At 55.5% G+C, this 69,650-nt stretch overlaps 2 protein-coding genes across 2 annotated transcripts; both read right to left on the reverse strand.

Moving 5' to 3' along the window:
- Positions 1 to 6,609: 6,609 nt before the first annotated feature.
- Positions 6,610 to 21,513, reverse strand: IFITM10 (interferon induced transmembrane protein 10). Its single transcript, XM_061156323.1, has 3 exons — positions 21,409 to 21,513; positions 20,109 to 20,561; positions 6,610 to 7,236 (listed from the first exon to the last, which is right to left on the reverse strand). Exons 2-3 carry the CDS (start codon positions 20,349 to 20,351, stop codon positions 7,087 to 7,089), a joined length of 393 nt encoding a protein of 130 aa, XP_061012306.1. The 5' UTR covers positions 20,352 to 20,561; positions 21,409 to 21,513; the 3' UTR covers positions 6,610 to 7,086.
- A 3,780-nt stretch (positions 21,514 to 25,293) lies between these two features.
- CTSD (cathepsin D) lies at positions 25,294 to 34,553 on the reverse strand. The gene is made up of 9 exons (XM_061161271.1): positions 34,394 to 34,553; positions 32,203 to 32,362; positions 30,431 to 30,554; positions 29,901 to 30,019; positions 28,497 to 28,723; positions 26,806 to 26,928; positions 26,323 to 26,467; positions 26,141 to 26,239; positions 25,294 to 26,053 (listed from the first exon to the last, which is right to left on the reverse strand). The coding sequence occupies exons 1-9, from the start codon at positions 34,465 to 34,467 to the stop codon at positions 25,886 to 25,888; spliced, it is 1,239 nt and encodes a 412-aa protein (XP_061017254.1). The 5' UTR covers positions 34,468 to 34,553; the 3' UTR covers positions 25,294 to 25,885.
- Positions 34,554 to 69,650: the final 35,097 nt, after the last annotated feature.

Here is a 69,650-nt window from a genome sequence, read left to right on the forward strand (position 1 = left end):
AGTTCACATACAAGTGAAATCATACAGTATTTGTCTTTCTCTGTCTGACTTATTTCACTAGCATGACGCCCTTGAGGTCCATTCACATTGTCACAAATGGCAAGATTTTATTCTTTATTATGGCAGAGTAAAGCTCCATCATGTATAACCCCACACTTTTCCACAGTCGCTGCACCAACTTACATTCCCACTAACAAGTACGGGGGTTCCCTTTTCTCCACGTCCTCATCAACCTTGTTACTTGTAGACTTTTGACAATGGCCATTCTGACAGGTGTGAAGTGATGTCTCACTGCAGTTTCAATTTGCCTTTCTCTTTAATAATTAACAGGGTTGAGGATCATTTCGTGCCTGCTGGCCACCTGTATGTCTTCTTTGAGACAGATTTCTCTTCAATCTTCTGCCCATCTTTTGATTGGATTATTTGGGAGTTTTTTGATATTGAATTGTATTGGCTGTTTGTATATTTTGGATATTGCTTCTTGGCCTTTTGGCTAAGATCAAGTGTATATTTTGGATATTAATCCCTTGTCAGTCACATCATTTGAAAATTTTTTTTTCCAGTGCATAGGTCATTTTTTTTTATCAATGGTTTCCTTTCTTTTGCAAAAGCCTTTAAGTTTAATTAGGTCCCGTTTGTTTATATTTGCTTTTGATTCTCTTGCCTGAGAAGACAGCTCCCCCAAAATATTGCTACAATTTATGTCAGAGTGTTCTGCTTATGTTTTCTTGTAGATGTTTTATGATTTCTGCCCTTACATTAATGTCTTTAGTCCTTTTTGAATTTATTTTTGTATATGGTGTGAAAAAATTTTCTAATTTTATTCTTTTACTTGTAGCTGTCCAGTTTTCCCAGCACCACTTATTGAAGACACTTGTCTTTTCTCTGTTGTATATTCTTGCTTCCTTTGTTGTGTTAAGTGACCATGTAAGTGTAGGTTTATCAGGGCTCTGTATTCTGTTCCACTGATTTATGGGTCTCTTTTTGTGCCAGTAACACACTGTCTTGATGATTGTAGCTTTGTAGTTTAGTTTGAAGTCAGGGACCATGATTCTTCCAACTCTGTTCCTCTATCTCAAGATTGTTTTGGTTATCCAGAGTCTTTTGTGTTTCCATACAAATTTTAAAATTATTTGCCCTAGTTCTGGGGGAAAATGCCATTACTATTTTGCTAGGGATTGCACGGTATCTATTGATTGCCTTGGGTAGTATGGTCATATTAACGGTATTAAAATTTTCAATTTATGAACGTGGTATATTTTTTCACCTATTTGTACCATCTTCAACTTCTGTCTTCAGTGTCTTAAAGTTTTCTGAGTACAAGTCTTTCACCTCCTTAGATATGTCCATTCCTAGGTATTTTATTCTTTTTAATGCTATAGTAAATTGGATTGTTTCTTTATTTCTTTTCCTGATCTTTCATTGTTAGTATAGAAGATTTCTGTGTATTAATTTTTAACCCTGCAAATTTGCTGAATTCATTGATGAACTCTAGTGGTGTTCTGGAAGCATCTTTAGGATTTTCTGTGTATAACATCATGTCATCTACAGACAGTGACAGTTTTACTTCTTCCTTTCCAGTTTGGGCTCTTTTTATTTCTTTTCCTTGTTTAATTGCTGTGTGTGTCTAAGACTTCCAGTGCCATGTTGAGTAAAAGTGGTAGGAATAGGCATACTTGTCTTGTTCTGGATCTTAAGGGAAAGCTTTCAGCTTTTCACCACACCATAGTTAGCTGTGGTCTTGTCATATGCAACCTTTATTATGTTGAGCTATGGTCCTTCTATATTCAATCTGTGGAGAGGTTTTTTTTTTTTTTTTTTAAATAATAAATGGATATTGAATTTTGTTAAAAGCCTTTCCTGGATCTACTGAGGTGATCATATGATTTTTATTCTTCATTTTGTTAATGTGGTCTATCACATGGATTGATTGGAGGATCCATGGGAATTGTCCAGGAAAGAATACTGGAGTGGGCAGCCTATCCCTTCTCCAGCAGATGTTTCTGACACAGAGATTGAATCAGGGTCTCCTGTATTGCAGATGGAGTCTTTACCAGCTGACCTACCAGGGGGCCCCCATGTGGTACAGCACATTGACTGATGTGAAGATACTGAAAAATCCTGGCATCCTTGCAGTAAAGCCTACTTGATCCTGGTGTGTGATCCTTTTAATGTATTGTTGACTTCTGTCTGCTTATATTTTTGTTGAGGACTTTTTGCTTATAGTCTGTTGAGGGTTTTTTTTTTGTATATATGTTCATGAGTGATACTGGCCTGTGATTTTCTCTGTTTTGTGTGTGGTCTCTTTGTCTGATTTTGGTATCAGGGTGACAGTGACCTCATAAGTTTGGCAGTGTTGCTTCCCTTGTATTTTTTGGAGTAGTTTCAGAAGGATGGGTGTTCTCGCCTCCAAATGTTTGAAAGAATTTGCCTGTGAAGTCATCTGTGCGCTCAAGTCTCTTAGTCGTGTCCGACCCTTCGCGACCCGATGGACTGCAGCCCACCAGGCTCCTCTGTGCATGCAACTTTACAGACAAGAATACTGGAGTTGGTGGCCACTTCCTTCTGGTCCTGGACTTTCTGGTTTTGGGGCATATATACATATAATTTGGCTGTGCTGGGTCTTAGCTGCGGCATGAGAGAGCCTCCATCTTCACTGTGGCATGTGGGATCTAGTTTCCAGACCAGGGATCAAACCTGCATTGGGAGCACAGAGTCCTAGCTGCTGGGCCGCCAGAGTTGTTGGCAGTTTTTAAGTCACGGATTCCATTTGGCACTTGTGACTGGTCGTTCGTATTTTCTTTTTCTTCCTGGTTCAGTCCTGAGAGAGAATACCTTTCTAAGAATTTGTCCATTTCCTCTAGGTTGTCCATTTTATCAGAACAGAGTTGCTCATAGCAGTCTTTTGTGATGTTTTGTATTCCTGTGGTGTCGGTTATAACTTTTCCTTTTTCACTTCCTATTTTATTGAGTTGGCACCCCTCCTGTGATGTGTGAGATCTACCAGTGTTTGGGCTTTGATGGTCTTGAATTTGTGGCCTAATTGATTCCATCTTCTTTTCTCCTAGCCCCTCTGGTTGTCCTCACAGGTGACGTCTTTCTGTCCTGGAAACCAGTCCCGAGACTCCCCTTTGGGGTCCCAGCCTCAGCAGACGGAATTGAGAGGTAGGGGTGTGGCTCAGAAGAGCCCCCATGCCTGACCCGTCTGTCCTCCAGTCCTCAGGTCAGGCGCAGAGGAGCGAGTCTCGTGAGCCTGGGGTTTGCAGCCGTCTGGGACTCCCGCCCCCCACCAGTACCCCCATCTGAACTGGTCTTCTCTATTCTGTAGCGGGGGGAGTCCTTGGGCAACAGCAGGAGCTCTGCACCCCTGTGGGGAGCTGAGAGCATACGATTCAGGAAGAATATTCTGTGAGTTTCCAATGTCGGCAGAGCCAAGCTGGAGTAGAGTGGGTTTGGAAGTGGGTGGGGGCCCTGCAGGACTCTGAGGGGCTGTGGTCACGGCAAGAGAGGCCCAGGCTGCACGGCACCTCCACCCAACACACACACGCCTGCAGGCAGGTGAGCACACACATGCAAAGTGCACACACACACACACACTCAAACACATGGACACAGCCAGTCTCACCCTTTAGATCTGCTCCCCATTCAGCTACTTGGTCCTGATCCTTTTAAACGGGAGACTGCAGGCTGGGGGGTCGTGAAAGCAGTGGCTGGGCCACCCAGGGCAGTACAAGAGGGAGGAGAGTCACCTGATGCCCCCAAAGCTGCAGGAGTCTGGGGGCTGCGTCCAGGAGGGACAGGAAAAGAGTGAGCCAAGGCAATTCATTCATATGTAACTATTGAGTGCTTACTGCAAACGCTCACGCATGCCAGGCACTGCGGAAATCAAACAAAGATGGGGAAGGGGAACGGGTAGTGCAGGGGCGGGGGGGGGGGGTGGGGGAGCGGGCAGAAGGTCCAGGAAGAACCCAGCCCTGGAGGAAGAGCAAAGACACAGACCTGGAAGCCAGAGAGAGAGGCGGAGCCTGTGCCACCCGCTGCCTGTGCGGGTGCGGGTCCACCTGACCCACGTGGTCCCTGCCTGGGCTCCACTCTCCTCTGAGCACGAGGGGCAGGACTGGCACCTCTGGGCTGCTTGCCTGCTCCCCGCTGCCCAGGACTGGACACGAGCCGAGGGCGCCTCTGCTGGCTGCGGGGTGACAGGGGCCCGAGGCCTGAGCTGGGCAGGCACGGCCCAGGGAGAAGCTGGCTGAGGCGCCCTGAACGCAATGCCTTCCTCTCCGGATCTGTCCCTGGTGGGCAGTCAACCACTGGCATCCAAGGCGTGAGGACAGTGAGCCGAGGAAGCACTTCCCGTCCATTCTCCCCACCCCTGCTGGGCAGGACAGAGCTCTGGGACACCGGGGTGAGTCCAGGCTGACCTGTGACCCGCGGTGCATGTGTCCCCCATGAGCCAAGCGAGCTGGGGGCAGGGCCTTTCTCCCATGGCTGTAGCCCCCCCCATCATAACTCCTCCTGGGACTCCTGGGCTGCTGTGGGTGCCCCCCTGGGCCTGTCCCTGGAAGTGTTGAGAGTGCCCATGACTGACCTTCAGGGCCGGCCAGGTGTCCAGATGCTGTGCCCGGCAGGCCCACTGCCAACCACACCCTGGCTCCAGCCCTCCGTGGAGACCTCCTGAAGGCTGGCCGCTCCCTTCCAGCCCACCCCTTCTGCCCCCCGGGTCAGGGGTCAGCACCTCCACGTCCCTGCATCCCCTCCCCTTCCCTGCCCCCCAGCGCTCCTGTTCTCCTTCACGGCTAGAGCCCAGCTCCCTCACCCCATCTCTGCCTCTGTCCACCCGGGCCTCGCCCGCTTGGCCTGAAGCTTCCAGACCCAGGCCTGGTCTCCACTTGGAGCCCTGGGCCATGTCCTGGGGGTGCAGCCAACACCCAGGGAAGGGCTTCTGCAGGCCAAGGGGTGGTAGCGCTCAGAGCTGCTACTGCCCTGAGCCCCATCCCCACACCTTGACTCCCCAACGCCCACCACCTGGATGCCCCTCCTGGCCCGCCAGGCCTGTGTCCCCCTCCCACCCCTGGGCAGCCGGGCACAGCTGAGCCATGACTGGTACCCGTGGACCGTCAACCACCAAAGCCGGCCGGGCGCGCACCTCCCGGGAGACCAGTGGCCGTCTCGATGACCCGCTTCCCCAGCAGACACAACGGCGGGGGCGGGGGTGGGGGTGGGGGGCCCTTCTCCGAGCGAGGCCCGAGGGGAAGCCCCCCCGCTCCTGGGCCCGCGCCCACGCGCCTCCCAGCATCGCCCAGGTGAGGGAGGAGCCTCTCTGTCTGGACGCGGCCCTCGCTGCCCGCCCCGCCCCCTCTGTCTGTCCCCCTCCTGCCCCGCAGGCGCCGGACCTGGGCCCCTCCCCAGCCCTCTCCCCTCGGTCCACAGCCCGCTTCTGGGAGGGGTGACCCCTCCCCCCCCCCGCCCCCCCGCCACGGCACCCCTGCCAGCAACCCCACCCCTTCCCGATTCCTCCCTCCCTCATGGCCCCGAGTGCCGGGGGTCTTCAGGCCCCTTCAGGAGCTGTCCTCCGGGGGCCGTCTGTAAGCGCCGGGGTCACTGCTCTGCCCGCAGGGGGCTCTTCTCAAACCGTTCTCTCCCTCAGTCTCCCAGTCTTAACACTCAGCCGCCCCGCCCGCCTCACCATCCGCGCTGGAGACGCGGGCGCCCTTCCTGGCTCCCCCCGCCAGCCGCCAGCCGGTCCCCAAACTCTCCCCCTCGCCCCCCAAGACCCTCCCAGTGCCCCCCTCTCAGCCCACGCCCGCACTGCGAAATGCCCACTTCCGGCAACAGCCTCCGTCCACGCCAAGCTGGCCCTGACCCTCAGCGCCACCTCAGAGCCCCGCGTGCGCCAGGCCCGCCTGGAGGCCTCCAGGCCCGCCTGGAGGCCTCGAGGCGGCTCCTGGCCGCCTTGGGGACACACATCCCCCTCCCCCGGAGCCCCCTCGCCTGGACACCCGAGCTGCCGTGGCCCCGGGTCCACCCACCTGCAGGCCGCTCTGCAGCACCCTGGGCTGAACCAGGCCTCCCCGGTCGTGTCCCGCGGGGCCTGCGTCCCTGTCCTAGGGCCCCTCAGAGGCTGACCGCGCCCGCGGGCCGCGAGCAGAGCCGCCTGGTTCCAGGCCCGCCCCCTATCCCCCGACCCTGGCACTGATGTTAACCCTGAAACGGCATCCTGACGCCTGCGTCCCCCCCAGCGACCCTCACGGCAGCTCCGAGAAGCCGGAAGGCAGCATCGGCCGCTCGGGGGACGGGACGAGCACGCGTGAATGGAGGACGCTGCCCGGCTTCCGGTGCCCGAGAGGGACTGGGCGTGGCCAGGGCGCGGCAGCCACTGCCCGGAGCTCCAGCCTGGTGGTGGGCTTTGCCAGCTCTGACTCCGCCAGGCGGGCAGCCGTGCCCGCCCCCTTCCCTCCTCTCCAAGGAGGCAGCCACCAAAAGCCCCCTCGGTCCCATCCTGCAGAGCGGGCGGAAGAAAAGTCAGCTGGATGCGGCACTCGGGACCCCCAGGCAGTGCCTGAATGGGGTTCCCGAAGCCTCCGAATCCCACCTGCCAGGAGACTGGGCCACAGCTGGGCAGGTATTTTATTGGAGGTTCACAGATACAAGAGCTCCGAGCAGGGTCACAGCTTGGAGGAGGCCGGGTCGAGGGGGGAGTGAGCCCCCAGATGCTGGCAGGCCCCCGCCCCACCCTGGGAAGCTCCCATTCGAGCCCTTCTTGCGGGGTGTCAGGTCTGAGGGGCCCCGGGAGCCCGGGCGGGGGCACAGGCAGGGAGGGGGGCAGCCACTCAAAGCTGGGGTGCAGCGCACAAGAAGAAACCCAGGGGCCCCCAGGAACGGGCGGGGGGCCAGGAGGCAGAGAGGCCGGGCCGGCTCGAAGCTCGCCGCCCCCTTGACGGACAGAGCTTCCGACGGCCTCACTGCCTGGCTCAGCTTCAGGGGGGCCCAGGGCGCACGCCCGGCTCTGCCCCGACTGCGGGGCGTCCGGCGCCGGGCCGGCCGTGTCTCAGGGCCGCGTGTCCCGCCGGCGTGCCCGCCGGGGCCTCAGTAGTCGGTGAGCGGGTACCGCAGGAAGATGAAGACCAAGATGATGCAGGAGGCGGCCAGTGCGGAGCTCGTGATGTTGAATAGCCGTGCCGTCTTGGCATCCTCCACCGCCCCGTTCAGGTCGTTGAGGAGCTTCTTGTCCCGGACCTGAAGCCAGAAGGAGCAGTAAGAGCAGTAGCCAGGGCCGAGAGTGGACACACGGGCCAGGCGGGAGGGCGTGAGGGCAGAGGGCCCAGGAGACGGTGGCCCTGAGCCCGGGTCAGTTCCCGATTCGCGACCACTGCATGGGGCTACTGCCCAAGGATGTCCTTGCTGGGTGGAAATGTGCCCTGGACTTTGGGGGCGGGGCGGGGGAGGCTTGGGGCATCAGATCTGAAATTTACTCTCAGTTTACGAAACAAATAACCTGTATTTTTCCAATCCGAAAGAATACTCAAACCACCGCACAACTCAAACCACAATTCATCTCACACGCTAGTAAAGTAATGCTCAAAATTCTCCAAGCCAGGCTTCAGCAATAGGTGAACCGTGAACTTCCAGATGTTTAAGCTGGTTTTAGAAAAGGCAGAGGAACCAGAGATCAAATTGCCAACATCTGCTGGATCATCGAAAAAGCAAGAGTGTTCCAGAAAAACATCTATTTCTGCTTTATTGACTATGCCAAAGCATGTGACTGTGTGGATCACAATAAACTGTGGAAAATTCTGAAAGAGATGGGAATACCAGACCACCTGACCTGCCTCTTGAGAAACCTGTATGCAGGTCAGGAAGCAACAGTTAGAACCAGACATGGACCAACAGACTGGTTCCAAATAGGAAAAGGAGTACATCAAGGCTGTATATTGTCACCCTGCTTATTTAACTTCTATGCAGAGTGCATCATGAGAAACGCTGGGCTGGAAGAAGCACAAGCTGGAATCAAGATTGCTGGGAGAAATATCAGTAATCTCAGATATGCAGATGACACTACCCTTATGGCAGAAAGTGAAGAGGAACTAAAAAAGCCTCTTGATGAAAGTGAAAGAGGAGAGTGAAAAAGTTGGCTTAAAGCTCAACATTCAGAAAACTAAGATCATGGCATCTGGTCCCATCACTTCATGGGAAATAGATAGGGAAACACTGGAAACAGTGGCTGACTTTATTTTTTGGGCTCCAAAATCACTGCAGATGGTGATTGCAGCCATGAAATTAGAAGACGCTTACTCCTTGGAAGGAAAGTTATGACCAACCTAGATAGCATATTAAAAAGCAGAGATTTTACTTTGCCAACAAAGGTCCATCTGGTCAAGGCTATGGTTTTTCCAGTGGTCATGTATGGATGTGGGAGTTGGACTGTGAAGAAATCTGAGCGCTGAAGAATTGATGCTTTTCAACCATGGTGTTGGAGAAGAGTCTTGAGAGTCCCTTGGACTGCAGGGAGATCCAACCAGTCCATCCTAAAGGAGATCAGTCCTGGGTGTTCATTGGGAGGACTGATGCTGAAGCTGAAACTCCAGTACTTTGGCCACCTCATGCGAAGAGTTGAGTCATTGGAAAAGACCCTGATGCTGGGAGGGATTGGGGGCAGGAGGAGAAGGGGACGACAGAGGATGAGATGGCTGGATGGCATCACCAACTCGATGGGCATGAGTTTGAGCAAACTCTGGGAGTTGGTGATGGACAGGGAGGCCTGGCGTGCTACGATTCATGGGGTCGCAAAGAGTCGGATATGACTGAGCAACTGAACTGAACTGAACCAGTGGTAAAGAATCCGCCTGCCAGTGCAGGAGACATCAAGACACGTGGCTTAATCCCTGGGTCGGAAAGGCCCCCTGGAGGAGGGCATGGCATCCACTGTAGTATTCTTGCCTGGAGAACCCCATGAACAGAGGAGGACTGAACCCCTGGAGGGCTGTAGTTCATGGGGTCACAAAGAGTCGGACATGACTGAGTGAGCGCACACGCAGAAGAGGTGAATATGGTAAACTCTAAACCTCTGGGAGTCTGGGTGAAGGGTATGCAGGAGTTTCTGTATCTCCTTTCTGGCAACTTTTATGTAAATCTAAAACTATTTAGGGGACTTCCCTGGTGGTCCAGTGGCCAGGACTCTACACTCCCAATGCAGAGGCCCGGGCTGGATCCCTGGTCAGGGAGCGGGATCCCACGACCAAGAGTTCACACGCTGCAACGAAGACCCAGCACAGTCAAATACATCAACAAAATACATATTAAAAACATAAAACTATTTAAAATAACACAGATTGTTAATGCTGTTTTACGTACTTGAAAGTTGCTAAGAGGGTAGAAATTCAGTTTTCTTACTACCCCCCCCAAAAAAAAAAAAAACCCACCAAAAGGTAATTATAATTGAGAGGTGATGGAGTGCTAACTAACCCTGTTGTAGAAGTCACTTCATGCTACACACACGTCAGATCATCACGTACACCTGAAGTGTGTTCAGTGTCTCAGGTCGACTGTGTGTCAACAGCACTGGGAAAATAAGTGAAAGAGGAAGCTGGCCTCAGAGGACGTTTTGTGACTGGGTGATGGCCATCACAAGTGTGTCCTAACTTGACTGGTTCCACCTCATTTAAAGTTAGCTGGGATTGCCTGAGAACACACACCATGGGTGGACAAGAGGCAGCCCCCGGGGTCTCTGGGACGGGCTATTAAAGTGAAGGGGGCCCTCCCCTGGTGATCCAGGGGTTAAGAATCTGCCTTTCAATGCAGGGGACGTGGGTTAGATCTCTGGTCAGGGAACTAAGACCACATGCATGGGGCAACTCAGCCCACACACCGCAACAAGAGAAGCCCCCGCAGTGCAGCCAGAAAGCCCGCGTGATGCAACCAAGACCCAGCACAGCCACACACATGCCCGGGTGAGAGGAGTGGCCTGGAGTCCAGTGAGTCCTGGGGAGCTGGCGGGCGGCCGCGGACCTGTTGCCAAGATCCTCTGGCTGGGAGGAAGTGTCCCTGGGGAGGTGCCCCTGGCCTCATCCAGGCCGGGTCTTAGGAGTCCCCTTTCCTCCCACCTTCTCCTTCCATCGAGCCCAGAGAGGTGCAAGTCTGAGCATACTGCAAGCAGAGTCTGGGAGGAGGAAGAAAGGGAGCGAGGAGAGAGACAAGAGAGGCAGGAAAAGAAAGTCTTTGCATCAGTAGATTGGTGGATGGGTGGATGGATGGATATATGGATGGATGGATGGGTGGATGGATGGATGTGTGGGTGGGTGGATAGATGGATGGGTGGATAGATAGATGGATGAGTGGATGGATGGATAGATGGATGGGTGGATAAATGAATGGATGGGTGAATGGATGGAAGGATGGGTGGGTGGATGGACAGATGTATGGGTGGATGGGTGAATAGATGGATGGGTGCATAGATGGATGGATGGGTGAATGGGTGAGTGGATGGATGGGTGGGTGGATGGATGGATAGATGGATGGGTGGGTGTATGGACAAAAGGCAGGGGCCTGGGTTAGGCAGATAGATGGCACTGATGTCTGGCTGCCTGGAGGGTGGGTTACCCAGAAGGATGGGAGGAGGGATGGCGAGCTAACACAGGGAGACATAGATGAGCAGGAGGGTAGGAACGTGGAGGGGTGGATGGACTTCCTGTGGACACTCAGGAAAGAACCCACGGAGTAGGGATGTTTGGGTAAAGCCCAGGAGAGCGTGGAGACGCAGTCATATGCTCACCTGCAGGGAAAACAGGTATTTAAAGATAAACGTCCCCGGTGTAGATGCACCGAGGTCAGAGACAACCAGAGGCCAGTGTGGGGAGGGCAGAACCCAGAGGGGAGGGGAGCTTCACAGGCACTGTGTGGGGCTTCATTGGCACTTTTTAGCAGAAAAATGGTAGGCGCTGGCATTTTTACTCTGGTAATTCTGGATGCTGTGTGGAGAACAGACTGCAGGGGCAGAGGCTGGACAGAAAGCAGAAAAAAGGCTCACGTTAACATCCCAGGTGAGTGGTCAGGTGGGTCGTGTCAGGTCAATAGACATGAAGATGGTAAGAACTGACCTTTTTCTGGATCTATTTTGAAGATACAGCTGACAGTATTTACTGGGATCAGATGTGCAGTGTGATAAAAAAAGAAAGGAATTTGAGATGATTGCAAGGCTTTTTGATATACTGAAATAAGGGGGTTGTAGGACACTCCAGGAGGAGAACGTTTGTGAGTGATTCAGTAGTTTGATTTTTGACGTGAAGCTAGAAATGTCTTCTAGACATAGAGCTAGATATTTTGAGCAGGTAGGTTTTGTAGAGCCTAGTTCAGGGGTGAGGTCCAGGGCAGAGATACAAATTGGAGGAGCATCAACATAAAGATGCTACTTAAAGCTATGAGACTGGACGAGAGCACCAAGGGAGTGAGTGCTGACGTCGGGAAAAGGAGGGCCAAGGACCACGCCTGGGAGCACCCCATTAGGAGATCTGGGAAGCAGGAGGCAGTCAGGAGGGGAGGCTGAGACGAGCAGGCGAGAAAAGCAGAAGGAACAGGGCTTCCCTGGTGGTCCAGTGGTTAAGAATCTGCCTTCCAACGCAGGGAACATGGGTTCGATCCCTGGTCGGGGAATTAAGATCCCACATGCCGAGGGGCAACTAAGCCTGTGCTGCAAATAGAGGAGCCCGTGTGCTGCAGCGAAGACCCAGAGTAGCCGCCGCCCCCCCCAAAAAAAAAACCATCAGAAGAAAGCCAAAGAGAAGGGAAGGATGGCGGTGGGGGAAATGGCTGAATGGAGGAGGAATAAACATGGAGGAACGGAATGGATAAACGGATGCGTGGCCTGCGGGGGGCAGAGAGGTCGTTGGGTAATGTTGGCTGGATGAGGGAAAGAGAAGGAAGGCCCTTCAGGAAGTGAACAGACTGATGGGTGAGCAGTTGGGCCAGACAACTGAAGCAAGGAAATGAGAAAAACAGGAGGATGAGCAGGTGGATAAACGGATGGGCGGCTCTTTGATGAGCGCGTGTATTACTGGGGTGATAGACTGAGCGTGTGTGAAGGGAAGGGGGGGAAGATGGGTGGATGGGTGCATAGATGAATTGACACCAGCACAAGAGCTGACTACCTGGGTGGATATGGTGAGTAATTGGGAGAAAGGAGCAGAGGGAAGAAAGGGAGGGTGAATACACAAACGGATGAATGAGCAACTTAATTGAGAGGTGACTGAACAGGAAGCATGAATAAATGAAAGGAAGACACAGAAATGTACTAATGGTTGGCAGATGACTGGCTGGGGTGTGAGTCGGTAGATACAAGGTCATGAGGAGAAAAAAGTCGAGAGAGAAGAAGGATTGATGAATCCAAGTTTTAATGAATGAATGATTAGCTGTATTGATAGAAGGGGTGGCTAGATAGGGAGAAAGGGTGGAGAAGAGCAGAAAGGAAGGCTGTATAGTTGGATGAGTGAATGAGTAAAGTGAGAGATGGATAGAAAGTGTGGTGAAATAGAGAGGAAGAGATGAGTGAATGAACAGGCACGAGGTGATGGCTAGACGGGACCTCCCTGGTGCAGTGGTTTAGACTCCGTGGTGCCAGTGCAAGGGGTTCGGGTTCAACCCCTGGTCAGGGAACTAGGATCCTGCTGCCACAGACCACGGCCAAAACATGTTTTAAAAAAGAAAGAAATAAAAGCGAAAGTAAACACGTGGGACCTGATTAAACTTAACAGCTTTTGCACAGCGAGGGAAACTAAAAGCAAGGTGAAAAGACAACCGTCAGAATGGGAGAAAATAATAGCAAATGAAACAACTGACAAAGGGTTAATTTCCAACATATACAAGCAGCTCATAAAACTCAATATCAGAAAAACAAACCACCTAATCAAAAAGTGGGAAAAAGACCTAAACAGACATCTCTCCAAAGAAGACATACAGATGGCTAACAAACACATGAAAAGATGCTCAACATCGCTCATTATTCAGTTCAGTTCAGTCGCTCAGTTGTGTCCGACTCTTTGTGACCCCATGAGTTGCAGCATGCCAGGCCTCCCTGTCCATCACCAACTCCCGGAGTTTACTCAAACTCATGTCCATGGAGTCGGTGGTGCCATCCAGCCATCTCATCCTCTGTCGTCCCCTTCTCCTCCTGCCCCCAATCCCTCCCAGCATCAGGGTCTTTTCCAATGACTCAACTCTTCGCATGAGGTGGCCAAAGTATTGGAGTTTCAGCTTTGGCATCACTCCTTCCAATGAACACCCAGGACTGATCTCCTTTAGGATGGACTGGTCGGATCTCCTTGCAGTCCAAGGGACTCTCAAGACTCTTCTCCAACACCACAGTTCAAAAGCATCAATTTTTCGGCGCTCAGCTTTCTTCACAGTCCAACTCCCACATCCATACATGATTTCTGGAAAAACCATAGCCTTGACTAGACGGATCTTTGTTGGCAAAGTAATGTCTCTGCTTTTTAATATGCTGTCTAGGTTGGTCATAACTTTCCTTCCAAGGAGTAAGCATCTTTTAATTTCATGGCTGCAATCACCATCTGCAGTGATTTTGGAGCCCAAAAAAATAAAGTCAGCCACTATTTCCACTGTTTCCCTATCTATTTCCCATGAAGTGATGGGACCAGATGCCATGATCTTAGTTTTCTGAATGTTGAGCTTTAAGCCAACTTTTTCACTCTCCTCTTTCACTTTCATCAAGAGACTTTTTAGCTCCTCTTCACTTTCTGCCATAAGGGTGGTGTCATCTGCATATGACCATTATATCTACTACTGTGGGCAGGGATCCCTTAGAAGAAGTGGTGTAGCCATCATGGTCAACAAAAGAGTCCGAAATGCAGTACTTGGATGCAATCTCAGAAATGACAGAATGATCTCTGTTCATTTCCAAGGCAAACCATTCAATATCACGGTAATCCAAGCCTATGCCCCAACCAGTAACGCTGAGGAAGCTGAAGTTGAATGGTTCTATGTAGACCTACAAGACCTTTTAGAACTAACACCCCAAAAAGATGTCCTTTTCATTATAGGGGACTAGAATGCAAAAGTGGGAAGTCAAGAAACACCTGGAGTAACAGGCAAATTTGGCCTTGGAGTACGGAATGAAGCAGGGAAAAGGCTAATAGAGTTTTGCCAAGAGAATGCACTGGTCATAGCAAACACCCTCTTCCAACAACACAAGAGAAGACTCTACACATGGACATCACCAGACGGTCGACTCGGAAATCAGATTGATTATATTTTCTGCAGCCAAAGATGGAGAAGCTCTATACAGTCAGCAAAAACAAGACCAGGAGCTGACTGTGGCTTAGATCATGAACTCCTTATTGCCAAATTCAGACTTAAACTGAAGAAAGTAGGGAAAAACCACTAGACCATTTAGGTATGACCTAAATCAAATCCCTTATGATTATATGGTAGAAGTGAGAAATAGATTTAAGGGACTAGATCTGATAGACAGAATGCCTGATGAACTATGGATGGAGGTTCATGACATTGTACAGGAGACAGGGATCAAGACCATCCCCATGGAAAACAAATGCAAAAAAGCAAAATGGCTGTCTGAGGAGGCCTTACAAATAGCTGTGAAAAGAAGAGAAGCGAAAAGCAAAGGAGAAAAGGAAAGATACTCCCATTTGAATGCAGAGTTCCAAAGAATAGCCAGGAGAGATAAGAAAGCCTTCCTCAGTGATCAGTGCAAAGAACTAGAGGAAAACAACAGAGAAATGCAAATCAAAACTACCATGAGATATCACCTCACACCAAAGTGGCCATCATCAAAAGGCTATAAACAATAAATGCTGGAGAGCGTGTGGAGAAAAGGGAATGCTCTGGCACTGTTGGGAATGTAAATGATACAGCCACTGTGGAAGATGGTATGGAGATTCCTTAAAAAACTCGGAATTAAACCACCATATGATCTAGCAATCCCACTCCTAGGCATATACCCTGTGGAAACCAAAACTGAAAAAGACACATGTATCCCATTGTTCATTGCAGCACTATTTACAGTAGCTAGAACATGGAAGCAACTTAGATGTCCATAGACAGATGAATGGATAAAGAAGTTGTGGTACATATACACCATGGAATATTACTCAGACATAAAAAGGAACTCATGTGAGTCAGTTCTGATGAGGTGGATGAACCTAGAGCCTACTATACAGAATGAAGTAAGTCAGAAAGAGAAAGATAAATACCGTATTCTAATGCATATATACGGAATCTAGAAAAACGGTACTGACGAATTCATTTGCAGGGCAGCAACAGAGAAACAGACAGAGAATAGACTTACGGACGTGGGGAGAGGGGAGGAGAGGGTGAGATGTAGGGCAAGAGTAACATGGAGACTTACATGGCCATGTGTAAAACAGACAGCCTACGGGAATTCGCTGTTTCGCTCAGGAAACTCAAACAGGGGCTCTGTACCAACCTAGAGGGGTGGGCTGGGGAGGGAGATGGGAGGGAGGTTCAGAAGGGAGGGGATATATGTATACCTATGGCTGATTCATGTTGAGGTTTGGCAGAAAAACAACAAAATTCTGTAAAGCAATTATCCTTCAATTAAAAAATAAATTAGTTAAAAAAAAAGGGTGATGACTACAGAAAGAGGAGTGTAATGAGTCAAAGGATCCAAGAAAGGAACTTGATGGTGACCTCAGGGAAGTTACCTTGTACCTCTGTGCCCCCATTTCCTCATCTGTAGTTAACTGCACCAATCTCATAGGGTTTTGCTACCTTTAAATAAAATATTACATTTAATTAAAGAATGAGACATGCTCAGAAGGGTGCCTGGAATATATAAGCTCAATGAATAACTATTGCTGTTTGGTGGTTATCGGTATTTGCCGTCTTTTTGTTACTACTATGATTGCTATTAATGAGTAAGGGGGGAAACAGATGAATCCAGGGAAGAAAAAAGATGAGATGGAGAGAGCTGGCTGGGTGGATAGAGTAACAGTGATGGATGAGGTTGGGGGATAAACAGCGGGAGGAAAGGAAGAAAGAAATGACAGGAGGAACATGAGTTTAATGAGGAAGCGGATCAGTGAATCTAGGGATGGTTGGCAGCATGGAAGAGAAATTCTGGAAGGAAGGGAGACGAATATATGAATTTATAGAGAGAAAATGGACGGGTAGAGAGTTGAAAGGGTGGAAACACGAGTGCATGCGTTGGTGGGTGGACGAGGTGAGTGAGGGTCTTTTCCTCGCAGACCTGTCCCTTCTGCAGCCTCCTTCCCCATCTATAAATGGCACCTCCGTTCTCTCAATACATCAGATGAATATCCTTTGAGCTCCCTGGCGGCTCAGAGGTAAAGGATCTGCTTGCAATGCAGGAGACACAGGTTCCATCCCTAGGTCGGGAAGATCCCCTGGAGAAGGAAATGGCACCCCACTCCAGTATTCTTGCCTGGGAAACCCCATGGACAGAGGAGCCTCGTGGGCTGCAGTCTGTGGGGTGGCAGAGAGTCGGACACGACTGAACGACTCAACAGCAGCAGTCTTTGGTTCTTCTCTCTTTCTCTCACCTCATGTCCAATCCACCAGGATCGTCTACTGACTTTCCCTTCAAAATACAGGACCCGCTTCCACTCTCCGCTCCCACCCTCTGAACCAAGGCTTGACTGAGGCAACAGCCTTGATCGGGTCCCAGCTCCCCAACACCTTAAGTCCTTATGGGCTATCTCCCCCAGTAATAAGGACAAACATTTTTAACACAAGCCACATAATGTTGACTCTTCGTTTAAAATTCATCCAAGATTTCACTCAAAGCAAAACAAAATCCTACTGGGGCAGACACGATGCACGTGGCCTGGCCCCATACACCCCCTCTCTGGACCCAGCTCCAAGGCTCACCCCCATGAACTATGCTGGGACCATGCTGGTCCCTGAACCTGGCTTTGCCTCAGGGCTTTTGTAATACCCAGTCCGTTTTCCTGGAATCTGCTTTCCCGGATGCATTTATGGCTACTGCATGAATTCATTCAGGTTTATACGCAAATATCATCTCATCAAAGAGGCCTTCCTTGCTCACTGTATATAAAATAGCACCCCATATGTCCTTGATGATGTTTCATTTATTCTTCATAGCTAGCATCGCTACCTGACTCACATAAGCCTAAGTTTTATTACTGTCTGACTCCCGATCAGGAGGAAAGCTCTTCTGGACAGGGACCATGTGTTGCTTGTCACTTACTAGGCACTAAACATTATTTATTACTCATGGGACAAATGGATGGAGAGTGAAAGGATGATGAAGTGTTTGAATGAACTAATGAGTGGGTGATTGACTAGAAGAGTTTAATGAATGGATATGGTGGTTATATACAGGTCAGGAAGGGAAGGGGCAGAAGAAGGTGACAGGTACGATAATCGGTGTGGGCAAATGAATAAATACACAGATGCAGGGAAAACCGGAGATGAAGGTGTCAAGGGGAGATGGGGGAGAAGAAAAGAGATGAAATGCATCCATGAAGGTGTGTGGGCAACCTAGACAGAAAGAGCTGATGGATGGACCGGGTGGTTGGTGGGGTCGGGGGAAGAGCTGAAGAAAGTGTGTTAGACAGTGTGGATGGAGGAGTTAATGGGAGGCTAGAGGAAGGTGTGGGGTGAGCAAATGGGTAGGAGAAAAGAGAAGAAAGCGAAGGTGAGAGTGGGTCGTGCGGAGCCCTGAGTGCTAGGAGGAGGGGCCAGACTCCTCCCAACCAAGAAGTGGGGCTGGGGGTCGTCGTGAGCTGCTCAAGCAGACAAGCAGATGGCGCAGACAGAGCGGCTCCTGTCTGGCCACCCCCGCCCCCCGCCACAGCACAGGCCGTGACCCCAGGCTCCTGTCTGTCCTGCCCACACGGACCTGACCGCGCCTGGGGCGGGGGCCGTGGGGACAGACAGGGCAGTGGGGACACGGCAGGCCATCCTGCCCCTGGCGCTCCCGGGATGCTGTTTTGTTTGGCCGCGTTCTGCGAGTAGAGAAGGGGACGGGCTCAGTGACGGGGGATCAGCGCTCGGAGGGATCCAGGAGTCCAGCCAAGGCCTCCTGACCCCAAGGCCGTGAGGTGCCCTTGCAAGTGCCCATGACTGGCTGCAAACAGTGTCTGGAGTGGCAGGCCAGGAGACGTGCAGCTGGATGGACAGATGGCCGAACTCCCGGGTGCGGGAGCCCGGGCCAGCAGGTCCGCCTTCCCCTCTGCCGGGGAGGGGGCTTGCCTTGCTGGCTGCCCGTGCCCCCACCCCCCAGTAAGCCCCACGCCTCTGCCCTGAGAGCCCCCAGGGAAGACGTAGGGAAGCGCCCGGCTGGAGGCACTGTGGGGCCCCTACTGCCTCTCAGAAGCAACATCTCCCACCCCCCACCCCAGCGCGGAGCCTTGCATTCAGTTCAGAAACCTGTGACCTACCTACAACCCACGGCAGATGGACCTGCCCAGGGCCCGCCGGCGCCCACAGGAGCTTCACAGCCGTGCCTGGGTCCACGGGCTGCTGGCGGGACTGGCAGGAGGGCCCCGGAGGCAGAGCTGAGGCTGGGGGCGCTTCTGCTGGATTCCCGGGGACCTCCTTCCCTTTGCTGCCTCTGTAGCACACAAGCACACTCACGCACACACAGTTGTACACACGTGCATAGACACACTCATACATTCACACATCCACACATAGTTACATGCACATGCCCGCTGATACCTATATGCACACATACACAGAACACACAATTACACACACATGCACACTCACACCCTCATACAAATACACATGCATTCTCACGCCTGCACAGCTCAAGCATACACATACACACATGCTCACACCTATATGCATGCACGCACTCTTGCACACTCATGCCCTCGTGCGCACTCGCACGTACCCACACGCACACACACTCACGGGACACAGTTCCTGTCCGATGGAGCCCAGGGCTGGATACACTAGCCTGGAGATGAACGGGTGAGCAGCAGGGGTGATGGAGGCCCTGAGGATGAGTCAGGAGGCGGGAAGGCCAGGTGGCCAGGCTGTGTGACGCTGGGGCAGGGACGGGTGGGGGTGCTCCATGCTCAGAGCAGCAAGAAGAGCTGTCCCAGCCTCCATCCCCCTGGTGCCAGCCCGCACCCCCCCATGTTCCCGCTCCCCACCCCCGCCTCGGGCAGCTGCAATCAGGGAAATGCGCCCGGCCCCAGACACTCAAATCTGGGCCCAGGAAAAGGGATGACCTGGCGAGACGAGAGCCCAGCCCTTGGGGAGGCCGGAGGAGAGAGGGAGGCCCGGGTCTCCCTCCACCCCTCCGCGGGTTGGGCTCCAGCAGCCCCAGGCTCTTGGGTCCTGACACACCCGCAGGGATCTCCAGACCCCAAGTGTGAGTCGACCACAGCTCTCCCCCGTCCTGGCCCATTTCTCTCCACTGCACCCTCGAGGGTGGGGAGCGGGGGACGGGGGTATCCTGTCTGCTCCTTTCCGGCCAGCTCCCATCACAGCAGTGAGGGAGGGCCTTCTGAGTCGTGCACACCCAGAGTGTGGGGTCAGGCTGCATGGGACACACTCAGGTCTCCCTGCCCCGGCCTCCCTGCCCCACTCCCCCAGGATGGGTCACTGGAAACCGTGTGAGGGGGGCAGCTCCCCACGTGACTGTCACAGCCCCCCTCGAGTTCCTGCCTGGCATCAGGCTCCCTGTGCGCGGCTGGGACAAGGTCTCCAGCAGTGACGTCAGCCCTCCTCCTGTCGATAGGGGAAGGATTCCAAGCTCTCTTCACCTCCACGCTGGCTCCATCCCAATGCCCAGGGGCAGCTGCAGCCAGGCCTAATTCCCAGTCCCCCCCCAGGGGACAGGACACTGAGGTCCCCACCTCAGAGGCCAAACTGGCCATGCAGAGACCCTCACCCCGAGGACGCTGAGCCCTGCCAGGACACCCTGGAAGGTTCCCCAGCTCAGGACGGGATGGGCAGGCCCTCTGCTGTCCTGAGCTACCTGGCCAACCTCTGCGTCTCCCTAGGTCCCGCACCCTCTCCGCTACACCTGCTGCACCCACAGGCTTCTCTGTGAGGGAGGGGGGCCAGCACCGCCCCCCGGCTCTCCAGACCCCCCGGGCCCCTGCTCCACCCTTCCGGCTAACCTTGAGGGAGTAGGCCAGGGCGATGAAGCCCAGGCAGCAGAAGTTGAGGTAGACGAAGTTGAATATGGACCACAGGTAGTAGTCGTTCACCTCCGTGGTGTCTGGGTAGACCTCGATGACGGTTGCGGGGTTTGTCATGGTCTTCTTCTCCGCCAGGTGCTTGCAGGCCGGGGGGGCGCCGGCAGCCCGCACGCTGTCTGTCTTGCTGCTCTTGGACTCCATGGGGAACAGAGTGGGCGCCATGGGGGGCGAGGCCGAGGGCTCGGGGGCCGGGGCCGCCGGAGCCTGCAGAGCTGGGGGCTTGGACACACAGGCGAAGCAGCCCTTGGGCGAACCTGCTGGGGGCCTTGGGATCCAGAAGGCCCCGTCCAGGGGGACTCGGGCTTCCTGGGCGCCGTCCGTGGTGCTGGCCGGGGCTCCCAGCGGGGCTGGGCTCTGGCCGGGGCCCTGGGCCTGCAGGGAGGGGAGATGAAGAATGAGCTGGGTCCTCATCACCCTATGGGCCCACTTGGGCCCCTACAGACTCCCCCTGCAGTCTCATAAACAGCTCCAGGGACATGGAAATCCCACAGGGGCAGCCAGCTGCCGGCCAACCACCTGCCTTCCCCACCCCCACCCATGCCAAAGCCCTCCGAGCAGCCTTGGCAGGGACGGTGGGGGCTTCCCGTCACTTCGCCGTCTGCACACAAACATTCACCCACTGACACACAACAGCAACACCCCCACCCCCCCGGCACCCCGACTGACAGGCTCTTGCAGTGAACACAGCAAGCAGCACCCAGACACGGCGCACACACAGGGCACGCACGCCCACAATGACACGGCCTCCGCCAGGCTCTGCCCGGCACCTGCACGCTGGCACACGCTGAGGCTTGGGCCACAAACGCCAGCACCGCCGCCCGGCTCTCCAGACACCAGCACACCCCGTGCGCTCGGAGAGGCCGCCAGGTAAACAAGCCCGCACTGTGACCCTCACACACACCGCGCCACAGGCCCCGACACAGTCGCAGAAGGATGAACCCGCCGCCCGCGGGGGCTCCGAACTCGCGCGCATCGCCCCGGCCCCCCGACCCGGCCCGGAGCGGCGCTGGGACCCCAAGCGCGCGCACTCGCCGGGTGCCAGGAGCAGACGCACAGCGACACTCTGCGAAACGAGCCCTCTCAGACCACGCGCCCTCGCCCCGCGCCGCCCCGGGGGTCGGGCAGCCGGGACCCCGCCGCGCCCGCCACCGCCCGGCCCCCGCGGCCCCTAGCCCGGCCCAGGTCTGCCGCAGCCGCCGCCGGGAAGGCGCGCGCTCACCTACTGGCGACTCCTTGGCGGCCGGGCCCGACCCTGCGCTCGCTGCGCGCGTCCTTCCGCCGTCCCGCCGGTGGCTTGCTGTCCCGCCGCTCCGCGTCCCGGCGGCCAGACCTCGGCGCGGGGAGCGCGCGGGGCGGCGCGGGGAGGGGCGCGGACTGGCAGCGCCGCTCCTCAGCCGCCTGCGCGCCCTCCGCAGCGCCAGGACCGGCCGGCGGCTGCAGCCCAAGCCTGACTCACGGCGGCGGCGGCGGCGGCGGGCGCAGCCACCTCCCCGCCTCCTCCCGCCGGTGGGGTGGGCGCTGAGGGCGCCGGCCGAAGCGGCGACCCTCGCGGGCGGGCAGAGCTGGGCAGGGATGGGCTGTCCCGCAGCGCCCAGCCCCGGTGCCCGCGCCACCCTCCTGCGTCTCCCGAACCCCACCCCGCTCCCTGCCACCTCCCTCTGGCTGAGCCCCCAGCCCCTCGCCTGTCTCCCCCACCTGTCTCCCCGGGGAGAGCCCCTTCCCCTTCTGTGCTCCCCGCTGCCTCCCCGCCGCGGCTCCCAGGACCCTTCCCCTCTGTGCTGCCCCTTCTCTGCCCGGTGAGCTTCCTGCTCCACCGGCTCTCTCTGCGTCTCAGCCTTTGCCGCCACACACCTAGTCCCAGGCCCGGTGGGCGTCTGGGCCTCCCCAAGCCCTCTGCCCAGAGACCCCAGGGGCCCGCAGCCTGTCCTCACCAAGTCAGTCCTCCGTCTAGCCAGACTCCTGTCTGCGCGCCTGTCCCCACAGGACCCCGCTCCTACCCAAGCCCCCACCAGGGCCCTGGTTCCTCGTGAGTCTCAAGCCCCTCCCAGGCCTGGGGCCCCCAACTGCAGTCCTTCCCTAGCAGGGTGCCCCGCACCAGGCCACCACCCGAGCCCCTGTTCTGCACAGTCTTGCCCCTGACCCGGCCGGGACTCCGTCCTTCCTGAGCCCACCCCCACCGAGTTCCTGCCCCCACTTTCCCCCAGATCTGAACTCACGCTCCCCAAACCCAGAGCCCTGCCTGGGCCCAGGTAACGCGGCTCCCTCGTGAAGCCTAGCCTTGGAGATTGCGACCCCTCAGCTGATGGGCCTCTGCCCCTGCAGCCGGGTGTCCTTTCCCAGGCCCTGTGACACTTGTCCCCTGCAGCTCAGGCCCCCCACCTGCCCAAGCCGCCCTCATCCCCCTCCCAGGCCCCCAGCCCCGTCTACCCCGCCTCCCTCCCATTCTCTCTGACACTTGCCCCATATGGCTTGCCCTTCCTGCAGTCGTCCCAACAACCCCCTCGCCCTGGGGAAGCCCCGGCCCGCTCCTCGCCCTGCAGGGCCCTCCGGAGTGGTCCTCCTCTCAGCAGCGGCCCCTCCCTCCACCCCCTCCCCATGAAGCCGCCCTCCCGGTGGCAGCCTGGCCCCTCCCTCCAGCCCCTGTTCCCCCCGCAGGCTGCGCTCAAGCCCTTCCTCCTGTGAAGGCTGCTTCTGCTCTGACCGGCTCAACCCACCTCCCTTGTCTCCAGGACCCCCTCTCCTCCCAGCCTGGGTCCTTCCCAGGGGCCCCTCCTCCTCAGACTCCTGGCCCGCCTGTGCCAGGCCCTCTCTGAAGCCCCTTCTCTCGAGAATCCCTGCACACACTGAGCCCAAGCCCTTGTCTGCAGCCTCCTCCCTGGCCAGGCCCCCTCTCCTGTCCAGGCCCTCCGCTCCCCTGCTCAGCCCCCAGCCCTCTGGCCCCTGGCCTGGCCTTGGTTGGGGCTGATCAGGAACCCAGGAAGAGCTGGCTTTAAAGATGCTGCAAAAACCCCCTTCCAGGGGGCGGGGTCCCGGAGCAACGCCCCGCCCCTGCCTGACCACACCCTCGGCTGGCCCAGGCCCAGGGGTGAGAGGGTGATGGGACGTCTGGGGAGCCAGGTTCAGTTCTCCCCTCACCCATCCACCACCGCCCCCTTTCCAAGGGCCTGGCCCAGGGGTGGCCAGATCCGTCTCAGGTGGCTCCTGACCTAAGGGGCCCGTTGAGCCTGTGTGTGGCCTGGGAACCTGGTCTCCCTGGCGTGCCAGCTGGCCTCCCTGGGCCAGGCGCTGCCCAGGGCTGTGTAGGCTGCAAGGCCGATGGGCTGGCTTGCCCGAGTCCAGCTGGTCCTTGGGCGTGGGAGAGGGTGCCAGGCCCACAGGGGTCTGCTCCTGGTCACTGGGTGGAGCTGGGCTGCCTCTCCCCACTCCAACCACCCTGCCCCCACCCCAGCCCACTGCCCGGGATGCATCATCCCACAGGGCCTTCACCGCAGCAGCTGAGGGAAGGCGCTGGACTCAGGTCAGCTCCTGAGAGCTCAGCCCGAGACTGGGTGTCCTCCAGCCAGGACGTGTCCACCGGAGCCCGCTGGGCTGGCGCAGGGCAGGGCCGAGCCAGCCAGAGTGAGGGCCGGCGTTTGGAGCGGAACACCAGGCCCTGTGCTGGGCTCCTCCTGGCGTCCGTCAGGCCTGCAGCCAGGAGTACCCAGCTGTCACCTACCTTCCCGGGACAGAGACTCGAGGCTCAGGGTTGGGTCACAGAAGCTGGGTCCGAGCCCAGAGTCAGACTCCAGGGGCCAGAGAAGCCCGGCCAGTTGGGTGGAGCCGACTCCGGGCAGGACACCGGCGCCCTGCCGGCCTGGGTTGGGAGCTGGGGGCTCAGCCTGCACTAACAACCCATGTGGCATTCGGGGGTCTCGTCCCTGTGTCCCAGAGGCGAGGACACATAGCCCCCACCCCGCAGACCCGACAGCCTTCAGCCGAGAGTGTCAGTGAGCGAGGCAGGTGGAGGAGGGGGCCCCTGCCAGCCTGGGGGGGTGGGAGGCTTTGAGGACAGAGAGGCCCCGCACGGTCAAGGGGCAGGGGCCGTGAGGGCCGGGCGGCCTCCTCCCTGGCAGCTCCGCCCTGCAGGCTCCCAGGTCACTGGCGCTGATGACCGTCTCCCAGGAGCCCTGCAGCCCTGCAGAGCTCTGCCGGCTCCTGGCTCGAATTTCAGGTGCAGAGAACACTGGGCATGTGTTCATGATCCCTCCTGCAATTCTGGAAGAGGCCGGGTCCTGCTAGGGCCCGGCTCTGGGGTATGGTCTCCAGGCTCCCTGGGGCCAGGCCGGTGACAGCTACAGCTCCGCCGGCTGAGAACAAACGTCACATCAGACCCCGACCCCTGTGGGAGAATGGGCTCCAAGCAGGGTCCAGTTACCCATCCCAGAGGCATCTGCCCCACCACCAAGCATTCAGAAACTCCTATTCATCCCTCAAAACCTCCTGGCTCTGCAACTGCTCTGACCGACCCCCACCCCGTCTAGCGAACAGGCCAGACCAGCCTGAGGGGACACCGGTGTTGGATCCCTGGGCCCTGCCAGCCCAGGGTCCCAGGCTGGCCTGCTCCAGCCCTGGCAGGGCTTACTCACGGAGACACTGCTTCCCCGGGCTGGCGAGGAGGCCCAGGAGGGAGGCAGGCTGCCCAGGCGCCACCCGCCCCATCAGGCTCCTCCTAAGGCCCATCAGGGGTGCAGGGGGCTCGGGGAACACTGGGGGCCCCGCTGCTGGTGGAACACTTGCTAAGGAAGTGTGGCGGGCACTCGCCTGGGCCTGAAAACCGTGCCTTGGTGCAGGCGCTCCCAACAGAGGCCCCAAGCTAGGCCCACCTCACTGGTCACTGCGCTGGGCCCCCCACGAGCTAGCACCCCCAGAAGCAGAATCTCAGCCACGAGGCTGGGAAGGAGGCGAAAGTGTCTGGGTCCGGTCCTGGCCTGGGCTCTGGGCGCCCCAGGCTGAGCCCACCCTCCCTTTGAGGCGAGCGCAGGGCCGCTTGCTCGCGCCAGCTCCTCGCCCGCCTCCACAGGGAGCGTGCCCTCCCCACCGGGCACAAAAGACGCCGACACACGGGCAGAGGCCTGAACAATTTTATTTTTGTGCCAACTTTGGCTCCCAGCCACTCAAGAAAGGGGCAGCCACAGAGAAGGCCGGCCCCAGTGCCCTCCCCTCCGATGCCACCCCACCTGGGGCCAGAGAATGCCCTGGACGCCCTCCGCGACGAGGCGAGCCCCGGCACGGCCCCGCAAGACTGGCTTCTGGCCCCTGCTACCCTTGCCGGCTCGTCCTCAGGCCTCAGCAGGCCCCTCCCTCACGGTGTCCAGGACGAACAGGCGGGCGGAGCGACCGGGAGGGCAGCCGGCCGGAGGGAACCATGCGGGGAGGGGGTCCCGGGACACACAGCCACCTAACAGGCTGTGTCTTCCAAGTCAGAGAGGGGACTCTGCACCGGGGCCGCCTCCCCGACAGACAGACAGACAGACAGACAGACAGACAGACAGACAGAGCAAGCAACGTTTCAGACACCAGGGAGGGGAAGCCACAGAGCGGAACTGCAGCCCGATGGGCCTCGGGAGAACCGGGCTGTGGTGCGTGAGTGCAGTGTGCACGTGAGTGTGAGTGTGGTGGCCCTCCTCCTCCGGACTCTACCAGCAGGCGGGGACCAGCTACAGCCGGGCGGCCTCAGCCAGGCCCACGCGGTTCTGGTCCCGGTCGAACACGGTGTAGTATCGCCCGATGAAGACGTCTCCCAGGATCCAGAGCGGCCCGCCGGGCGGGGGGATGTCCATGCCCATGAAGCCGCTCAGGCACACGGTCGTCCCGGCCTGTGACACCTGCGATGGCCGACACCGCTCAGCACCAGTCACCACCGGGCCACACGCCGACGCGCCCGCGCCCCATGCCCCGCGGTCCCCGCTCACCTTGAGCGTGTAGTCCTCCGGGGACAGCGTGTAGTCCTTACCCCCCAGTTTCACGGTGACCTGAGGCAGGCTGGACACCTTCTCGCAGGGGATCATGTACTGCAGGGGGGGTTAGAGGGAAGCCGGTGAGTGGGGGGGCCCGGTGGTGGGGGTGCCCGTCCCCCAGCCCTGCCGGCGCTCACCTCGCCCTGCATCAGCGGCACGGCCCCGATGGCCTTCTGCAGCTCCCGCACCTCCTCCACAGGGCCCACGATCAGGGACGTGCCCGTGTCCACAATAGCCTCACAGCCGCCCTTGCACACGGTCAGACTGCTGCCCACATCCAGCCTGCGGGGAGGGGCGCGGGCCTGAGTCCGCTCCCAGGGCCCCCTGGAGCCCCTGCCCGCCCCTGCAGGACTGGGGCGTGAGCAGAGTTGGGGATGGGGAGGGGGCCGGAGGAGCCAAGAACAGGTCACCCAAGGGAGCTACGTGCAGCGGGGGCCACTGGCTGGACACCTGGAGCTGGCAGGAAGCACCTAGGGCTGGCATCACACGGGGCCCAGGTCCCCTTGGGCTGGCCCCCCGGCCCCCCACAGGCCCCTGCTGCACACGAGGCCATGGGCAGTGCCCCCACGAGCCACGTCCCACCCTGCGGAGCCGAAGGCAGGACCCCTCCCCGCGCTCACTGGTCCATGTGGATCTGCCAGTAGGCCTTGCGGGTGACGTTGTGGTACGTCAGGCTGCCTCTGTAGTACTTGGAGTCGATCCCGCCCAGCATCAGCTCGCCCCCGGGCTGGGCTTTCGGGTCCCTGTAGGGGAGGAGGCAGTCAGATGTCCTGCCCACCTCTGCACCAGGCATCCAGCCTGCGGGTGGCCGGGCTAGATGGGCACAGGGGTCAGGGTTGGTGCGGGGCCCTCAGAAGGTGACCCAGGACCCTTCCTGGGCGTGCAGGGGTGGGAGGATCTGGCAGGGGGGAGAGCTCCAATCTCACACCCCGGGAACCACAGGCCAAGCCCCTTCCTGACAGGAGATCCTGCCTGGGCCGCAAGTGGTCCCGGTCTGCCCCCTTAGGATGGCCAGGGTTGGGCCAGCAGGCAGAGGAGGACGCGAGTGCTGGGAGCCCCGGGGCAGGGACCTCACAGCCTGGAAGGAAAGCCAGGGGCTCCCAGGAGGAGGGCTGGAGCCACTGCGCCCACCCCAGGCCCTCTGCACCTGCCGCTCCGGGGGGACGACCTCCGTCCCGACCACCACAAGACTGGCTCCCGCTTCAGATCTCAGCTTCCGACCCTCCCCACCTCTTAGTCACACTCGTGGTTTCAGCATCATCTGCCCGGCTATCTCCGGCACGTGCCAAACTTGTTCTCTGCCCGTTGCTGTGGCCGCCACCTCCCATCACCTCCACCACCCACGTGGTGCCCTCCTCAGCCTCAGCCCTGCCCTTGCAAGCCAGCCGCCCTGCCCCCACTTCCTGCCCGAGCCTGCACCCAGGGAGTCAGAGAGATGGGCCATCTGTCCCGACCTCAGGCCAGGCCGAGCTCCTGGGTCCTCTGCAGCCCGCCTGCCTCCCCTGGACCCGAGGGCTCACGTGCTCCCAGCGCCTAGCAGGCAGCTCAGCCCCCAGCAGCTGCACAGTTTTTGCCACTGACTGAGCAAGGGGCAGAGGCCAGCATCCATACAGAGGCCAGGCCAAAGGCTCTGGGCTGGAATTCCACCAGAAGTGCCCAGGGTCAGACCCAGAGGGGGCACGCGGGGCGTGGTGGCCAGTGACCAGGAGCAGCAGGCTGCCCGGCCCCCCCACTCACACCCCCCCTTGCCACACCTCACCACTGCCCGCATAGGGGGCTTCCTCTCAAGACCTGTAGCACCATCCCGGGAAGAGGCCAGGGGCTGGAGGACTGAGACCCCTTTCCAAGGACCCCCTCCCCAGCATGATAGGTACCAGGTGTTGCTTCTACAACATGGGAGCATCACCCTGGCTCTCCTGGGGGTCCCCCCCATGGGAAAGCCCTGGCCCCCTTGCCTCCAGAGCTCCTGGCACAGATCAGGGCTTGACGCCTGATCCCCTCTGAGCCGAAAGTGACCTGGGGCAGGGACCAGTCTGCCCGTCACCGGGCCCAGGAACGTCAGGCAGACTGACCGCAAGGGTGCCTGGCCCAGCTCTGGCTGTCGTAGGAGGCAGGCCCAACGACCAAGATCCCGGATCCAGGGCCGCCCGGCTGGGGGACCCCGGCTCGGGGGCCCGGGGAGACCCAGCCTTCGGTATGGACTGTCTGTCCGCCTGTGGGAGGGCGCCAACCCCTGGGCAGTGAGGGCTGTGGCTCAGCGCCTGGCAGGGGGCCACGGGGAGGGCTGGGACGACGGAGCCCGCCCCCACACCTGTTCAGGAAGAAGGAGAAGATGTTCTTCTCCACCAGCTTCTGCTGCATCAGATTGTCGAAGACAGGCAGCACGTTGTTGACGGAGATGCGGGGGTAGGCCATGCCCAGGATGCCGTCGAACTTGGCCGCGATGAAGACCACGCCCGGCTGCTTGATGGCCTCCCCGAAGGTCTGCCTCTGCACCGTGACACTGCCCGGGCTGGACGAGGACGGGTTACAGGGGACCTGCGGGCCACGCAGTGTGGACACCAAGCCTGACGCTGGGCCCCTGGCAGCCCCTCACCCCCGTCCCTGCGGGCAGCCATGGCCATGAAAGCCAGCTCGGCCACTGCCCGTCGTCTGGCGCACGGGACTCGGCCCAGGAGAAAGGGCTGCTGACGCTGCAGCAGACCTGGGTGGGGACAGCGGGGGTGCGGGGCCCATGCTCCACCAGGCCGGTTTCAAGGACGGGTGCAGAGCCGGGGAGCAGGAGGCGGCGGGCTCCTCCTGAGCTCAGGTCCTCCCACCCGCCTACCCCACCCTCGGGGACCCCGGATCTAACCTTGGACTCAAGGCCACGCCACCCCCTCCCCCAGGCCGGGGCAGAGGCTGCAGACACACACGGGCAGGATGTGGGAAGGAGGGCTGTTTGGGGTTGATGCTGGGGGGCGGAGGAGAGGTGTGCGACATCCTGTCTCAGGCTCAGAGGGAGCCTGGCAGAGGCCCCCAACTCCCACCAGGCAGACGCGGAGGGGGAGGGTGGCCCGCAGGGAGCCACGGGGCCCCTGGCCCACCAGGCCGGCTGGAGGAAGGGTCCTCCCTGCCACCAAGGCTCGGGGCAGGCCCCGCGGCCTTCCTGGGGCTGCGGGCTGGGAGGGGACCACCTTCTGCTCTGCTCCTGCTCCCCGCAGCTCCCGACCCAGACCCCTCCTGTGGCCAGGCACCAGGGCTCCGCCCAAGCAGAGCCCAAGAGGGCCCCGCCCCACCCCCCAGGGAGGCGGGCACATCCTGCAGGCACCCTGCAGCCCTCCCCAGATGCCACTCAGCGTCCTGGAAGGTGCCCCTGGCCAGCAGCTCTGGCTGCGGGGACTGGGGCCACACCTGACCCTGGCACCCAGTGGCCTCCTGACGTCCACCAGCTCCTCTGCCAGGCTGGGTGGCCAAGAACCTCGCCACTCATCAGTCGCTGGTCCTGGGCCTGGCACTCTTGCTCCTGGCCTCTCCTTCCAGCCCTCCTGGCACCGCCCAGTGTGCACACGGGACCACGTTCCCCCGTCATGTACCCCAGCCAAGCTCACCCAGCTGTTCCACCCCTGGGCCTCTGCTCAGCTGAGACCCTGGCTCTGTTGTTCAGTGGCCCCCTGCCCAGCCCTGGGGTCAGGGGTGAATCCCCCGGCCTGGGGTGTGGCCCCGAGACACTCACCGATACAGTGTCCTGGCTCAGGTACCCTGAGAGGCTGCCTGAGCCGTAGTGGATGCTGAAGGTTGTGCCGTTCTTCACGTACGTGCTAGACTTGCCGCTGTTGTATTTGTGGTGGGTCCCTGTGCCGAGCGGGGCTGTCAGCCCGCCTGCCCAGCCCCAACTGCAGCCTCAACCCTCCCAGCCCTGGACCAGCTCTGCTGGGCCCCGCTGCCTGCTGCAGCCTGTCGAGCACCCCCCGGGGCGGGTGGTCCAGCCCTCGACCCCCACGGTCCCAGCCCTGAATCGAGGAAGGGAGGAGGGTAGGGAGGAGGGTAGGGACTTGGGAAGGGCCGCCTGTTGGGTGTGGCTGAGGTGGGAGTGGCAGGTGGCCCAGGAGGTCTCTGCCCCAGGACGGGAGAAGGTGGGCTGAGGCAGAATGGCTGGCCTCCAGCGCCTGAGGGGAGAGCGGGCAGAGGGGTGGGGGCAGCACTCCTCTGCCTGGGGTCCCTCCCTCTGGGGTCCACGGCAGGCCCTGGGACAGACGGACTCACAGCAGGCGATGTCCAGCAGCTTGCAGTGGATGGACGGGACCCACAGGTTGGCAGAGCCGGTGTCGAAGACCACCGTGAAGCACTGCGGAGGCGTCCCGATGCCGATCTCCCCGTAGTACTGGGCCTGAGGGGTGGGGTCTGTCAGGTCAGGGCGCGGGACTCCCCACGGGGAGAGAGAAGGCCCAGGCCAGGGGAGGGGCCCAGGGTCAGTCCTGCTGCCTCAGCCGCCCACCCCACCATCCCCGCCAGAGTCCTTGGTTGGGTCCAGGGCTCTGGGAGGGAAGGTCTCCTCCCCAGTATGAAGGTTGAGTGAGGACCTGACTTTGGGCCCTCAGATCCCACAGGGCCGAGCCTGGAGGGCCCCCGGGCAGAGGGATCCGGGGGGCCCAGGGGAAGAGGCGCACGGGGAGGCCGAGTCCCTCAGTGCTGGCCACGCTGCCTTCACTGCCCTGGGCCTCAGTCTCCCCCTCTGCACACGGGGCAGCAGAGGCAGCTTGGGGGGAGGCCCGGATGTGGGGTGAGGGCTCTGGCGAGCATGAAGGGGCACATGTCTCCAGAGGAACCCGGTCCTCGGCCCCTCGGAGGTCAGGGGCGCGGGCATCTGTGACTTTGGGGTCTGCTGGGCTCTGGCTCCAGCCCCTCCGGGCATCTCTCTCTGGCCACTGACTCATGACCCAGCAGAAGTGTCCAGGTCGGGGGTGGGGGGGGGGGCGGGGAGGGGGTTGGGGGGTTGGAGAATGACTCAGCAAATCTCCATACGCGTGGTGCGCGCGCACATGCGTATCTGTGTGTGTGTATGCTGGGGAGCAGGAATCAGGAACTGGTCAGTCAGGCCCCAGGCAGACCCCCCCGGCCTGATCACATGCCTGCAAGAGGCCACAGCTTCCTGGCCCAGCCCGGGCTCCAGCCGGGCAGGACAGAGGGCGCGGCTACCTGCCCTAAACCTGAGTGGGCCAAAGGCCGGATGGCAGCGAGGTGCTGGCTTCCCAAGATGCAGGGAGTGGGGGGCGTGGAGAGGATGTCACCTGGGCAGCCCCAGACGACCTGCCCCAGCATGCTGTGTGTTCCAGAATGTTCCACCTCTGAGCCGGCTTTCCCCTCCATGAGCAGTGGGCACATGGGCCGGTCACTGACCGAAGAGGAAGGTAGGGGGCAGGGACTGGGCCGTGGCTGCCCCAGGCCTGCCAACGAGACAGGCAAGACGAGCACTGAGGTTGCAGGGCAGTGGGCGCCTCCCAGGCAGGTGAGCCCAGGTGAGCCAAGCTGAGGGACCCCCGGCCCCACCCACAGCCTCACGGGCAGGCCTCGGCCTGACTCTGGGCTCCTCCGCACCGGGCCGGCTCCCTCACGTGCTGCAGGGCCTGGGGCAGTCCCGCGGGGCCGGTCACCAGGATGAAGACGCCAGCCCGGCTCTGAGCCAGTGCTTGGTGGCAGGCAGGGAAGCGGACGTCAGAGAGGCGCTCAGGCCGCTCCAGCCAACCCTCCTGGCCCCCCCCCCTCCCCGGGCCAGGACGGGCAGCGGAGCCCGGAGCTGGGGCCAGGGAGGTCACAGCCCTCAGTCAGGAGGGCGTCGTGGACACACCCATCACAAGGGTGGCTGGGCGGAAGCCCCGCCCCCCACACAGATAAAGCTTGCAAACCACTGGAGGCTGAGAACAGAGGATTTCACCGAAACCCACACTGGCTCAGGGAACCAGCTCCTGCCCGCAGCGCTGTGGGCAGTCAACCCGCTGCCCCTGGCCCCGGGCCGCCTCCCCGTCCCCCATACTCACATCCATGTAATTCCTGAGCAGCTCGGGAACTGGCTCCTGCCTCGCAGCTGGCTCCCTGGTGGCGTATTTCGAGATGGGGCCCTTGGCAATCAGGTGTTCCACGGGGCCCATCGCCTCCGACATGGTCCGGCGGATGGACGTGAACTTGTGCAGTGGGATCCTGTCAAGACGGGGGTCGGGCTTGTCAGGGCTGGCTGGCTGCACAGCCCACCGGGAGGCTCCCGCACCCACGACCAAGCTGGAGGCCCAGCATGCCTGCTCCTCTCCCACCCCCCGCCCCCCGCCACTGGGGGCTCCAACACGCACCGCTGTGGTCTCCCGTCCCTACTCTGAATGGGTCCAGGGTCAGTGGTCAGCTATCCCGTCTCCCCAAGTTCCCCCGTGGGGCCCCATCTGCCTGGCTCTCCCCACCCAGACCCCACAGAGATGGTCCCAGCTCACCCATCTGACTTGCGGGGTGGCCACCTTCTGGCCGCCAGGGGGGACTTCCAGGCCACCCACTCTGAGCAGCCAGCTCTCCCTGACCACCCCCAGCCTCCTCACAGGACCCCCTCTTTCTTTCCAGTCCTCATCCCAGGCTGCACTGAACCCCGTCACTCTCTCCCCATTAAGCAGGCCACTGGAGGTCAAGGTTGACACCTGGGGCCTGGAGGTGGGGGCTGCCAGGCTGGCCACCCACCATGCGAGGCCCGGTGCCCCTGCGTGGAGGACCCTTCCCAGGAGCCCCGCCTCCCAGCACACACGCCAGCCTGGGTGGTCTGCCCAGCAGCAGGGGCAGTGGGAGCGGTCCTTCTCCACCCCCAGCCCCACAGGGGTCTGAACTGGCCCCAGGAGGTGGGACAGGAGACCACCTGAGCAAGAACGACTGCATGAAATGTCTTCCCAGCCTGGGGATCTGCGAGTTCAAGGTCGCAGTGGCTCCTCCCAGCAGGCCAAGGGCATGCTCCAGGAAGATGTGGGACTGGCTCTTGCCTAAGAAGGGACAGGCTGGGAGAGCCTGGGCTTCTTGTCTGGGGGTGGGGGAGGGGGACACACCCTCCAGTCACTAAGGAGACAGATGCCAGCAGTTCCACAGGACGCGAAGATGTGGGGGCTTGGGTTCAGCTGCCCCAACCGGAGAAGCTCCAGGCTGGCGCCCCCAGTGGAAGGCCTGGGGGTGAGGCCAGGGCAGGTTCAGGCCTGCAGCTGCTCCCCACAACTGCTCCAGCTAGGGCTACTTGCCCCTAGGCCACAGCCCACGCAGGGGCCCACACAAGCCAGCTCTTTGGCAAGGCTCAGGTCTGCGGGGGGGGGGGGGGGGCTGTCAGCTCCTGCAGCCCCAAAACCCCACCCACCTGCCCACAGGCAAAAGGCCCACAGCAGAGCTGGAACAATGCCTGCCCAGGCCCAGCACTAGGCTCCAGGCCTGGGCAAGCGTGGGGGCAGGGCAGAAGCGGTTGGGCCTGCCGCACGCCTCTCCTGCTGGGCAAGCAGCCTGCCTGGCGATGCCCGAAGGGTGGGGGGACCCACCGTCTTGCTGACACTGCATGGCATAGCCCTGGACCAGCCTGATAGTCCTCCGCTCGTTGGACCCAGGGGGGGCCCCCAGGCCTGGGGAGGGCGTGGTCCTTACTGAGGCAGCAGGTATTGGTGGGACAGAGCCCCAGCCCAGGAGTGGGGGAAGCCGCCCAGGGCCTGGTGCCAGCTGGGCCACTCCCCCAGACCCATCCTGAGGCTGACTCCCTCTCGACCCTGTTGGCCTCAGGGTGTCCAGAGAGTCCTCCAACCGGCCCAGGGCCTGTGGGAAGATCTCAGGCCGAAAAGACCGGGATGAGGCCACGCCCAGCTCACAGCTGTCCAGGGAGACCCTAGGCACAAAGATGACTTACCCAAGCCCAGGGGCCTCCGGGGCCTGCCCCTGGGTCTCCTGTCTTCCAGCCGAGTGCGGGCCCCTGAGCACACGCTCCCAGCCTACCTGTCCTGGGGACGCTGAGCCGACTCCCAGTCACAGCCCTCCTGGTACCCCCGGCCCCCCCGCCCCCCGGCCCACCCCATGATGGCAGGGAGGAGAAGACGCGCAGACCTCCGGGCGAGCCCCGCACCTGCAGAGCTCCCCCGCCCCGCCCGCGGGTGGGCACCGCAGGAGGCCCCGGGGGCGGCCCAGCTGCACCCCGGCGGGGCGTCGGCGGGGAGCGCGAGCTGCGCGGCTCACCTGATGACCGCGGCGGCGGGTGCGGCCAGCAGGCCGAAGGCGAGCAGCAGCGGCAGCAGGCTGGGCGTCTGCATGGCGGCGGCGGCCCGGTCGAAGCGGAGAGCCCGGGAGGTCGCGCGCTTATAGCCGGGATGACGGCGCAGTTGGGCCGCGTCAGCTGACCGGCTTGTTTGCACCGGGGCTGGTCACGTGGGCTGCGGCCGGCGGCGGGGGGCGGGGCCGGGCCGGCGCGGGGCGTGGCCTGAGCGATGGGGGCGGTGCCGGGGCGGTGCGGGGCGGTTCTGGGAAGCGAGGGGCGGGGCCACCCGCGCCTAGGAGCTGCCGCGTCTGCTCGGGCGCGCCGGCCGCCTGTCCCCCCTCGGGCCACGTGCCGATCCGGAGAATTGCCACGGCCCTGTTGGGGCAGAAGGGGACCGGGCCTAGCCCTGCTGGACCCCTCAGCCGGGCGAGGCTCCCGGAGCCGCGGGTCCTTCCCCACCCCGGGCGCGCGGCTCCCCAAGGCTCCCCAGGCTCCCCGCTCCACCTGCTCCCTCCCTGGGCGCGCTTGTCCCCAGCTCTTCCTTCGCCCTGGGAATCTCCCAGGTGGTCTCTCTGGAGGCTCCAGCCTCCCTCATTCTCCAAGTGGCCCACAGCCCTCCCAGCCCCAGCACCGCACCTCAGAGCAGCACCTGGCCTGGCCCGGCCCTGGTAACCCTGGGCTCTCCTCCCACTGTGAACTGGCACCATCCCAACCTTATGGCAAATCTCAAAGGCTGCCATGGGGAGTGTGTGTGTGTGTGTGTGTGTGTGTGTGTGTGTGTGCACGTGTGTGTGTGTAGGGCGGAGGGGACAGCAGGTCACAGTTCAGCCACTTGGGATCAGCTTTTACCAGCCTCTGGGGTAGGACAGTGCGTCCCTTGGTCTGGCTAGTTCACGGCCCTGTCTGAGGCCCCAGTGACCCCTCAGCCTGGGAGCTGAGGTCCTACTGCCCAAGGGGAGGATCAGCTCCAACCTCCACCCTGGTTCCAGCCAAAGGAGGGGGTGGGTGTTATCAAGGAAAGGAATTCGGACAGGTCATTTCAGAGAAGGTCACGGGAAGAAGGAAATTCAGCAGAAAACTATGCCGGGAAGTGACTGATGTGGGGGTGTTGACTTAAAAAAATGCACAACGTGAAAGTTGTCTCTTTTCTTCGGAGCAAAGCTCTCATGTAATAAATATCTTTACTTTTATCCTGACAAATTCTACTAAGGTAGCTTTTCTATTGAGGAAAAGTATCAGATCAGCCTCTGACCTAACCACTTCAGCCAAGACCACTCAGTCTCCTACAACTGAGCAAACCCTGGTATCTTTCAACAGAGCCCCACCCAGTATCTAGACTTTAGGTGAGTCTGCCTGCCCTAGTATGGGTCAACCAGCATCTGCACCGCTCCCTCCACCCCCCCCCCGCCGCCCTGCCCAGTATCTTTCAGTTGGAAGTGGGCAGGTACCTGTTCCACCACCAAATAAAACTCAGGATTATCAACCAATATGGGAGATCCGAGAACCAGGAGTTGTTGTTCCAACTCTTTGGGACCCCAATGACTGCAGCATGCCAGACTTCGCTGTTCACCTACCCAGATTTGTCTGGACTCTCCAAGGAGGCAAATAGGTATAAGAGGCCTCTGGTCATGTACCAAGGCTCCAGTCCAGGGTCGTGTACCCCAGCCTCCTCTGGGTAACTTGGTTGGTCGCCAAGAACTGTCGACTTTAAAAATGCACAACATGTGAGTGGCGACTTAAGTTTTATTTGGGGGCAAAATGAGGATTGCAGCCCAGGAGACAGCACCTCAGATAGCTCTGAGAAGCTGCTCCAGAGAAGAGGGGGGATGGCCAGTGTACGTGATTTTGGTGAGGGGGGATTAGCATGCTATCAAGCATATATTTTCCCAGAAGGATTCTACTAGTCTTGTGAAGCTTCGCTAGTCATGAAGAACAGTTGTCACCATGAAGGACTTTGATGCTTTTCTAGATGTGAGGAGATGCAAGAATTGGGCTCATAAAGTCAGTTCCTGAAGACCTCTAACTCTCTGGAGACCCGTCCTGCCAGTTTTCCCCCTGAGCACCGAGTGCCTTGTCCCTTCTTCACCTTGGACACCCTTCGGGGGTTGTTGGAGGTCAGCAGCCACAGCAGCACATGACTTCATCCTCGCTGAGGCAGACGGCAAGTGCCAGTTTGTAGTTCACAGGGGCCAGGCCTCTCTGAGGAGGCGACATTTGAGCAAGATGTGAACAGGGGGAGTCTTCACAGGGGGACTCACTCAGGGACACTTTTTCTTGAGTGGTCCTCCCAGTTCCCCACCTAAAGGGGGGGGTCAACCGAGGTTCTGTGGCTCACAGAGGCAAGATTGGAATTCCCATCTTTTCTGTAACTACCAAATAAACCAGGACCCTGACCTTAACCACCACCACCCCCCATGCTGGTCAGCCTGATGTCCACAGATGAGTGACCCTTGCTTTGCCCTGTGTCCTCTCCTGGCCATTCCGCAAGTGTTTACTGGGTTCCCCTGGTTCTGAAGGAGTAAAGCCAGGGGTCAAGCAGGTTCACATCCTGCCCTTGAACCTGACCTTGGCCTCGGGGCCAAGGCTGTTCCCCACACAGGCCCAGAAGTGGGGCCCTTGCGCCAGTCGTTACCCGGCCCTGGTGTTGGAGTGGTCATCGAGGCCCTAGTTGGGCTGGACTCTGGCACTTGGTGGAAGGTAGTCCCAGCTGGTGTTCCCTGGTCACTATGCCTGGTCCCGATGCTCAGTGGGGACATGACATCTGCAACGGCGGGGCCCAGAAGCTGGCCTCTAAGAAAACACACATTTAGGGCATCATCTTCTTCTTCTTCAGAGACATTTACAAGGCCCCTGGGGGTTCTGGGCACGAGGCAGTGTGAACTGTTGGAGGGGCCACGGGCTTGATCTGGCATCCAGCTCTGACTGTCCTGAGCTGGAGCTCGTGGGAGGCAAGCTAACACCCTTGACTTTCCCCTGAGGGTGGCAGGGGGCCTCTGAGAAGGGACCCTCCTGTGGCCCAAAGGGTGGAGAGGCCCCTACCCACTGCAGAGGTTGCTTGTCCATTTATTACAGAGCAGAGACGCTCTCCGTACTGCTCCCAGCCCAGCCCTTGGTGCTCCAGGAGGGAGAGCCCTGGCCCGGGCATGTGTGCGTGTGTGTGTGTACATGTGTGTGTGTACATGTATGTGTGTACATGTATGTGTGCGTGTGTACATGTATGTGCGCACGTGTATCTGCATGCATGTCTCCGCATGTGTGTATGTGTGGTGGGGGTCTACCTGAGGTGAGGGTCGAGAAGAGTGGCATGGGCAGCCCCTCCCCTTAACCTCCACTTGGCATCTCATGGGCCAGTCCCTCTGGGACCCTGTGTGTCTGCTTCGCCCCTACACGTGATCAGGGAGCACCCCCCTTGTGCCAGGCAAGCTCTGGGTGCTGTGGAAGTGAAGGGAAGGAAACAGGCTTCCTGCCTTGTGGCACTTGTCCTCCAGGCAGAGGAGGCAGGTGACACACGATAGAGGCACTGACCAGGTCACTGGAGGGAGAAGCTTGTGGGGAAAGTGGGGGCAGAGGGGGGACCTTGGGTGACAGTAAGGGGTGTTGCAATCAGGGAAGCCTCGAGGGAGCCTGTTAAGTCAGCTGAGCCCAGGCGGGGATGGGGGGCAGGAGAGACGAGGTCAGGGGTCAGAGTGGAGCTCTGCAGGTCACTCGGACGTCCAGCCTCCGAGAGGACCCAGCTGGGACGATCTGGGGAGTCTGACCGCCCTGTGGAGGGGGGAAGCGGGAAGGAGGGTGGCCGTGGACCAGCTGGGAGGCTGGGACTCCCGTCCTGCTGTGGGGACTGGGATGGCCTGGACCAGGCAGCGGCCAAGGAGGCTGGGACAAGCAGCCGGGCTCTGGAGGACTTCTGAGGTTGGACGGGGGTGGTTGTAGGATTTCCTGGTGGATTGGAAAGACGGTGTGCAGCAAAAGGCTTAACACTGACTCACATGTGTCCAAACCAGCTGAAAGGATGGCCTGTTACCTGTCGAGATGGGTCAGAAGCAGGAGGAGGGGCGGGGGAGGAAGCCCAGGAGCTCCGTTCGTTCGGAGGTTTGTCATGCTGGGATGATGTGGCCCCGGGGACAGGCAGTGGCACCGCTCAGGGGCAGCAGCTCACGCGGTTGGGGATTGAGGGAAGAGACCGAAGCTGAGACAGATACTTGAGTCATCAGCGCTCAGCAGCTTCTGAGCAGTGAGGTCAGAAGTAACCGCCGGTGATGTGCAGACAGACTAGCCCCTGAAGGCTCCCGGCTGTGTGAGGTCAGAGAATCGGCGGGACCAGGAAAGGAGACAGTGGGAGAGGCTGGGAGCAAGAGGGGGGCCTGGACGCTGAATGGAACGTGGAGGGGGGTGCTGACGATGGACGAGGGGGAGGCGGGGACTCGGCAGTGACCACGGGACTTAGCAACGTGGCCTGGAGGAGAGCAGTGTCAGTGAAGAGAGAGCCGCTCTTGTAAAGGCCTGCTGATGAGACAGTGTGTACTGATGCAGAAAGACAGGTGGATGGACGGGGGAGCAGGAGAGCCTCGCACTGAGGAGCAGGGGGGTGACTTCTGTTGCTGCTCAGTCGCTCAGTCGTGTCCGACTCTCTGTGACCCCATGGACTGCAGCACGCCAGGCCTCCCTGTCTTTCACCATCTCCCAGAGTTTGCTCAGACTCATGTCCATCGAGTCAGTGATGCCATCCAACCATCTCATCCTCTGTTGCCCCTTTTCCTCCTGCCCTTGGTCTTTCCCAGCATCACGGGAGGACTTGATCCCTCTACAGCCCTCGGTCCCAGGTGGTAAATTCCAGGTCAGCACTGTTGTTGTTGTACTTGGTCACTCAATCAGGTCCGACTCTGCAACTCCATGGACTGTAGCCCAGCAGGCTCCTCTGTCCATGAGATTTTCCAAGCAAGAATACTGGAGCAGGTTGCCATTTCCTTCTCCAGGGAATCTTCCCGACCCAGGAATCAAACCTGAGTCTCTTGTGTGTCCTGTGTTGGCAAGTGAGTTCTTTACCACTGAGTGACCTGGGAAGCCCTTAGGTCAGTTAGGTCAATGGTAAATCTATCAGGGGAATAAGACAAGGAGGCTCCCTTCATGACCTTGAAACCAACACAGATTTGTGGTTTAAATAGAAATGCATGAAACCCACCAAATCTGTGAAAGAGACAGAAAGGAGTTAGGAGAACAAGAAGAAAGCCATCGACGAGAAACAGACCTCTGACATCCAAAGTACGTGAAAACTCTTCTTTTTTAAAAAAATGTTTATTTTTTGGGCTGTGCTGTGTCTTAGTTTCGGCATGCAAGATCTTTAGTTGTGGCGTGTGGGATCTAGTTCCCTGACAGGGAATTGAACCTGGGCCCCTGAACTGGGAGAATAGAATCTTAGCCACTGGACCACCAAGGAAGTCCCCCAAATATGTGAAAAATCTTAAAACCCAACAATCAACAAGTGAACAAGAACAGACACCTTAGCGAGTGAGAAGTCCAGAGAGCAGGGAAGCCCGTGGAGAGACATTTGGGTCTGCAGCAAAATGCATGTTAGAACCGCAACCAGCTACCTCTGCACACCATCAGGAGCGGCCAGACCCTTACAACACCGAGTGCTGGTGAGGATATGTGGCAACAGGAACTGACATCCACCCCTGGTGGGGATGCAAATGGCTCCGCTGCTTTGGAAGACGGTTTAGCGGTTTCTTACAAAACCAAACCTACTCTTAGTATATGATCCAGGAGCTGTGCTCCTTAGAACTTACACAAAGGAGATGAAAACGTGAATCTACACAAAAACCTGCCCATGAATGTTTATAGCTGCTTTCTGCTTAATTGCCAAATCTGGAAGCCACTGAGATGCCCTTCAGTAGGTGGATGGAAAAATACACTGTGGTCCATCCAGACGATGGAACTTTGCTCTTGCTTTTGCTCAGCTGCCGAGATGTATCCGACTCTTCGTGAGCCCACGGACTGCAGCACACCGGGCCTCCCTGTCCATCACCGTCTCCTGGAGTGTGCCCAAGTTCACGTCCAGTGGAGTACTATCCAGCACTAAAGAGAAATGAGCTATCAAGCTATGAAAAGACATACATAGATGCACATTTGTGGGTGAAAGAAGCCAATCTGAAAAGGCTACAGTCTGTGTGGTTCCATCCGTGTGACACTGTGGAGAAGGCAGCCACTGAGACAGCAAAGAGGCAGTGATTTGGGGGTGGGGGAGGGGAGGAGGATCACTGGAGAGGCACCACAGTCCTTACGAGGGCAGGCGAAGGACGCTGCTGATGGTTTAAGGAGGGATACGGGACATTCTGGATTTCTCAAAACCCACAGAATGTACAGCTCTAGAATGAACCTGACTGTCAGCTATGGACTTTGGCTAATGATAATGTATCACTATTGGCTCTAGAGTAGGAAATGGCAAACCCACTCCAGTATTCTTGCCTGGAGAATTCAATGGACAGAGGAGCCTGGCAGGCTACATTCCATGAGGTCACAAAGAGTTAGACACGACTAAGTGACTAACACACATGCACACATTGGCTCATCAATTTTATCAAATGTATCAATAATGCCAGATGTTATAATAGGGGACTTGTGTGTGTGTCTGTGTGTGCTGGGGGGTGGGTTTATGGGAACCCTTGTTCGTTGTTGTTCATTCTATAAGTTGTGTCTGGCTCTTTTTGACCCCATGGTCTGTAGCACACCAGGCTCCTCTGTCCTTCCCTCTCTCCTGAAGTTTGCTCAAACTTGTGTCCATCGAGTCGGTGATGCCATCCAACCATCTCATCCTCTGTCGTCCCCTTCTCCTCCTGCCCTCAGTCTTTCCCAGAATCAGGGTTTTTTCCAATCAGTCGGCTCTTTGCATCAGTACTTTTGGCTCTGGCCAAAGTACTAGAGCTTCAGCTTCAGCATCAGTCCTTCCCGTGATTGATACTACAGGTAGAACTCTGTGCTACCTGCCAATTTTTCTGTATGTGTAAAACTATTCTAAAAAATAAAGTACTGATAGACAAATGGACCTGAAACTATCACAACATTGTTAATTGGCTATAGAAAAGTTTTTCTTTAACAGAAGAGAATCTTTATGCATTTCTTTTTTCATATTGAATTTATATTTCCTTGATTTCATATTTCCATTCTACTTCCTTCGCAGGATTTTATCTTAGGATATATTTAAAATACTTGTTTATAAAATATAAAACATATTTTTGGGAAAAAAAGAAAGAAAAACAGGCATCGATCTCTCTCAGGGGAGAAATGATCAATTAGTTTAAACCAAGATTAATAACTTCTGTTTCTCAAAATATACCATATTAGGAGACTGAAAGGCAAGCCACAGAAGGAAAAAATTGTTTTCATTACACAAATATGATGAGCAACTAGTATCTGAGACACAAAAAGAGCATCAAACCCATAAAAAGATAACCTGATAGAGAAAAGAAAGCCAGGCCAATTGACCTCCGACACACACGCAGAGAGACCCTGGGTGCCAAACAGACAAGAAAAGGGCTTATCTTCCGTGTCATCCAGGAAGCGCCAGTCAAGTTCCAGGTGGTGATCCCACACACCCTCCGGAACGGCTCCAGGGGAAACACGGGATGGGCCAAGAGTGGTTGGGGTGCGGGGCAGGTGGGCACGCCGGGGAACGGGGACCGGCCCTCGGAGGCCGGGTGGCCCTGTCCGCTGGGGCTGCTCCCCAGCTGTCCTGGCCAGCGGGGCAGATCCAGCAGAAAGGCACCTGCTCATGGAGGCAGAGAACGAGCTGTAACTGCCCCACAGGAAAGCCCGCAGCCCACGGGAGCTTCGTCCCCGAGGTTGGAGGGCGGTGGGCGCTCCGCGGCACGGGCCACTCAGCCTGCGGTGTGAGCAGCAGCACGTGTGGACCCACAGACTCGGGTGGGGCTGTGGCCAGGCGTCCGGTCCCGTTCCCCTCCCTCCCGTCAGTCGTGGAGCGGGCAGGGAGGGCACAGGTGGGCAGTGGGCGCTCTCTGCACTGGCCTCTGCCCCGGGTCGGGTCTGGATGGGTCTCTGAGCCCCCAGGCTTGAGTGATGCTCTGCGCCTGTGGCTTCGCAGCCTCTGGAGGGAGGAGGGGTGCAGCGGATGGGCACGGCGGAGGGCAGAGCCAGCACGGTGCCCTTGGGTGCGGGCGGAAGCGCTTTGTCACCAGGTCCTCCCCGGCGTGGGTGGGGGCACAGCTGAGCTGCCGACTCACGCCCCTCCCTGTCCTCCCTGCCTGGCCTGCCTCTCAGGCCGAAGTCACCCTGCCCTCAGGCCCGCAGGGGGCGGTGGGGGTGCAGCCCCGGGGGCACAGACATAAGGCTCTGTGCTGCCGGGGCCACGTGAGGGGATTATCTTCAGGTCAGCCGACCCTGGACTGGGGCTGCTGGTGGGGGAAGGGTGGAGCTGTGAGTTGTTGGAGAGTTAGGGCAGAGAAGGGGGTGCCTGAGCGAAGGGGAAGATGGCACAGGGTCCATGCCTGGGCCCAGGGTGGATCAGGGAGGTCCATGCTGGGACCCAGAGGGGGATCGGGGGGTCCACGCCCAGACCCAGAGGAGGATCAGAGAAGTCCATGGCCAGGAATAGAGGAGGATCGGGAGTCTGTGCCTGGGTCCAGAGGGGGATCGGGGGTCCACGCCCGGACCCAGAGGAGGATCAGGGAGGTCCGTGGCCAGGAATAGAGGAGGATCGGGAGTCTGTGCCTGGGCCCAGAGGGGGATTGGGGGTTCCACGCCCAGGCACTGGGAGCACGGGTAGGTGTACGCTTGGGCACAGGTACTCGGAGTTAACCCTGATGCAGCAGGGTGCCCTGCGGGGCAGGCCCTGGCTTGGCTGAAGCACCCTCCCCACCCCCATCCCCGACCCCCGGACAGGGTCACTCAGGGTCTCCTGCCCTGGCCTCTGCTCCTGGTGCCTCAGTCCAGGTCTCTGCAGGACGGGGAGAGACAGCGTCCAGGGCCCACGGTGGCTTCACACTCGCCCCGGACGTCTCCTCCCCACTGGCCTCTGCTTCCGCCCTGCCACCCGGCTAGGAGTGTACTCCAGTTACAAGCCCAGCGTGGGCCTGACTCGAGACCAACACGGAGCTGTGGGCCGGTGGCGGCTTGGGTGGGTGCTTCTGGTGCCCCGATGGGCCCAGATGCTACAGGCCAGATTCGCTTTCTCCGGTCCCGTGGGTGGACCTGTTGACCTGTGCGGTTAGTCCCCTCTCCCGCCCACCACACGTGAGCATGCGTGTGCGTGACCGCTAGTGGTCGATGGTGATGACCTATGCGGTTGTTCCCCTCTCCCGCCCACCACACGTGCGCATGCGTGTGCGTGACCGCTAGTGGTCGATGGTGATGACCTGTGTGGTTATTCCCCTACCCTGCCCACCACAAGTGTGCATGCGCGTGCGTGACCGCTAGTGGTCGATGGTGCTGGGCTTCGTGAAATCCCAGATTCTGAGATGGAGAGAGAGCACAGTGGCGCTCAGGGCCTCTGTCCAGGCACCGGGGAAAGGAAGGCCAGGGTCCCAGGGGCTCACAAGCCCTCTGGAGCAGGCCTCCCAGCCCCGAGAGTAGAGCCCTGAGCCTTGGCCTGCCTCCGTCGTGTTTTCTCTGGGAAGGTGTGGTGGGCGGGGAGGAGGAGGTGGGCAGCCACACGGGCCCTTGGGACCCCAGGAGCCCACAGAGCCTCCTGTGCTGGGCGCCTGGGGCGGCTGCAGGTGGACTTGCCTCCCCCACAGCAGTTTGGCTGGGGGCCCCTCCTTCCCTAACAGAGCCCTCCACACTCCCAGGCGCCAGCTTCCACGCCGCACGCTTCGATGGACAGGACCTAGGCAGCTCTGACTTCCTGGTGAAAGTGTGAGTTGCTCAGTTGTAACCGAGTCTTTGAGGCCGCATGGACTGTAGTCCGCCAGGGTCCTCTGTCCATGAGATTCTCCAGGCAAGAATACCGGAGGGGGTAACCATTTCCTTCTCTAGGGAATCTTCCTGACCCAGGTATCAAACCCAGGTCTCCCGCATTGCATGTAGATTCTTCACCACCTGAGCCACCACGGAGGCCCTTCCTGGGGCATCTAGACCCAAACCACGTCTTCACCAGTGCACGGCCTGGACATAGGCTGGGGCTTGTGCCGAGGGGACCACTGCGGCCCAGCGTGGAGGACCACCACCCTCCTGAACCACGAGCAGGAGGCGGCCCAGCAACAGTGCGGGCGGGTGAGGGGAGGCCCAGCAGGCCTTTGGGACTTGGGGAGTGGCGTGGGCAAAGGCCCTGGGGTGGGATGGGGGGCAGCTCCAGGGTGCAGAGAAGCTCTGGGGGAGGTGGGGAGAGTGGGCGGTGGGCAGAGGGATGGCTGGCTGCCTGGCCCCAGGTGGTGTGCCTAGGGGCCTATGCCAGGCTGTGGGAGGCCCTGGAGTGAGAGCCCCGGCCCCAGTCACGGGCCCACAGTTCAGCTCAGCCACTCAGTCGTGTCCAACTCTCCGCAACCCCATGGACCGTAGCACGCCAGGCCTCCCTGTCCATCACCAACTCCCGGAGTTTACTCAAACTCATGTCCATGGAGTCGGTGATGCCATCCAGCCATCTCAGCCTCTGTCATCCCCTTCTCCCCCCACCTTCAATCTTCCCCAGCATCAGGGTCTTTTCAAATGAGTCAGCTCTTCGTGTCAGGTGGCCAGAGTACTGGAGTTTCAGCTTCAGCATCAGTCCTTCCAATGAATATTCAGGACTGATCTCCTTTAGGATGGACTGGTTGGATCTCCTTGCAGTCCAAGGGACTCTCAAGAGTCTTCTCCAACAGCACAGTTCAAAAGCATCAATTCTTTGGCGCTCAGCTTTTTTTATAGTCCCAACTCTCACATCCATACATGACTACTGGAAAACCATAGGCTTGACTAGATGGACTTTTGTTGGCAAAATAATGTCTCTGCTTTTTAATATGCTATCTAGGTTGGTCATAACTTTCCTTCCAAGGAGTAAGCACCTTTTAATTTCATGGCTGCAGTCACTATCTGCCGTGATTTTGGAGCCCCCTAAAAATAAAGTCAGCCACTCTTTCCACTGTTCCCCCATCTATTTGCCATGAAGTGATGGGACCAGATGCCATGATCTTAGTTTTCTGAATGTTCAGTTTTAAGCCAGCCTTTTCACTCTCCTCTTTCACCTTCATCAAGAGGCTCTTTAGTTCTTCTTCACTTTCTGCCATAAGGGTAGTGTCATCTGCATATCTGAGGTTGTTGATATTTCTCCTGGCAATCTTGATTCCAGCTTGTGCTTCTTCCAGTTCAGCGTTTCTCATGATGCACTCTGCACAGAAGTTAAATAAGCAGGGTGACAATATACAGCCTTGATGTACTCCTTTTCCTATTTGGAACCAATCTGTTGTTCCATGTCTGGTTCTAACTGTTGCTTCCTGACCTGCATACAGGTTTCTCAAGAGGCAGGTCAGGTGATCTGGTATTCCCATCTCTTTAAGGGTTTTCCACAGTTTATTGTGATCTGCACAGTCAAAGGTTTTGGCATAGTCAAAGCACCCACAGGCACCCACAGAATGATGGTGTGTGGATACCAGGAGGCTGGCTCTCAGGCAGGCCTGAAGCCGTGAGAGCCGTGGGGACGTGGAGAGAGCAGGGACCCAGGGGTGATGTCCCCCACCTCCTGCATGTGATGGCAGCCTGGCGGTCCTCCAGGTAGAGGGCGTGGGCCTGACGAGGATGGGGCCTTAGGGACAGACGGAGGGACTGACCAGACAGGGACGGGTGGCCGCAGAGGGTGAGGAAGAGAGGAAGAGGGCCAGGCTGCCCTGACCATTTCCCACTCCTGGCTCCTGGAGGTGAGGAGAGGTGCTCCTGTCTGGGTCCCATGGCTGCCGGAAAAAGCCCCACAATCCTCAGAGTCACGCCCCACGGCTTGGAGACCCCATGTCTGAACTCGGCTGCTTTGGGCTAAAATCAGGAGTGGCAGGCTGCTTCCTGCTGCGGGACCCGGGGCCGACCTGTTCCTGCCGCTCCCGCTTCTGGAGGCGCCATGGGCCTGTCTGTGGTCCTTTCTCCATCCTTTTGGCTGTTGGCGCACCATCCTTTCCTTCACTTACTAAGACCCCTGCAGTGACCCTGGACCCACCCGGGGAGCCCAGGACCCTGTCCTTCTCAAGGTCCTCAGCTCGCTAACCCCCAGAGGCCCCTTGGTCACGGCAGGTCACACTCCACAGGTGTAGGGAGGTGGGGCGTGGATGGCTTTGGGAGGGGGTATTACTCTGCCCCACCACAAGCACTGTCGCTTGTTGAAATGGGGAACGTTGAGGTGATGAGAAGGAGTTCCATTTTTAAAATTTTCTTGCCTCTTTATTTTTGCGTGCTGGGTCTCCAGTGTTGCATGGGTCTTGTCTCATTTCGGCGATCGGGGGCTGCTCGCCAGTCGTGGTGTGGTGGCTTCTCTTGCTACAGACATGGGCTCTGGAGCTCGGGCTGGGTAGTTAGGGCGCAGGGGTTCAGTTGCCCCATGACAAGTGGACTCTCCCCAGACCAGGGATCGAGCCCATGTCCCCTGCATTGGCAGGTGGATTCACAGCCCTGGACCACCAGGGAAGCCCTGGGAAGTTCACTTTGAGGCCCAGAGCGTGTGTGGTGCTGGTGGGCTGGTCCTGCTGGAACAGGTGTCCCCAGGGCACGTGGACATGTGGGGCAAGGTCAGAGCAAGGCTGGGAGGGGGACGGGGGTGAGTCAGCTGGCAGTGGTGCTGGTCGGGCGAGACAGTGAGAGGAAGTGGGTAGGTCAAGGGGGTGCTGGGTGGAGGCCCCAGAAAGACTGGGCCCAGGTTGGGCTGGGAGGGCAGGGAGGCTGGACTCGGGAGGCTCCAGGGCTGAGGGGCGGGTTGGGGGCAGCTCTATTCTTCCTGAGTCTGCTGGGCTGGGCTGGGCTGCCCCTGCACTGCTGGTTTTCGCTGCCGACTCTGTGTATGTTGGGAAGGGTTGAGCAAGGTCTGTGGCTTCCGCTGAGTATTCATGGGCCCTCTCGGTGCCCCGCAGAGCAAAGATGGGCAGAGGGACACTGCCCAAGAATCTGCAGTCACCTCCACGCCACATGTGGCTGGGGCCCATCCACCAGGCAGGTGGCCGTGGCCGGCCTCCGCCCACAGCCCCACCCTGGGCCAGCTTCCCCCGAGGAGGGTCCCAGGCTCCACACGCCCCAGTCCACCTGGAGATGTCCTTGGAGCAGAGCAAGGGGGTGCCCACATCGCTGACTCCTCAGGGTGGGGCCACGGGACCTCCCAGGGTGGGGGCACAAGTGGAGGGGACCCCGCCCCCCAGGAGCCAGGCGTGGGTTCCCCTCCAGTCCCAGGACCTCTTGTTCCTGAAACACACCGTGTAGCTCTTCCCAATGCCCCCACCCACCCTCCGCCCACGGCCGTGCAGGGCTGGTTCCCAGTGGTGGGCAGGTGTTGGGCGGTCAGTGCTCGCCCATTCTGGAGGTGCCAGCTCCTCCGAGGTGCCCACCCCTCCCAAGCAGCCGGACAGACAAGCCCGGGGCTGCGACACCCACTGACTTCGGAGCAGTGACTCAGCAGAGCAAGGCAAGTGGGCGGGGTGGGGGGGAGCCCCTGTGTCACCAGAACAATGCCCTGCTTCTTCCAGGCTCAGCTTCAGTCGCGGGGACACAAGACGATTCTGTCGTGGCCAGAGCGGGAGCTGAGGGGCGGGAAGCAGGGGCCTCGGCCCCACCTGGAGGCCTTCACTTTTAATCCTAGAGGGACTGGGAGCCGAGGACTCTGACCCTGACTCTGCGTGGGGCCCCGGGGCGTCCCGGCTCTTCCCAGTTAACTGCCCGTGGGAGCCGGGACGAGAGCAGACGCCTCCCCAGCGCCAGCCCTCGGAGGAGGGCTCCCCAGCCTCCTGTGCCTCAGTCTGTGTCTGTAAAGTGGGGTCATTTTGCAGACTCTGTCCTGCAGGGAGAGAGCCCAGGGCAGGGGCGTGTGTGTGTGCGCGCGCGTGTGCATGTGTGCACGTGTGCGCGCATGTGTATGTGTGTGCGTGTGCGCGTGTGTGCGCGCGCGTGTGCATGTGTGCACGTGTGCGCGCATGTGTATGTGTGTGCGTGTGCGCATGTGTGTGTGCATGCGTGTGTACTCCTGTGTGTCTATATGGGGGGTGGGGGTGGGCAGCTCGCCATGTAACCCACCCCCCTCCGTCCCCTCTGGCCTGCTAGGTTAGGGCTAGGGTTACAGGTTAGGGGTTGGGGTTAGATTAGGGTGGGACAGGAGGGGGTCTCAGGCTAGAGCACGTGGGGCCTCCGAGGAAGGACTCCAGAGCTGTGGGGCCTTCGAGGGGCTGTGAAGCAGAAGGCACCCGGTGTGGCCAGTGTGGTGGGGGGAAGCAGGAAGCCCGGTCAGGAGAGGACGGGGGAGGCTGGCAGGATGGGCTGGCCGAGTGAGAGAGGAGAGGGGTCCCTGGCCTCTCCCAGAAGATGCCCCCCACGGAGGAGCTTGTCTGAGGGGCGCATGTGACTGCTGCTGCGGCCCCATCGGGTGCCAGTGGGCAGTGGGACCTGAGATCTGGTGTCTGAGGAGTCCCCGACTCGGTGTGCACTGCGGGGGTGGGGACCCCCAAGGAGGAGCCAGAAGAGCAGGAGACAGAGCGGGTGGAGAGGATCTAACAGGAGCAGAGGAGGTTCTGGAAGCCGGGAGCAGGCCACAGCCACCCTGGAGTGGCCTTCAGCCTGGCCAATGCTATGATGCCACCAGGGGCCCAGGCTGGGAGGCACCACCGAGGCCACCTGTGTGGCCCTGGGGACGGCCAGGAGCAGCTTGGAGTGGTCCCGCGGGGGGGCGGAGACGCGGGGGGTGTGGTCCTTCCCGGGAGGCTGGCCGCAAGCGGGGCGGGGCAGTGGTAAAGACGTGTCCCCGGGAAAGCCCCGCGGGGAGATGGCCTCGGGTGTCAGGGGTTGAGGGGGGTGCAGAGGCTGAGACCAGGGGCCGGCCTCCCAGGATCAGCCAGGCATCTAGAGGCCGCCCTCCCTGCCCCCCAGCCCAGCGCCTGACCAAGTGCCCCAGGGCCCCAGGCCTGCTGACCTGCAAGGGGCGGGCCTGGCCAGCCGCTTCCTTCCCTTTCTGCCCGGGTTCCCACTGTCTGTGTCAGGAGCCACGTGAGGCTGCCTCAAACCCGGGTTCTGCCCCGCTCTGTCCGGGTGGAGGCAGGGGGTCAGCCCCTCTGCTCTGAGCAGCGCCCCCCCACCCCACCCCTTGCCCACCGGCGTGGTGTCTCAGGCGGAGGGAGGCCTGTGGTTCCTGTTGACCCAGCCGGGCCCTGCCCAGGGCGCCCCTCCTTCCACCTGCTGAGACCACGGCAGGGGCGCCCCCTTGACCCGGGGTGCCCCCACTGGGATGCAGACAGCATGCGGGAGCCCAGACATGGAGCTGTTATTACCCTGGGGGCTGGGCTTGCGGGCAGCCCAGCTGAGCCCCAGGACAGCAGGCTGGTGGTTTCCAGAGGGGGGAACTCTGGCCTGGGACTCAGGCTGACAGCACAGGAGACCCAGGGACGGGGCGAGGTGGGGGGTCAAGAGACCAGCGTGGGGCCGGGATGGGGTCCCAGCAGAGGGGAGCAATGTGGGGGTGGGGCAGGGGTCCTAGAAGCCTCTGCCTGCAGACTGGCGGCCCGCGCCCCCACAGCCCCGCCCCTGGCTTCACCCGCAGGCCCATCCTCACCTGATCCCATCCATGCACTCCAGGATGCCCCCAGCCCCACTCTTGCAGAAGCCCCCGGCCCTGTCAGGGTGACAGTCAGGGTCCCCTCCCTGCAGAAACTGGAGAGCCTCCTTGTCATGTCCTGGAAAGAGAGCCCCTCCTCCATGGGGACGGAGGTCCCTGCCGGGCAGAGGGCTTGAGGCCTGCTCCGAGCTGCCTTTCTGGCCACCCCTCCTGCCACCTAATCCTCCACGAGGCAGCCACTCCTGTGAAGGTGAATTTTCTGTGTCAACTCGACTGGCCCCTGGCGGGGGGGGTCCCAGATATTCGGTTAAATGTGTGTCTGGGAGGGTGTTTCTTGATGAGCTGTTCAGTTGCTAAGTCGTGATTGACTCTGTGAGCCCGCGGTCTGCAGCACGCCAGGCTCCTCTTCTTCCTGCCGGACAGTTTGAGCTGGGTCTCTGGTCCACACTGCCGCAGACTGGAGCCACACTGCCTGCTCTGGGGCCTCTAGCCCAGAGACCCTAGACACTGGGACTCAGCCTCTGTAATCGGGTGATCAATTCACTACAAGAAAGGAAGGTAGATTGAGATAGTCAGACATCCTATCGGTTCTGTGTCTCTCGAGAGCCCTGAGCTATGCAGCCTCTGGGTCCCCAGGACCTGGGGCTGTGTGACCCCATGTGGTGAGGGGATGTTGCAGATATAATCAGTGGAAGGATGGCATGATACAGAAATCATCTTGGATGAATGTGTTATTTGCTCAGTCATGTCAGACTCTTTGTGACCCCATAGACTGCAGCCCACCAGGCTCCTCTGTCCATGAGATTTTCCAGGCAAGGATACTGGAGTGGGTTTCCATTTCCTTCTCCAGGGGACCTTCCCAACCCAGGGATTGAACCCAGGTCTCCTGCACTGCAGGCAGATCCTTTACTAACTGAGCTACAAGGGAAGCCCATCTTGGATGAATGGGGAGGCCCTAAAAGTGATCACAAGGGTCCCACAAGAAGGGGGCAGGAGGATCAGAGTCCGAGGGAGTCTGGAAGTCTCGACGCCGCCACCTTTGAAGATGGAGGAGAAGCAGGCTGCAGGCCAAAGATGCGGGGCCTCTAGAAGCTGGGAAAGTCAAAACGGATTCACCCCTGGGGCCTCCAGGAGAAGCCAGCCTGTAACACCTTGGCTTTAGCCAGCGAGACCCGCGTTGCATGCCCCTGCCCCAGCTGTAAGATGATGGATGTGTGTTAAGCCCGACATTGGGGGTAACTGGCTCAGTCCCTGTAGCAGAGTGACCCAGAACCCCAGGCGGGTGACCAAACACCCAGTCAGCCGGGGCTTTTCCTGCTTTAAAAGTGAGAGCGTTTTCTAGAAACTGCTCAGCCCGAGGGCAGCACGGAGGCGGTCACCCTCACTGGCCTCTCACCCACAAGTCCCCGGCTCGCGGCCACAGGCCGAGTGATGACTGCATTCCTGTGTGTTTACCATGCCAGGGCAGAAGGTGGCCTGGAAAGCTCTGGTAGGGAGCATCCGGCCTTTGAGATGCTTTGAGAGACGGAGCCGTGTTCCCATTTCATGGGTGTTGGACATTTCACCCCACAGGCCGGCAAGTCCTGTGCCTGCCCCACTCAAGACCAAAAAAAGAAAGAGCTGAGTCGGTGAGAAAGAGAGACACGGATGGTTTAATGGACAAGGGGTGGTCCCGGAGCGACCGGGCCATGTGCGGTGCACGGTGGTGGGGAGGTTACTGGTCACGTACCTGAAGCTGACATCAGGTTGGCTCCAGGGTTAGAGGGAGACCAGCAGAGGGGCGTGCCCCCCTGCCCTTCTGACGATGATCACAGTGGAGATGGTTCTGGTCTGTTAGTGAGGATAGCTCAGTCCTTACTCACTGGCTCCGGGGACAAGTATGTAGACCTGTACCAATCAAGCTGTAGGATCTGAAGATTAGACCAGTCCTCACTTGCTGGGGCCAGGGGCAGGTAGACCTGTATGGATCAGACTCTGACTAAGAGGGAATTTCAGTGAGGTGAGTGGGGTGAAAGTGAGGTGGTGACCCGTCAGTGGGACTGTACTGAGAGCAAGAGAGCGGCCGTCGTGGGCGGCCCGAGCGCCCGCCACGGGAGAGGACGAGGCTCGGACAGGTGGCGTGAGGAGCTCCCGAGCAGGGGAGTCAGGACTGTCACCCCAGAGTCTGGCTCCCAGGGCTGAGCTCCCCAGGACAGAGGGGCCGGGGGCGTCCATCCAGCCTCTGTGCCTCCCTTCCCCAGCACAGGCCGGGGACAGGGCATCTGGCTCGCACCCCTCCTGCCGTTGTCCCCGTATCAGAAACAGCCTCCCAGCGTCAGCGAGTCCTTCCTGCCCCTCCTTGGACGGATGCATGCTTGTGTGTTATCAGCTTTATACCCCTTGTGATGAAGGCCAAGACTGCTCAGAGGTTGTTCAGTGTGAGCATCAACCCAGGGTCCCGGGACAGGCCCACAGCCTGCAGGCTTACAGGGCGGACACTCCCTGTCTCCCGTCCTGGAGACTGGAATCTGAGACCCAGGTGTGGGCAGGGCTGGTCCTCCTGAGGCCTCCCCCTGGGCGTGCAGACGGGCGTCTCCTCCCCGCATCTTCACAGGGTCATCCCTCTGTGAGTGTCCGCGTCCTGACCTCCTCTTCTTTGAGGACCCTCGTCCTGCGGGATTAGGACCCACCCCCATGACCCCATTTTACCTTAACCCCAACTTGAAAGGCACACCTCCAAATTTCTGGGGTGCTGGGGTCAGGACTCCAAACGGAGACTTTTGGGGACATATCGCAGTCCGTTGTGGGCAGTGTCACCCCCCCGCCCCCTGTTTCCTCACCCGAAGCACCCCGCTCTTTCAGTAGATTCTTGCTGCGCTCACCTCCCTATTTCTAAATAACAGCTTATTTCCAAAGAGCAGCTATTTCTAAACAGCAGCCGCTGTTCGTGCTATTTCTGTCTGGATCATGTGCTGACTTCCCAGGACGGAAGACAGAGCCGCGCATTCCTCCCCCAAGCGTTCTCCTGCACCGCTTCTCGAGGCCCACCCTGGGCCTGCCAGCCCTCTCCGCTTTGCTCCCCGGAGCCCCCAGACTCGGCGGCTCTTCAAGGGTGAATCTGCCTTCTCCACCCTCCCCCACCGTCCTCTCCTCCAGAAACTCCCAGAGGACGCCAGAGTACTTGGAAGCAGAGCCAAGTTCTACTCGGCTCTCCCCAGGCCTGAAGGCCGGTCCGCCGCTGCGGACCCGTGCACCCCGGAGACCCTTCCCCCTGGGCCCCGGGGGTGCTGTCTCCTCCGCCCCGCCCCCTCTCCTGTCCTCAGGTAACACCGCCCATGCCACACTGGCAGAAGCCTGCTCACCCCATGAGGCCCCCCGTCGCGTTCCTCCTGACCCTTTCCACACGGCCACCCCTGCACCTGCTCCGTGACCATCCAACAGACTGCACCGTCTCCCTCTCCCCGCTTTATTTGGTGCACATGGGGCCTGCAATAAACCACGTCTTTTTAAAAACTCTTTTACCCTTGAAATTCTCATCTTCCTTTATTTTTCAAAAGCCTTACTTATGTATTTTTTTTTCTCTTTTTTCAAAATTATTTCTCCTTGTTTATGGAGCTGCACCGGTCCTAGTTGCAGCACATGCGACCTTTGAAGCAGCACGTGGGATCTAGTTCCCCGACCAGGGATTGAACCCTGGCCCCCTGCACTGGGCGTGACGCGTCTTAGCCACTGGACCGCCAGGGCAATGCCTGTTTACTTTTTGATTGTAGTCTAGCTGCTTTACAATGTTGTGCTGGTTTCCGCTGCACAGTGAAGGGAATCGGCTACATGTACACACATGTCCTTCCCTCTTGGACCGCCCCTGCCCCACCATCCCACCCTCCAGGCCACCACAGAGCCCCAAGCTGAGCTCGCTGTGTAGACAGCAGCTTCCACTGGCTGTCTGCTCCCCTCGCAGGAGTGCCTCTATGTCAGCGCCGCTCCATCAGTCTGTCCCACCGTCCCCTTCTCTCCGTGTGTGCACGAGCCTGTTCTCTTCACCTGTGTCTCTGGTCCTGCCCCAGACCACGTCTTCAAAGGGCACACCTGAGTGTTTCCATCCACGGCTGCTTTGCGGGCACGCCTTGGGTCACACGGTGTGATCTGCCACAAGTGTTCCATTGCCCATGGCCCCTCTCCCCTCCCGTCCTGCTGGCTCCAGGCGTCCCCGGAATGGCCCGGCCTCCCGGCCCTGCAGACACGCTCCTGTCCCAGAGGCGGGAGGGGCTGGGGTCAGCGTGGGGCCCTTCCTCTCCTCCCTCTTGTTCTGCATCATCGCTTGGAGACTCAGCTGCCTGCCCACCTCCGTCAGGGAAGGAGGTTCCTGCTGCTGCAGAGCCCCCTGTACCGAGTGGCCTGAAACAACCCAGATCTAGGATTTTGCAGGTCTGGAGGCCAGAAGTCTGAATCGGGTTTCACTGGGCCTGAATCCAGGGGTCACAGGACCAAGCTCCCACGGGGACTCCAAGAGAAAACCTGGATCCTGGCACTTTCAGCTGCTGGGGGCCCCCATCCCTTGGCTGGTGGCCCACCTCCACCCCTAAAGCCACCGCTGGTGGTGGTGAGTCCCCAACCGATGGCAGTCAGGCAGTCACACGTCCCCCCCACTTCCGTCTTCCCTCCCTTGCCCACTTCTAAGCCCCTCGTGATCACATCACTCACTTGAGTAATCCAGATAATCCCCCATTTTGAGGTCAACTGCCCAGCAACCTCAATTCCCCTTTGTAACTGGACGGGATGACGGGCTCCGTGGGTTAGCACATGGGTGTATTTAGGGAGCATTGTTTGCCCCCACGATCAGTCTCATTAGCTTTTAAACATTTTTACTGAAATACCTTTGATCTACAATGCTGTGTTAGCTCCAAGTGTACAGAAAAGTGATTCGGTTTATGTGGATTCTTTTCCGTTATCGATTATCGCAAGATGCTGGGGCACAGTAGGTCTCTGCTGGCTATCTATTTTACATACAGTCATGTGCATACTTCAATGCGAAACCCTAAAAATCTCTCCCCAACCCTTTCCCCTTTGGTGCCATAAGTTTACTTTCTATGTCTGTGAGTCTGTTTCTGTCCTATGAATAAGTTCATTTCTATCAGTTTTTTAGATTCCACATATAAGCGATATCATATATTATATATTTGTCATATATAATAGATCATGTATTTGTCTTTCTCTTTCTGACTTGCTTCACTTAGTGTGATAATCTCTAGTCGTACCCATGTTGCTGCAAATGGCATTATGTCATTCTTCTTTATATCTGAGTGGTACTCTGTGGTACATATGTCACATATTCTGGATACATTCTTTTGCTGATGTATGTTTAAGCTGTTTCTGAGCCTTGACTATTATGAATAGTGCTGCCGTGAACACTGGGGTGTGAACATATATCTTTTCAGATAAGCATTTTGTCCATGTCCACCACCAGGAGTGGGATTGATGATCATATGGTGATTCTATTGTTAGTTTTTTGCGGAACATCTATACTTTCTCCACAGAGACTGCACCAGCTTCCATTCCCACGAACGGTGCAGGAGGGTTCCTGCTTTTTGCTGACATGTACTCTCCTATAATAGGGGTTCCCCAGGTGTCCCTAGTGGCAAAGAACCCGCCTGCCAGAGCAGGGGACATAAGTGATGTGGGTTCAGTTCCTGGGTCAGGGAGTCCCCTGGAGAAGGAAATAGCAACTCACTCCAGTATTCTTGCCTGGAGAATCCCATGGACAGAGGAGCCTGGTGGGCTACAGCACTCAGGGGTGCAAAAAGCCAGACAGGACTGAAGAGACTTAGCATCAGTCGCTCCTGTAATAAGTGCGCTGTCCTTCTGGGCAAGTGTTGGCGGACGCGTGGTGGATTCCAGCCGAGGACCATGCTGCCTAAGGCTGCTGGAACGTTTGTGGGCATGCCTGCTCTTGGTCCTGAGTAAGTATCCGGTGGTGGGATGGCTGTGTCATATGCTTGGAGTGGATAGTTTTTAAAGATGTGTTCAAACGGTGTTCGCAAAGCGCTCCTTTCCTGTTCCACGGCCACTGGCCCAGCATAAGGAGCCCCGCGGCCCCGCAGCCTCACCAGCCCTTTTTGTGGTTGGCAGAGTCTCCATCTTGACCGTTCAGATGCGTGTTTGGTGGTTTCTCGTGTGGTTCTAGTTTGTGTTTCCCCAATGACTTAGGAACTAGGGCGTCATTCCATGTGCTCGTTGACCATTTCTTCTTTGCTCACTCACATCTTTGCCCTGTTTTCCTAGTGTGTTGTCTTATTACTGAATAGAAAGACTTCTTTATGTATTCTGGACACAAGTCTTTCTGTTTCTGCAAAAAGCTATATGCATTGTAAGTATTTTTTTTTTCATGCCTGTGACTTGTCTGTTCATTTCTTGAACAGTATCTTTCAAAGAGATGTTTAAAAAAATTAATGTCAATTTTATTGGTTTTTGTTCCTCTTATGCTCTTTTTAACATGTTTTATTTAATAAATCTTTGCTAACCTTGAGGTCAGTAAGATTTTCACCTATGCTTTTTTCTACAACTTTACTACTTTCTGTCTTATACTAGGTCCATGAATTAATTTTTGTCTACAATGTGAGGTAAGGTTTGTTGTCTACGTTATGGTGACCTAGTTGTTCCAACACCTTTTGTTTAAAGGTGTATAATCCATTCTCTGTTGAATGGCCTTGTTAGCCATGTGTGCCTGGGTTTGGTTTTGGACATTAATCCGATCCATCTTCCTATGTGTCTATTTTTATACCAACATCATGCACGTTTGGCCTTTACTGAAGTTTTATAATAAATCCCGTAGCGTGAGCTGCTCATCAGTGCTCTATTTCAGAATCATTTTAGTCATCCTTTGTCCTTTGCATTTTCATATGAATTTTGGAATAAGCTTGTCAATTTCTACAAAAAATATTCCCCTGGAGTTTTGACTCCGATTGGGTTGAATCTGTAGATCATTTGGGGAACAACACTTATTTCACTTGTTTTTTTTTTTTTCTATCCATGAATACTGTATATCTCTGTTTATTTTATAATTTCCTTTAAACATTTTATAGTTTCAGAATTCAAGTCTTGGTCCTCTTTTGTCAAATCATAATCTAAATATTTACTATTTATATTCTCTTGTAAGTGGTTTTCTGAAACTTCAGTTTTTGGGACTTCCCTGGTGGTCCAGTGTCCTGCCCTTCCAATGTAAGGGGCACAGGTTCAGACCCTGATTGGGGAACTAAGACCCCATGTGCTCTGTGGGGCAGCCAAAAACAAAACAAAATAAAAAACTCGGCCAAACCCCTTTGATTTCCAAGTGTTCGTTATTAGTGAGTGGAAATGAATCTGAATGGGGCCCTGTGGGGCTCCCAGGCAGAGAGGCCTTTCTGTCCCCCTAGTTCTTGTGGGCAAGACTCCAGTCTCCATGACTTACCTTCCCTGAGTTCAAAGTGCAGATTTAACAGTTGCTGTTTGAGGGAGAAGCAGCCAGGAAACCAACTGAGGCAAGATAAAAGGGAGAAGAGAAGGTCATCAAGATTAGGAGACTGACCAGCTGAGAAGAGATGAGTTTGTTCAGTTGCTAAGTCGTGTCTGACTCTTGACATGGTCTGCTGGCTTCCCTGTCCCTCACTACCTACCAGGGTTTGCTCAGACTCCTGTCTGTCATGTTGGTGATGCCATCCAACCGTCTCGTCCAATGAGTCAGCTCTTTGTATCAGATGGCCAACGCATTAGAGCTTCAGTTTCATCATCAGTCCTTTCAGTGAGTATTCAAGGTTGATTTCCTTCAGGATTGACTGGTTTGATCTCCTCAAAGTCCAAGGGACTCTCAAGAATCTTTGCCAGCACCACAAATAGAAAGCATCAATTCTTCGGGGCTCAGCCTTCTTTATGGTCCAACTCACATCCATACATGACTACTGTAAAAACCATATGCTTTCACTATGCAGACTTTTGTCAGCAAAGAGATGTCTCTGCTTTTTAATACTCTGTCTAGGTTTGCCATAGCTTTTCTTCCAAGGAGCAAACGGCTTTTAATTTCATGGCTGCAGTCACAGGGGATGCAAGCCCAGTTCACACCCTGATCTTTTTAGACCCCACCTTTGACCCACTGTTATAAAAACCTTCACCAAGTTCTTAGGGGTTGAGACATAGTCTTTCGAGGCAGAAGCTTGGTGTGTCTCCCTTTGTCTCGCAAAGCAATAAAGCTATCCTTTTCTACTTCATCAAAAACTCTGTCTCTAGGATTTGATTTGGCACCAGTGCACAGATCATTTCATGGCCAATAGATAGGGAGAAAGGGGAAACAGTGACAGATTTTATTTTCCTGGGCTCCAAAATCACTGCAGATGATGAATGCAGCCATGAAATTAAAAGACGCCAGCTCCTCGGAAGGAAAGCTAGGACAAACCTAGACAGAAAAAAAAAAAAAAAAAAAACAGAGACATCCATTTGCTGACAAAAGTCCATACAGCCAAAGCTACAGATTTTCCAGTAGTCACATACGGATGTGAGAGTTGGACCATAGGTAAGGCTGAATGCCCAAGAATTGATGCTTTCAAACAGTGGTACTGGAAAAGACTCCTGAGAGTCCCGTGGACTGCAAGGAGGTCAAACCAGTCAATCCTAAAGGAAACCAACCCTGAATGCTCATTGGAAGGACTGATGCTGAAGTTGAAACTCCAATACTTTGGCCACCTGATGTGAAGAGCCGACTCATTGGAAAAGACTCTGATGCTGGAAAAGACTGAAAGCAGGAGGAGAAGGGGATGACAGAGGATGAGATGGTTGGATGGCCTCACTGACTCAATGGACATGAGTTTGAGCAAACTCTGGGAGGTAGTGAAGGACAGGAAATCCTGGCGTGCTGCAGCCTAAGAGATTGCAAGGAGTCAGACGTGACTTAGAGGTTGAACAACACAACAACAACGGTGTACAGAGACACAGCTGATTTTTGCTTAGTGACTTTCTGTCCTAAGATCCTGCTAAATTGTCACGTTAGTCCTAGTACTCTTGTAGGATTTCTACAAAGATGTTCATGTCTTCCCCTGATCAAGCCAGCTTTATTTCCTTTCCAATCTGAGTGCACTTTTCTCCTCTCCCTCACCTCACCGGCTGAAGCTCCAGGCCCCACGGATCAGTGGTGGTGTGTGCGGGCAGGCTCACCCTCCTGACCTCAGGAGGAACCATTCAGCTTTGCACACTAAGGATGATGTTAGCTGTACATTTTTGTTGCTGTTGTTTTGGGGCCTTGGGACTTGCGGGATTTTACTTCCCGGATGAGGTATTGAACCTGGTCCACCACAGTGAAAGCGCTGAGTCCTGGACCACCAGGGAATTCCTTGTGAGTTTTCCATAGATGCCTTTTATGGAAATTCCACAATTCTGTGGTGGAAATTCCCTCTTATTTTGTTTTTGGGACGCTTTCCTCATGCGTGGAAGCTGGATTTTGTGAAATGCTTTTTGTGCACTTTTGGAGAATTGCATGGTTTTTCTTGTTGGTCTGTTGACATGGTGAATTAAAAGCACTGATTTTCAAATGCTTAAACTACCTGGCATTCCTGGGATATATCCCACTTGGTCATAATATAGTATCCGTTTATACATTTTGGCATTTGATTTGCTAATCTTTCATTGAGGCCTTTTCCCTCATGTTAACCATCTGTTGCTCTTTTCTTCTGATATGCTTGCTGGGTTGTGGTGTCAGGGCAACACTGGCCTCAGAGGGTGAACCAGGAACTGCTTTCTTTCTTCTCGTCAGTTTTCTGGAACTGTTGGTGTTGAATTAGTATTACTTCTTCTTTTAATGTTTGGTAGAGTCCAGCAGTGAAGACATCTGGTCCTTGAATTTTCTTTGAGGGAAGGCTTTAAACTATAGTCTCAATTTCTTTGACAAATATGGGGCCATGAGGCTTATCTGTCTGTCTCTCTGTCTCTCTCTTTTTTGTTTAATCTTTATTTAATTTATTTATTTGACTGTGCTGGGTCTTAGTTGTGGCATTAGAGATCATTTAGTTGCAGCATATGGAATCCAGTTCCCTGACCAGGGATACAGGAGTCTTAGCCACAGACCACCGGGAAAGTTCCCGTATGTACCTCTTTCCATGAGCTTTGGTGGTTGGTTCATTTCATCTTAGTGGTTGAATGGTTGGTTGTTGTTTAGCTGCTCAGTCACAACTGACTCTTTATGACCCCATGGACTGCAGAACTCCAGGCTTCCCTGTCCTTCACTGTCTCCCAGAGTTTGCTCAAACTCATGTCCATTGAGTCGGTGATGCCATCCAACCATCTCATCCTCTGTCGTCCCCTTCTCCTCCTGCCCTCAGTCTTTCCCAATATCAGTCTTTTCCAATGAGTCGTCTCTTCACATCAGGTGACCCAAGTATTGTAACTTCAGCTTCAGCATCCGTTCTTCCAGTGAATATTCGGGGTTGATTTCCTTGAGGATGGACTGGTTTGATCTCCTTGCTGTCCAAGTGACTCTCAAGAGTCTTCTCTAGCACCACAGTTTGAAAGCATCAATTCTTTGGCACTCAGCCTTCTTTATGGTCCAACTCTCACATTTGTATGTGACTAATGGAAAAATAATAGCTTTAACTAGGTGGACATTTGTTGGCAAAGTGATATCTCTGCTTTTTAATAAACTGTCTAGGTTTGTCCTAGCTTTTCTTCCAGGGAGCAAGCGTCCTTTATTTCACGGCTGCAGTCACCATCCACAGTGATTTTGGAGCCCAAGAAAATAAAGTCTGTCACTGTTTCCATTTTCCCCATCTATTTGCCATGAAGTGATGGGAACAGATGCCATAATCTTAGTTTTCTTTTCTTTCTTTTTATTTTTTGATCTTAGTTTTTTGAATATTGAGTTCTAAGCCAGCTTTTTCACTCTCCTCTTTCACCTTCATCAAGAGGCTCTTTAGTTCCTCTTCACTTTCTGCCATTAAGATGGTGTCATTTGCATATCTGAGGTTAGTGGTCGAATGTGTTGGCATAAGTTGTTCATTTTATCCCCCCTTTTGAGGTAAGACCAGCCATTTTGGGGGGACCTAAGCCTGGCCACAAGGCTTACCCTTTAATGGGTCTCAGGAATCTAAAGGGAACAAAAGAACAAACTAGTCAAGCAAGAGAAGTAACAACATCAAAGATAAAAATTCAGTTGTAAAAGCTCATTTCTGTTTTTCTGGTGACGATGAGCCTGAAGTCTCAGCCACCAGACCTACTGAACCGAAGGGGTGGAGATGACCTCCTCTGACCCTCCTGGCTTCAATCACACAAGCCTTGGCCTCTGGCAGGAGACAGTGCTTTGGGAAAGGCCACTGGTGTTCTCCTTCCTTCCTCTAAATAATAAACCCTTTCTTCTCTTGATCATTAGCTTGGTTGTGCGTTTTGGCTCAACATCTACCATGAGGCAAAGCCAGTTTTTCAGGCAACATCCTTATTATTCTTCTCATTTTTGGAGGATCTCTTGTAACCACCACTCATTCCCAATATTCCTGATGATTTGTGTCTTCTATCCTTTTCTGGATCAATCTGTCTAGATCGAGTTTTATCAATTTTTTTGATCCTCTAAAAAATATCAGCTTGTGTTTCGTTAATTTTCTGTTTCATACTTCATAGATTTCTACTCTTTTTCCCTCTTACTTCTTTTCTTCCACCTATTTTAAATTTAACATGTTTTTCTTTTTTCTTATCTTCTTAGAGAAAAATTGAACTATAGTTAATTTATAATGTTGTGGTCACTTCAAGTGTACGCAAATAATTTAGTTTTATATATATATATATATATATATATATATATATGTTCAGGTTCTTTCCCAACACCAGCAGCCACATACATCGAGACTTTTACAGGAAAAATAAATCTCCTTTGTTAACCACTGTTCATTGGTATTTCTGTTATTTGTGTTCAAAAGCAGTTCCAACCAATATATAGCTTTCTTTTTGTGTGTGTCTCCTGTGAATAACATCAATTTGGTTGTTTTCAACTTTAATCTGAAAGTCTGAAAGAAGAGAATGGCTATCCACTCCAGGATTCCTGTCTGGTGAATTCCGTGGTCAGAGGAACCTGGCCGGCTACAGTCCATGGGGTCACAGAGTTGAACACAACCGAGCGACTAGCTCTTTGACTTGAGAAGTGTCTTCCTTTCTAATGTCACAGGAAGCTCCTGCTCTGCGCGCTGGTGCCGAATCAAATTCCGGAGACAGAGTTTTGGGTGAAGCAGGAAAGGACAGCTTTGTTGCTTTGCCAAACAAAGGGAGACTTCTACCTTTAAAAACTATGTCTCAATACAAGAAAAATTGAGGAGGGTTTTTATAACAGTAGGTCGAAGATGGAGTCATGGTAAATACCCTCCTCCAACAACACGAGACAACTCTACACATGGACATCACCAGATGGTCAACACCAAAATCAGATTGATTATATTCTTTGCAGCCAAAGATGGAGAAGCTCCATACAGTCAGCAAAAACAAGACTGGAGCTGACTGTGGCTCAGATCATGAACTCCTTATTGCCAAATTCAGACTTAAATTGAAGAAAGTAGGGAAAAACCAGTAAGCCATTCAGGTATGACCTAAATCAAGTCCCCTGTGATTATACAGTGGAAGTGAGAGATAGATCTAAGGGATTAGATCTGATAGACAGAATGTCTGAAGAACTATGGACGGAGGTTCATAACACTGCACAGGAGGCAGTGATGAAAACCATCCCCAAGAAAAAGAAATTCAAGAAGGCAAGTGGTTGTCTGAGGAGGCCTTACAAATAGCTGAGAAAAGAAGAGAAGCTAAAGGCAAATGAGAAAGGGAATGATATACCCATTTGAATGCAGAGTTCCAAAGAATAGCAAAGAGAGATAAGAAAGCCTTCCTCGGTGATCAATGCAAAGAAATAGAAGAAAACAACAGAAGGGAAAGAGTAGAAACAGATCACCAGCCCAGGTGGGATGCATGAGACAAGTGCTCGGGCCTGGTGCACTGGGAAGACCCAGAGCAATCGGGTGGAGAGGGAGGTGGGAGGGGGGATCAGAATGGGGAATACGTGTAAATCTATGGCTGATTCATATTAATGTATGACAAAACCCACTGAAATGTTGTGAAGTAATTAGCCTCCAACTAAAAAAAAAAAAAAAAAAGAAACAAGTGATAATACACATACTATACAAAAAAAAAAAAAAAGAGTAGAGATCTCTTCAAGAATCTTAGCGATACTAAGGGAATATTTCATGCAAAGATAGGCTTAATAAAGGACAGAAATGGTATGGACCTAAAAGAAGCAGAAGCTATTGAGTAGAGGTGACAAGAATACACAGAAAAACTGTACAAAAAAGTTCTCAATAACTCAGATAACCACGATGGTGTGATCACTCAACTAGAGCCAGACATCCAGGAATGTGAAGTCAAGTGGGCCTTAGGAAGTATCACTATGAACAAAGCTAGTGGAGATGATGGAATTCCAGCTGAGCTATTTCAAATTCTAAAAGTTGATGCTGTGAAAACGCTGCACTCAATATGCCAGCAAATTTGGAAAACTCAGCAGTGGCTGCAGGACTGAAAATGTCAGTTTTCATTCCAATCCCAAAGAAAGGCAGTGCCAAAGAATGTTCAAGCTACCACACAATTGTACTCATTTCCCATGCTATCAAGGTAATGCTCAAAATCCTTCAAGCTAGGCTTCGAAAGTATGTGAACCATGAACTTCCAGATGTTCAAGCTGGATTTGAAAAAGGTGGAGGAACCAGAGATCAAATTGCCAACATTCGTTGGATCATTGAAAAAGCAAGAGAGTTCCAGAAAAATGTCTACTTTATTGACTATGCCAAAGCCTTTGACTATGTGGATCACAACAAACTGTGGAAAATTCTTAAAGAGATGGGAGTGCCAGACCTCCTTACCTGTCTCCTGAGAAACCTGTATGCAGGTCAAGAAGCAACAGGACTCCTATGGAACAACGGACTGGTTCCAAACAGGAAAAGGAGTACGTCAAGGCTGTATATTGTCACCCTGCTTATTTAACTTATAGGCTGAGCACATCGTTTGAAATGCCGGGTTGGATGAAGCACAAACTGGAATCAAGATTTCTGGGAGAAATATCAATAACCACAGATATGCAGATGACACAACCCTAAAGGCAGAAAGCAAAGAGTAACTAAAGAGCCTCTTGATGAAAGTGAAAGAGGAGAGTGAAAAATCTGGCTTAGAACTCAACATTCAAAAAAACCAAGATCATGGCATCCAGTCCCATCACTTCATGGCAAACAGATGGGGAAACAATGGAAACAGTGAGAGACTTTATTCTGGGGGTCTCCAGAATCACTGCAGATGGTGACTGCAGCCACAAAATTAAAAGATGCTCCTTGGAAGGAAAGCTGTGACAAATCTTTGTTGTTGTTCAGTCACTCAGTCATGTCTGAGTCTTTGTGACCCCATGGACTACAGCAGGCCAAGCTTCCCTGTCCTTCACTATTTCCCGGAGTTTGCTCAAACTCAGGTTTATTGAGCTGCTGGTGCCATCCAACCACCTCATCCTCTATTGTCCCCTTCTCCTCCTGCCTTCAATCCTAGACAATTCTGACAAACCAGTGTATCCTAAAGGAAATAAACTCTGAATATTCATTGGAAGGACTGAAGCTGAAGCTCCAATAGTTTGTCACCTGATATGAGGAGCCAACTCAACTGGAAAAGACCCTGATGCTGGGAAGGATTGAGGGCAGGAGGAGAAGGGGAAGACAGAGAATGAGTTGGTTGGATGGCATCATTGACTCAATGGACATGAGTTTGAGGAAACTCCAGGAGATGGTGTAGGACAGGGGAGCGTGGCGTGCTGCAGTCCGTGAGGCTCAAAGAGTCAGACACGACTTAGGGACTGAACTGCAAGAACAACCAAATTGAATGAAAATTGTTTTAAGACCCCAGTATGGTCTCTCTTGGTAAACCCTTTGTGTGTATTTGAAGAGGATGTGCGTTCTGCTGTGTGGGTAGACTGCTCTGTAAACGTCTTTATGCTGATTCCATTAACAGTGGTGACCAAATCCTCATAGCCATCCTGATTTCTGCTTACTCATGCTCTGTATCATTGACAGAGTTGTTCAAATCTCCTAATATATGTTTGCAGAGTTGTCTATTTTTCAGGGCCCTGATTTTTCTTCATGGACTGGGAATGACGGCTCACTCCAATAGTCTCGCCTGGAGAATTCCACGGACAGAGGATTATGTACTTTAAAGCACTGTTATTAAGTGCATTCACATTAAAGATGCTGTTCTCTTGATGAATGGACCCCCTTTATCATTATGCAGCGAGCTTTTTTATGTCTGCTGATACTCTTTGCTCAAAATGTTCTTTGTACTAAGATAATACAAACAGCTCTGACACTTTCCCACTCCTTTACCTTTTTAAAAAATTAATTTTCATTGGACTGTAGTTGCTTCGCAGTTTTGAGTTAGTTTCTGCCATACATCAGTGAATCAACACATGCATGCATCCGCTCCCTCTTGGACTCCTTTCCAATCCGTTCACCACGGAGCATTGGGTCGAGTTCCCCATGCTATACAGTCGGTTCTTGTTAGTTGCCTCTTTTACACACTCCAGTGTACACACGTCAATCCCAGTCTCCCAGTTCATCCCAGCTACTCTCCCTTCGCCCTCTTGGCGACCGTAGGTTTGTTCTCTAGGTCTGTGTCTCTATTTCTGCTTTGCAAATAAGGTAATCTATACCATTTTCCTAGACTCCACATATATGTTAATACACGATATTCGTTTTTTTTTTTCTTTCTGACTTACTTGTGTGATAGTCTCTAGGTCCATCCACATCTCTACAGATGGTCCAGTTCCATTCCCTTTCATGGCTGAGTCGTAGTCCATATACATGCACCACATCTTCTTTCTTTTAAATTAGTTTTTACTGGACTGTATAGTCACTTTACAGTGCCATGTTAGTTTCTGCTGTGCAGCAGAGTGAACCAGCCACACGCGCACACATATCCGCTTTCTTTGAATTTCCTTCTCATTTAGCGTACTGCGTCTTCTTTGTCTACTATGTTGATGGACATCTAGATGGCTTCCATGTCCTGGCTATTGTAAACAGTGCTGCAATGTGCATTAGGGTGCATATGTTTTTTTGAATGATGGTTTTCTCCGGGTATATACCCAGGAGTGGAATTGCTGGGTCACATGGTAGATCTATTTTTAGTTTTTTAAGGAGCTGCCATACTGTTCTCCATAATGACTGTACCAATTTTATGACTATGTCCTTCATAGAGACTATACACTCTCACTAACAGAGTAGAAGGGGTCCCTCTTCTCCACACCCTCTCCAGCATTTGTTGTTTATAGATTTTTTAATGATAGCCATTCTGACTGGTGTGAAGTGGTACCTCGCTGTAGTTTTGATTTTCATTTCTCTAATAATTTGTGATGTTGAGCATCTTTTCATATGCCTCTTGGCCATCTGAATGTCTTCTTTGGAGAAATGTCTGTTCAGGTCTTCCTCCCATTTTGGGGTTGGGTGGTTTGTCTTTTTGATATTGAGCTGACGAGCCATTTGTACTTCTGGAGGTTAATCCTATGTCAGTTGTTTGGTTTGCAAATATTTTCTCCCATTCCAAGGATTGTCTTTTCATCTTATTTATGGTTTCCTTTGCTCTGCAAAAGTTGTTAAGTTTAATTAGACATTACTTGTTTATTTTGCTTTTGTTTTCATTAGGAGGTAGGTTGAAAAAGATCCTACTGTGATTTATGTTAAAGGGTGTTCTACCTATGTTTTCCTCTAAGAGTTTTATAATAACTGGGCTTACATTCAAGTCTTTAATCCGCTTCGAGTTTATCTTTGTGTATGGTGTTAGACAATGTTCTGCTTTCATTTTTTTACATGTAGCTGTCCAGCTTTCCCAGCACCACTCATTGAAGAAACTGTCTTTTCTCCATTGTATATTCTTGCCTCCTTGATCTTAGATTAGGTGACCACAAGTACATGGGTTTATCTCTAATTCATTCACTTTTAATGTATTAGTGTCTTATGTTTTAAGCAAGTTTCTTATATATAATATATAGTCGAGTCTTAATTTTCTTTTTAATGTAATCTGACAATGTCTACTTTCTAATTAATATTTTTAGATTAATTACATTTAATGTGATTATTGATATGGTTGAATTTAAGTCTATCATCTTGCTATTGGTTTTCTGTTTGTTCCATATGGTCTTTACTCTTCTTTTTCTCTTCTTTTTTTTCTTTTTTTCTGCTGAATCTACTTTATTTCCTTCAATTATTTCTTAGTTATAATTCTTTGTCTTGCTATTTTGCTGGATTTATATTGCGTATTTTCAGTTTTTCTCTATACACCTCCAAGTAATGTTATGTTACTTTATATGTAGTATAAGAGCTTTACAATAGCATGCTTCTCCTTGCCTCCACTCAGCTTTAGTGCTAATGTCATACATTTTACTTAAATCACATTATAAACCTTACATTATATTGTTCCAGTTTTTGCTTCGAACAACCAGTTCTCTTTTAAAGATATTTTCCGCCTCCATGTATATCATTTCTGGTACACATCATTGCTTCATGTAGATTAGATTTCCATCTGATGCTACATTCCTCCTGTCTGAAGGATTTCTTTGAAAATTTCTTGATGTTCAGGTCTGCTGGTTAGTAATCCTTTCAACTCTTTGAAGTCTGGAAAAAAAAAGGAGCTTTCCTTTGCCTTCATTTTTAAAAGAATTCTTGTTGAATATAGAAATTCAGGTCTACAGCTTCTTCCAGAGCTTGCTCTCCTGTATTCGAAGTTGAGTTTTCTCTGGTGATGATTCCGAGCAGGACCCTGCGGGGCTCCTGGGCACAAAGACTTTCTGTGCGCCCCCATTCCGTTGGTTACAGGAAATAGGCTTCATGCAGCCTCCATGACCTTCCCTAAGGTCCAAGGGGCAGATTCCAGCAGTTGCTATTTAGGGAAGGGAGGAGATGTGAGTCAAGGGAGAAACAGTCAAGAAAAACAACAGTTTGTTTGGAGCAAGGTCCTGGTTCCCCCTCAAGTGATACACCTAGGGATATCTTTGAGCTGTTTGCTGATACTGAAACCCCCTCCAGGTGGGAGAAGTGAACTAGTAACCGTGGCAGGCTGCCCACAAGCACGTAGACCCCAGACCAGTTGGAACCTGCCGGTTAATGACGCTGCCACCTACTGACCTCACCGCCTACCCATCAGAGGAATGCAAGACCATCACTGCTTTGATCTTTGTCACCAACCCCTCAGCATGAACCCTGACAGTGAGACTGCTCCCTGGTCCCTAGGGAGGGGGGCAGAGTTTCCAAGGTGCTAGCCTGCTGTGTCCCCTCTAGGCCTGGCAAAGACATAAAGCCACTCTTTCTGTTTCCTCCAAAACTCTGTTCTGCATCAGTGCACAGAGGGCCAATATTTTGGCAACAAAGCCTACTTTCATTCTTACTTTATTCTCATATATGCATTTTTCTACAGATGCTTTGAAAAATTTCCCTCTGCTACTGGCTGCTGGTTTTAATCATGAGAAATGGAATATTTCCTGCTCTATTAGTAAACAAAGGATGGTGCAGTCATCAGCATTTGTAGCCACCACTGGTGAGCCCCAAGGAAACTCAGGATGTGAAAGTACAGAATATTGGTGCATGTTATAGGAATGATTGCAGTGAGCCCAGATTCTACGCCCCTATATAGAAAAGTGCTAAATTCCTTAACTTGACATATCTGGTTTTCTTTAATTCACAAAAATACTTCAGGTGTTCAGAGTCCCTGCCCTTTATTGAAAACTTCTACAAACCCTCGCTCTTCCCCTTGTCTCCCCGGAGCAATTCTCTCAGCGTCACTTGAGATACTGTCTCCTGGGCTTGCAGTCCTAAAAATTCCCACTGAACAGAACAACTCTCAGCTTTCGGGTTGTGATTATTTTTTAAGCCATCACTGGTCAAGGGTGTCTGGAACACTGTTCAGTAAGGATGTAGGCTGAATGGAGACACAGAGCAAGGTCATGGCCGTCACAGTCGGCTGATCTGCAGGCGCTGGGGGTCTGCTTTCCTCCTGGATCTCAGAGGTCTGTGAAGTGATGGAGCGGACCCTGGCGGGAGCCCTCATACTCCAAATCCATTTTTGTGTTTTGCGTGAGACCTGCTGATGGATTAGGTGAGGGTGTAAAGGGAGGGAGGTCAAGGTGTGTGGCCTGAACACCTGAAATGGTGGAACTTCCTTTTGCTGAGCTAGGAGATGCGGGAGGGGAGAGTAGGTTTGGTGGTTGGGGGCATGTAGGGTTCAGAGGGAGGCATCTGAGGGGTGATGTTGACCAGAAAACCGGATTTGTGAGTCCAGCTCAGGAAAGAGGTCTGAGCTGGACTTCAGCATTTGGGGGCTGGTGTAGTCATGGAGTTTGAATTAGCTCCCTGGGGACTGAGGGTTGTAGATTTATAAGATATACACAACCTAAAAGTTGAGAGTTGTTTTATTTGGTGGGAATTTTTAGGACTTAAGCCCGGGAGACAGCGTCTCAGGTGACTTTGAGAGAACTTCTCCAGGAGGCGAGAGAG

This window comes from Dama dama, chromosome 2 (genome assembly GCF_033118175.1).
Source record: "Dama dama isolate Ldn47 chromosome 2, ASM3311817v1, whole genome shotgun sequence".
Lineage (NCBI taxonomy): Eukaryota > Metazoa > Chordata > Mammalia > Artiodactyla > Cervidae > Dama > Dama dama.

Bases quoted from the DNA above. Each gene is read 5' to 3' on its own strand.
- IFITM10 (XM_061156323.1), bottom strand. From the start codon at position 20,351: ATGGCGCCCACTCTGTTCCCCATGGAGTCCAAGAGCAGCAAGACAGAC. The intron at 7,237-20,108 runs GTTAGCCGGAAG...TTCTGGCTTCAG, and splicing joins CCCTGGCCTACTCCCTCAAG to GTCCGGGACAAGAAGCTCCT.
- CTSD (XM_061161271.1), bottom strand. From the start codon at position 34,467: ATGCAGACGCCCAGCCTGCTGCCGCTGCTGCTCGCCTTCGGCCTGCTG. The intron at 26,929-28,496 runs GTGTGGGGGCGG...CCTCCCCTACAG, and splicing joins TTCTCCTTCTTCCTGAACAG to GGACCCGAAAGCCCAGCCCG. The intron at 26,240-26,322 runs GTGAGCGCCGGC...CCCCCCCTGCAG, and splicing joins TGCCGCTGATGCAGGGCGAG to TACATGATCCCCTGCGAGAA.